We start from the raw sequence: 72,089 nt of genomic DNA, 5'->3' as shown, positions 1-72,089 counted from the left end.
GTTTATTTTTGTTTTCTAAAATCTGTTGTATATCTGTAACTATATTTAATTATCAAATGGTAATACAAAATACTCTTATTTTATCTTAACATAGCTTTCAGTTCACATTTACTTTATTTGAATACATTTATTATTTGTGTTTTTCCACACCACTGATTAAATTAAACCAAGGAAAATATCATAAAACTAAAACTAAGCAGTACACAGTGTTCTTTTATTTATAAAAATCAATGAAATATCTATTACTATGTTTTCTTAAAGGTAAGTGTGAACATGCAAAGGCAATGGACGATGGAACTAATTAAAAGAACTGGTTTGTATATTGAGTTGTTTGTTGATATTTTTGTATAGTAGAATCAGAGATGCAATGAAACATATACTGTATTTGCTATTTCATTTTTTAGTCCTTGATGATTTGATAATCATATTAGTTTTGCCTGCTGTCTTTAATGCTAAATTATTTATTTGACATTTTTTATAGTACCTATAGATATAGTTTCTTTAATATTTCAAAAGACTGTATTGATAAGGCACAGCAATATTTCTAAAGTTTATAACAGCTGACTTAGTTTTGCTAATGATTTATTGTGTGTGAAAAAACTGAAAGGATTTGTAATTTAATATAAAGAAGAGTTTAATATAAATATAAAGATATCTATTTAAATTTAATAATTAGTATTTTTGCAACTTCAAAATGTCAATAATAAATTAAAAGATGTGTAATTAAGGGAGATGAATGTAAATCTGGTAAATCATGTATGTTTTACTCGAAGATTTGGTCAGTTTTTCTCATATCAACCTACACAAGATTTAAAATTAATCAAAACCAAAATGGTGGTATCCACTACTTACCAGATTTAAAAGTCATAACTTACTATTAAGGCCATAAAAGTTGAATTTTGTTTCTAAAAGCGTTGGCGGATACAACTGTAACTATTATATGCAAGAGATAAAAATTGAAATGTTTCTATTTTGTGTCCTCTTCCCGTTGCAAAGCACGGGTACAACAGCTAGTCCTTGATAATTACCCACCCTCAATGAATAAACGTACATCGTAATTTCCCATATTAGTTAATTTAAACTACAATATATTCATAGTTGAAATAAAAGTGATATTTTCATGTTTGGGGGCGCTGATATAGGCACCCCCAAACGAAACGTAACCACAACTGAACACGATTTCATAAAAGGATGGTTTGTCTAATTGCAGTATCCTAGGTCAATGTTGACGTTGTGTTCAATCTGTCATCCATCTGTTTATCTTTGTATAAAAACCGGCCGAGGTTGTGGTGGTAATTTAAAATCGCGATTCCTGATTATTCTTGATCTTCTTTTTATGACATAAATATTTCCGGGCCTAATCCAAACAAAGTTAAAGCAGACAAACACAAACATTAATTGTAAACATAAAGCTACCATTAAGAATTAATACATGTAAACACTTGTTATTTTTTTTAATCTTTCCTTGAAAAGTGGAGCAGTAAAATAATTTGCATTTATCCTTTTTTATTAAGGCTCGTGTACAGAGCCTCGATTTGTACTTTGGGTTTAATTAATTTTGGTTAAAAACTGTGGTTTAAACTGTAGTCTAATTATCTCTACTAATCTTACTTATTTCCTATAATCAATGACAAAATAAAAGTAAATAAAATAACCTCATAGTTCCATAGTTTATATTTAACCAGCTGTTAGTTTAAAACAAATTATATTGCTCTAAAACAAATCGAAGATTACAATGATTGCTTTAAAAAATAATTTGAACATCCTAGTATTTTACTATGTATATTTAATTATATTGTAATCCTCTACCGAAGAATTGAACGTATCAATGATTAGCATTACATATAGTATAAATAAGTCAACCCTAAGTATGTCTTTACATTTTTATCCCAAATGCTGAATTTGTGACACAAAAGCTGAATGTTTACAGCTGTTATGTTAAGCAAATTATTTTATGCCAAAAGCTAGTTTAGAATCTTAGCGTCGGCTGCTAGACTTTTTAAAAATTAAAATTTAATTTCTAAAAAACTGGGGACTCTAAACTAAAATTATGGCTTCGACATTCCCTAGTTCTCAAAATTATCTTTCTTTCAACACAAAAATCATGAAAATCCGTCGAGTGGTTGATTCAGAATCGTGAAATAAAAAAACACTGTTTCGTTTTAATATTATAGATTAGTAGTTAATTGTTTTCTATTCTATTGAACATAATTTGCGAAATCTTACAGTTAAGAAATCTGCCACTAAATATGTAGAACTATGTATTTATAATGAAACATAGTAATACATGTGTAACTAGTACTTCTCAGATACTACACGGACTCGATGGATTGCGATAAAAATAGCCACATAAACTCCCCACTGATAGATATGTACTTACTAGTATTTTGAGACATTTGCCCACAAGTGCCCACACGTCTCTGCCCACAAGTGATCATATCATCACTACGTTATCCCTACCCAAAAGCTGATGGTAATTACTTTTTGTCAAATATTTATGTTTATATTGATGATTTGATCTCCCTTATTTAAAACCCAAAATGACAAAAAATACACAAGCAAAATACATGGACTGTTAGAATAGGATTCTGTATGTTGTAAAAAATAATTAACCTAGCTGAAAAGCAAAGCCATTTTCAACACAAAGTGAATCCAATTGGGTCTGTGGAAGTTGTTGACTTCGTAAGTTATGTAACATTCATGCTCTCAGGAACCTTGGTTAAAGATACCCACTTTAATTACCTGCAGGATAATTACCTACATATTTTGCACATACTGTATTTGTTGCTATTAAAACAGGTTTTCCAACGAAATTTACTTTAATATCTAAAAGTTTGACCACGAATGGATATGATAAACAATATACCAAGTATAAGCAGTAGACTAACCCTGAGGAACACCCAGACTGTGTTCTATATCCTGGAATAAGGCAGTCCGCTGACTACCATGCTGAGGCAGATCTGCAGAGTTACCAGCAGTTCGTCAGCAAGGAGAGGACCACTGGGAGGCAGACCTTGCAGTAAGTTGTAGCGGAGCTGATCACCAAACCTGACGAAGGCGATAAGACAAGTCACCAGAACAGCGTGCCAGTGACTGTAACATGCAAACAAATCATCAGCAAGTAGAGGACCACTGGGAGGCAGACATTGCAGTAGGTTGTAGCGGAGCTGATCTCCAAACCTGACGAAGGCGATCAGACAAGTCACCAGGAACAGCGTGCCAGTGACTGTAACATGCAAACAAATCATCAGCAAGGAGAGGACCACTGGGAGGCAGACCTTTGCAGTAGGTTGTAGCGGAGCTGATCACCAAACCTGATGAAGGCGATAAGACAAGTCACCAGGAACAGCGTGCCAGTGACTGTAACATGCAAACAAGGCTTGCAGTGTGTGAGGATCATTGTAGGATGTCGATTATAACAACATTTGAAAGAAGTATTACTGTTTGTGAAACAAAGGGTTAAACAATGACCACCAGAACGTGAAACAAGACTTGGCGACTTGTGAGGAAAGTGTCGCATGTTGATCAGAATGTATAAACATTTCAACACTTCACTGTGTTGCCTTATTCCATGGTCTTATGGACAGGGAAAGAAGGCAACACAGCGAAGATAGTATGAGGAAGAACATAGGATGATAACCATTAAAACGTGATATTAATGTCTGAGAAAACCCATAGGATGTCGTTCATTAGAACATGAAAGGTGGGAAATGTTTGAGGAAGTCCAGGCCAACGTTACCTAGAAATGGAATGTAAAAACACAGTTACAGTAACTGTAAAGCTTACTAGTTAAACTTATGTTTAATGAAGATTTCCTATACTCACAATAAGTGCCAATTTGCATAATATCAAATTTATTATGCAGTGCAGTATCTATTATTGATAAAAGCTTTTGCAATATTTAAAGGTGTAGAACACAGTTCTGTCAATTGAAGCTCAAGCTCACCTGAAAAAGCTCCAAGGATTGCATGTCCAAGTTTCCTCTTGTCAGCCATGTCTACTTGTACTGTCAAGATAACAGGGTGGATGTCGAACTTAAACAGACCGAAGCACAACATTTCAAACAAATCAATTTCCTTAACAGGATTAAATGAGACACAAATTGCAAACGTTATAAACCATTACTGTCAATAAATCATCAATCTCGACCTAAGGTTGAAAGGAACCTCATCATGTTGAACTTTTCCCATCCAAGCTAAATAATTACCCGGATAAGAGTATAAATGACCATGTTGGTAGAGAAACTCCCTGTTTGACCAGTGTATTGGGGCGGGGTCACCTTTGACCTTTGTGACCTTAGCAGCTTCGTGCCGTTACCGTTGTATCAAAACTGTAATTTGGATCCGTATAACTATGGGAATATAATCTGGAATAATAACGTTTACTTTGATACTTTAAGAGGTTTTGCAGTTTTATGATTTCTTCGAGATAATTAACAGGTTATAGTCTACAGTTTAGGTTTTCCTTGCGAGGTATTGGGTCCTTATACTGTATATAGTTTAATAAGATTGTGGAATTAAGTGTATAAAAAGGTGCATTTAGTAGATCTAATTAGGTGGAATTTTCGGTACTGCCAATTACGAAGGGGGAATTAACGGATAGATCTTTAAATGAAAACAATCATACCTATGGTATGTTTACATTCTCTGAAAAGTTCTTTGATCAGCAGTATTCTTATTTTTCCTCAAATATAGAGCATGTTCCGAAGTTACTACTAAGTCAGCTCATGTTTACAGCCGACTATATATTTTGAAAAGAGAATCCATCAATATCTTATGATGGCTGTGATATCCCCAACTTCTAACGCAATAATGGTGACGTGCTAACAGCTGTTTTGCAACCTTCCAGTTCGTCTACCCAGAATAAACAGTTTATTCAATTTAACCAAACATTGTTATATTATCATTTTTGTATGTCTCACATCTTAACTATGAGTTTCATTACCTGGAACGCCAGTATCCCATAGGCCAGGAACACACCCTCCCAGGACGGCCTAGGCACCACGGCAGGTGAGGCTGGCTCAGCAGTCAGTAGACATGTCCATGTCAGCACTGATACACTCAGCACCGTACCTACACTGGTACCAGCAACCCATCTGTGCAAAGCTCACAATACATTAGATCATACTGACTGCATTCCATTTCGTACTATTGAAATGTTTACCCAAAGCCGCCGTTTAACACATTCACTATGTTTCAGTAGACTACACATACAGAGGAGTGGCTGTTAGTTAAATATCAAATATGGAACAAGAACAACTGTAATTCGTTTGAATATTAAATTATCAAGGGCAGCAAGGCCAAGTTTCGAACCATCACAATCTAATGACTTTTCTAGGACAAAAAGTCTAAGGCAAAAAATGTTGCACTATCAATTATTTTTATCAATTATTATTTGATATGGGAACGCCACTGTAAAACTCAACTACCCACCGTCCTATATTTCCTACCACCATCTCTATTGGTTTGGCACCCCCTCAAGTTGACTTAAGTAACAAGTGGGCCCCGTGAGCCAAAAGAAACTTAGAACATCGTGTAGGTAAATTAGGGTATTTGCTATTTTACCGATAATATTTTTTTAGGCACTATAATCATGACTGGTAGTCTTACTTCATGTCCTTGGGACTACCCAGCCACATGACAGGACACAGTGCCAGCCCCAACAGCAACATCCAATAGCAGAAGGAGAAGTCGAAGTTCCAATTAGACGCCTTTAGGCCCAGCATCTGTAGGTTCTGGGAGGCTGAAAGAGAATTTAAAGCGATATAGGAATACAATAATATATTATTGGGTTTGAGGGGGTTGAACGGTTTACTATTCTTTTTTAAGGTTTTAGTAAACGTAAAGCGGGCATAGAAAATAACTTATCTATCATTATGTATTGTAAACAAACAGAATTCGGCCAACGCATAGGCCAATGACACACATAAGCACATTCATGACCTGATTACTGTATAACTGAATCAAAACAAAGATAATTTTACACAACTAAGCTGTGCAATTGGGCTTGTTTATTTTATTTTTTATTTATTTTTTTTATCAGAGGTGTGTTGTTCGTAAGGCTTTTCCTACAGTAAATATGAAGAACCGTAGTCTGAATAATTGTTCTGTTCTGTGTCCTTGTCCCATTGTGAAGCAAAGGTCAAGCAATTTGATTGTAAAACTTCTACAAAATATATATGCATTGAACTCACCGACCAACAGATTGGGAATTCCTCCACCAAACACTGCAAGATCTAACAGAAAAGTCACCATTCTACTGACACCTTCGCCGAACGTCATCTCTGCAATGGCTGCGTATGGATATCTGAAACACCATAGATATTGTGTAGCTTTATTATATATTTTCTTATTCTTCTAGGTGAAATGCATTGGTGATTGGCGGGGTTTAAACTCAGGTCTCGCTCTGTACCAGTAGAATGCACTAGACTAGCTCACTCCCTGGGTACTGAGTAGTTTATAAATATAACGTTTATAACGAGTAGTTCCAATTTCCAATGATGCTTTCAAAGTAAGATGGACTTTTCTAATGTGTTATGCAGAAACCTCTCAAATTCTAGCACCAGGTACATTACTTCATCTTGTTGACGTTCTTGGCAATAATATTGCAAGGCTTGTCAAACTCTATGCTTGAGAACCTCTTACATAGTTTCACTGTCTAACTTCTTTACTATAACACAATTCTCATTATGATAATAAAGACAAAGAGATAAAACGTTGGAGACTAACCTACTTTTGTGAGCAATTTCCGGGTTTATTTGTTCTGCCATCAGCCAACACCGACCCAGCAGCATCGCTGTGTATACTTGCACACCGAAGATACACAGGGCCAAGGGTATACCCAGCCATCCTATAACGTACATGGTGTTACAATTATATACTGCGGACAGCTATGAATAAATTATTTGAAGATTCATACTATTAACATTAAAAACAGTGTTTTTGACAAATTACAGTTTAGACAGGTTTTCGAAACTATTTTGGCAGGAATTGGAATAATTATGCTTTAAAGTATTTAACAATGTATGGTTGTGTCAACCAATAAGTAACCACACTAAATGTCACCATTACTGTTTTAATATACTAATAAAATGACAAAACACACAACAATTTGGTCTTTTGTGGTGTTGTGAGCTCCAACATACAAAAGTAAAAAGTTTGGATTACCTTTTGCAATAAAAAAATGTATTCTCTGACCAGAGGTTCATATGAAATATTGGGGGTCGCCATGGACAAGTGAAACAACTTTAGAACGAAAGTAGTAAAGCAGTACATCCTAGTTTTCAAGTATATTTTTTTACGTTTTAAATAAAGACTGCACATTAGTTTACGTCCTACAATCATACGAATGAATATTTCGATCGATATTTGTTTATTTCATTCTATTCAAGTTTGATTAGTTAGGTTCAATAATCTAATATATAAAATTCTCGTGTCACAGTGTTTGTCTGCAAACTCCTCCGGAACGACTTCACCGATCGTTATGAAATTTGGTGTGTAAATTCTGTAGGTATGCGAATCGGACGTAAACTATTTCCCGTTTCGAAATTCTTAAAAGGGCTCCGCCCCAGTGGCTCTGGAGTTTCCCATGTTAACCTTATGAGAAATGGAATTAATGAATCTTAACAGCTGTTTCAATTAAACAAGTTGGTTCTGTTCTATAATGTTCAATAGCATTAAAGTTACAAGGATTACCAACAGGGTGCAGCACTATTATTTATTTTACATTTATGACAACAGCTAATTTGCAACCAAAAGGTGAGTGAGCGTAGCGAACGAACTTCAACCTGGAGGCGAGTGAGCGTAGCGAACGAGCTAACCTGAAGGCAAGTGAGCGCAGCGAACGAGCTCCAACCTAAAGGTGAGTGAGCGTAGCGAACGAGCTCCAACCCAAAGGTGAGTGAGCGTAGCGAACGAACTTCAACAAGGACGTGATTGAGCGATGCGAACGAGATCTTGAAAATTAAACGTAACGGTACTTTCTTTCCATCGGTCTGTCTTAGGGGAAACCTATAACTTAGGCGATACGAAGTTCGCCGGGTCAGCTAGTTGATATATAAAATAACTAGCAGAGTACCCGTCCTTCGTACGGGGTTGGAATATAAGTATTAAATGCTTATTGCAGTTATACTCAAGCTTTGCGTTTGCAATAAGGGAGGACACAGTTTGATAAAATTTGCTTTTTTAAATTTACAGTATTCTATAGTATTACACATCTACCATAGCCATAATGTTCTACCACTTCACCTAAACAATAGAGAAAAATAAATTATTAACAATTCGCAAAATATCACAAATTATTCATGAAATGAAAAACATAAACATAACTGTAAACAATCCTACTTTGACAGTTCTCATTGCGAATCACAGTTTTTTGTTGCTGCTTAGTTCAAATTAGCTGTTTTCATAAATGCAAAAAAAATATAGTGCTGCACCCTGTTGGTAAATCTTATAACTTTTTAATGCTTTTCCATATCATAGAACCAACTTTTTTAGTTGAAACAGCTGACTAAATTCTTTAATTCCCTTTAAATATGAATACTCATAAGGTTAACATGGGGAATTACATAGCCACTGGGGCGGAGCCCGAAAGGATTTTTGAGATAATAATATGCCTATATGTTAATCGGGAATGTAAGCTATCATCATGCCAAATTTCAGCCCAATCCGTCCAGTGGTTTATGCGTGATTGAACTTCAAACAAACAAGCAAACAAACAAACACACAAACTTTCACATTTATAATATTAGTAAGATTTATACATCGATATTTTTCATTCGAACGAGTGTAGGATGCAAACTAAAGTGCAGCCTAAATCAAACATGTTAGTGTACCATGAAAGACTATAATCATACGATTCATAAACTTCGAGTAAATTGTCACTTTTATCCACTTACGTCATGACAACTGTCAGTTCAATTTCAAAGTGTGTATTACCAAAGACACATAGGATTAAATAAAGACCGACAGCAATGCTGCGGTTTCTGTCGTCCACCACTTGGAGTGCCGTGTAGTTAAGTAGTGAGTGCGCCGTAACCAAACGGCACTCATCGCGGTGGACGCCAGAACTTATGGTAACCGCAGAACTGGTCCATATTTAATTCTATTTGTCTATGGTATTACTTTCAGGAGGAAATGACAATAAATAACGATACAAACATTTACTATCTTTACAATTCAACACTAACCACATCCTATGATAGCTCTAGGCAGAGCCACCACTGGGAAGACGCCGAAGAGATCGATGATGCAGAGAGTAGAGAAGAGTACAGACAGGCCTGTAGAGCCCGCGGGGCTCACCAGGGGGTTGGACGCTACCATGGTCAGTGATCAGTGGGAGGTCATCTCTAGAAGCTGGGGGTCAGGAGTTGAGAGGGGCCTAGGCATGACTCAACCTAGAAGGTGACATCAGATTTGGTCATGTAAGAAATAATGCGAAATTATGAGTGACTAAATTTCCTAACCCTATTCTACTGTTAGAGGGGTGTACGTAATTGTAAGGTAATAAATTATGTAAATAATTATATAGGTAATTTGTTATGGATATGGGAATGAGATAAGTTAACGTTCTACTTTTTTCGCCACACTACACTGTTTTAATAGACTTTAAACGTATGAAGATAGTCCGGAAAACAGCTGTTTGACGCCTGCTCAATCAAATGGGGTTTCATTACGTGCTACTGTTTAATGAGTTTTTACCGGACACCTACCAGCTGATTTTATTTGGCAATGAGTGGTTATAAGCAAAAATATATTATGAGTAGTGATTGTTAGTCATAAAGATTTTTTTTTTTTGCTGGTAAGTTAGCTTAGAGTATGGCTTAAAATATTGTACGTCACTCGTCCAAAATGTGTTTACCAGACTCGTATCGTAATCCCGCACTCGACTTCGTCTCGAACGGAAACGACCACACTCGTCCGATAAACACATATTTTCGGGACTAGTAACGTAATATACTATTACCGGACACCAGCTCATTAAAATTGGCAACAAATCAACCAATCAAAAAACGAAAACATAACCACACTTAGTAGTTCCGAGTAGTGAGTGATTGTTAAATCCTTTAGTCGATAAGATTACCCAACGGATTTGTAGTTTTTTTCCTATTAGGTTAGTTTAGAGTGGTATGGCGAAAAATATCGTACGTCACTCCATGTTTTTACCGCACTCGTATGGTAAACACCTATTTTCCGGACTAGTATCCTTTTTAAGTTGAACCTGGTGATTTACAGTGTGAGTTGTCCAAAATATTTAAAGATTGCAAAGCATTCATGTTTAAAGCCAAATAATATTCAAACAGTGACAAGAATCAATGTAATTCTATTGACACGCAATTAATTGTTCTGCCAGTTAGAAGCAGGCGTGTCCTTTGCCTCCTCCTGTTACTTCTCCGTGATAATTCCGAGACATGGTCGTCTGAGCTTACTTTAGCTTGTATTTCCACTATTATTTATATTAAACAAGGAGAGCTAACTCTGGATTTTTAACTACAATTATTTAGCTTCATAACATTAGTATTCTGCCTGATTCCGTTAATTAAATTTACTTATCTTTTATAATCAGTGATGGATACAACGATTACAAACTATTACAACCGTTGTATTTGTAAAGAGAAAACATAAAGTACAGTACGTAGCTAAGACAAGACTATATTTTTCAAAGTGTTGTGATGAAGCTATAAGAAGCCGTCGAAGTATTTGACCGACCTCTCACACACAAACAGGATTACATATTCACTGTCAACACCTTAGCTAAGATCCTACATGTTGGGTAATAAACAAACAAACTATAAACTATTATGGGGATTACATGATGTAATGCCCAGCCAGTAGTAGTTAAGAAACATAATTGCAACGAAAAAATATAATTGTTATGTCCATTTAAGTTTCGTTAAAGTAAGTGCATACCTACCGTGCGAGTTCTGAAAGGATGTTCAAAATTTAGTTGAGTATATACAAGTTATATTTAAGATTATTTGTAGGATGAAAATTGGGTATTTATTTGATTGTACACTACGTTCATTGAGACTTTACACCAAAATTTATATTCATCAATATTAAATCGCATATGCCATCCAAATATATTACCGTACCAAAGACCAAAGTACTCCCAATGTAATTTACTTTTTCATCATAAGTTTCGTCAGAACTTGAGCTCGGGTGGAAAAGAGTCACTTAACACACTAGTGATGAAATACACTAGTACAGTAATTATTTTTTTAGAGAAAGGCACAAAGGTTTGAAACGGCAAAGTACAGTTATGTTTCAACAACAAACTCAACTATAAAAGGTATAAAATTACCTGAGTACTGCCAGAATGATCCTGTTGGTCCTTATGGATTACGTGTTTCGAGGAGCTTAAGTCCTCATCATCAGATCTTGTACAAGAAACACATCTATCACTTCGAAAAGGTCGTCAAAAGTTTAAATATACAACACGGACACATAATAAATAAACACATTTTACAATTACGGGTAGGCCTACCGAGGTCGGACATTGCAATTTTTTGTCGGTAGGCCTACCCGTAATTGTAAAATGTGTTTATTTATTATGTGTCCGTGTTGTATATTTAAACTTTTGACGACCTTTTCGAAGTGATAGATGTGTTTCTTGTACAAGATCTGATGATGAGGACTTAAGCTCCTCGAAACGCGTTATCCGTAAGGACCAACAGGATCATTCTGGCAGTACTCAGGTAATTTTATACCTTTTATAGTTTGTTCTGTGATCCAGAGACAAAAACAACTCAAAATATGAACAAATTCAATGTTAACAATGCGAGAATGTGTTAAGAATACACACCGTACCTTGTCAAGATACCAACCGCAGTACTTCAATGCATTGCAAGGCAAAGTTGAAAACGCAGGCATTCTACTGTTTGTTGTTTTAATTTTTACGCTATTTAAAAACGACAATAAAACATTTGCTAGTTAAGTAAACTATTAAATAAATCTGTTAATTAAATACTCAACACTATATAAAATTATCATGCTGACAATATTGTTGTAAAGTTGTGGTTCAGCTTAGGATTTTTTTCGTCTAATGAAAAGTTCTTGTAAACTGATTGTATCAGTAATTTACACTGGATAATACAGGATTGACAGTCGAAAGATACAAAGCAAAACGATTCAACAAAACAAGGTTTGCAAGGCGTGGCAATAAAAATTATGAGTGATATCATATATTTGATAATATATGCTATTACACATATTACTGTATATTAGTCAAGTATAATTTTACGTTTCATAATTATAAAAATACTAAGTTTATAACGTTTTATATTATAAGTTGGATAACCTTTTTTCATTCAATTTCTTTATATTTACAATTTTTAGTTCAGAGAGGGGGTTTCATAATTGTATCGTTGTATACAAATAACGCATAATAATATTGTAAAATGGTGTTTACCGTAAATAAATAAATAAATGCTAGTCCACCGTCACTAAAATCACACCAGAGTGCTATCTGTATCTGTCTTAGATAAATTTCGTTGCATATACTGCATAACTCAAATTCCTTCTAAGACTTGTTTACTATTGAAAGGTATCTACTTTATACTATTTTCGTATAATAATTTATGATGCATGTTATGATAAGACTACTTGGCCATTGACTTAGAACATATTTTATTTTAAAGTAGCTCATAAGCAAAGAATTTGTTAGATTATTTATCTCCGTAGTCTTGTTAAGGTCCGACACCTAATTGAAGATCTAAATCAATGGTTGATAGACCACTATAATCCCAAGTATTCAAGTTTCAATCAGTAGTAAATATCTAGATTGAGTCATTTGTTATAAAACTATAAGTTATAAAACTATTTTAATTTAAAGTATAAAATAAGGTTATCTTATGTATCAATTTTTCTTAAATATTCCTGGCCTCATGCAGTTAATGCACGAGCCCTCTAAATATACACAAATAATTCAAAAGGAAATGAAAACTATCAAAAAACGTAGCTAAACGTGAATCTAAAAACTTAAGTATTGTCCTTTCTCTCCAGTAATTTACACCATTATTAAAATAATTTAATTTTGTCGTTTTTTAACTAGGGACACAAAATAAAAACCCAATTACGAGAGGGTAGCTCAACCGTTATTGACGAATATAGTGAAATTATGTACTGTATTTCACTCTGCAAATAAAACTAACCGTAAAACATCAAAATTAAATATACCTCTTATTTAATAACCAAATCAGAATACAATGTCGTTACTCACCTATCTTTTAGTGTCCAGAGCCCTGTAAAGTCCAAATGAAACTGAGCCTTGTGGTTGCATAAGTTGTCACTCAATACGTAGAAGCCCCGAGGTATGGTCTCTCATGGTGGCCAGACATGGGTATTGTACAGGAGAATAGCACTGTTGCGGTTCGGTTTGAAAAAAAATCGATGTGTTCCTAGGATAGTTGTTACTCTCTCGGATATTGGTGGTGACGTGGGTTCAATCCTCGACATATAACTTTAAGGGGTGTGTATCGTTTTTGCTTAAAGCGCTCTCAACTACGATGCCACTTGCTTTAAAAACCAACAAAATAAATGTTATTAGCAAGTTGACACATAATGTCTCCCATTAGCTTGTCAACAACCCTTATGTTAAGTGGTTAAAGTAAATATATATTTAATGGGGAAAATCAAAAAAGCTTTAAATAACTTTTGAACCGTAATCTTTGCTGCAATGTGGGTTGAACTAATTTGTTTGAGATCAAAAGAACCACAATGTACTAAATCGTAATCAAAATTGTTCTGTTAGTTTTTGTAAAAATCTGATTTTTTCCTTATTTTACGGGTTTTTATGAGAAAATCACCATTAAACATATAAATTTAAAATCACCTGGTGACACTACAGAGTAGTAGCTACATAGAAAATGTTGTTAAAATTGGACTAAAGGTGTGAAAACCATTATGAAAACAATACTTTCTATACATTATAATATTTGCATATGTAGAGAAAGTAAAAAGAAACTACTGTAATGGGGACTATCGCCGATTAAAGGCAAGTTATTTGAGTACTGTGTAGAGAATAAATTGTATGCAGAAATTTCTGCGAAAAAAATTGTCCGCTACTCAATGGTAACAGCCAATTCCTTGAAGGGAAATTATGTACACTTATATATGCAACTAGCTGGCCCGACAGACGTCGTCCTGTCCTAATGTGGTTTTATGTCAAATGCTCGTTCATTTTCAAGATTGGCTCGTTCGCATGGCTCAATCACGTCCTGGTTGAAGTTCGTTTGCTACGCTCACTCACCTTTAGGTTGGAGCTCGTTCGCTGCGTTCACTTGCATTTAGGTTTAGCTCGTTCGCTACGCTAACTCGCCTCGAGGTTGAAGTTCGTTCGCTACTCTCACTCACCTTATGGTTGCAAGTTAGATGTTGTCATAAATTTAAAAAAATAATTGTGCTACACCCTGTTGGTAAACCTATTAACTTTTTAACGCTATTGAACATCACAGAATCAAATTGTTTAGTTGAACCAGCTGTTAAGATTCTTTAATTCCATTTAAATACAAGTACTCATAAGGTTAACATGGGAAACTCCAGAACCACTGGGGCGGAGCCCTTATGACGGATCTGCACCAAACTTCACAAAAACCATCCCTGAATAATGCTTAATAATGCCTGAAAGTTTCATTACAATCTGTCGAGCGGTTTCGGAGTCCATAACGTTCAAATATATATACATACAAACTTCCTCTTTTATAAATATAGATTAAGCTAAATTAGTCACATTAAATGTGACATTAGTATTTCTTAAATGAACACACTAATATAGTCCCTGCCGTTTTATTAACTCTATTGATTAAAATAGTATAGGTCACGCAAAATTATAGGGCCCAAGATTAGCGAACGTCATTGTTACCGTACCCATAATCACTGTCATCTTAAACCAAAAAAGATTATCGTCTCATCTCAGGAATAAATGGTAACCAATGAATAACTTAATAATATCATAGACAAAAAAAAATTAAATATAGACTGTCAGCCGTGCTACGGTTACCATAGGTTCTGGCGCACACCGCTTGGAGCGCCGTGTTGTTACGTAGCTAACTACACGGCGCTCCAAGCGATGTGCGTAACCGGAGCACAGCTGACGGTCTATATTTAATTCTTTTTGTCTATGATAATATTATGCACGTTTTTTTTATTGTTAGGGTTGATAAGTAACTACAACGATGGAATATGTTTTAACAGCTGATTTTCCTTCTGGCTTAGCCCATAATTTTTCACCGTAGTTGGAATTTAAAACATCTTGTACCAATAACAAAAAAAATAATAAGAGATTCGTTTGTTGTTTATAAAGCTACGTATCTTATCAATTAAAGCAAATGAATGTCTAGTTGAATTGCTGTTAAACAATTTGCAAGAGAAATTATCATCAAATGAATCTGTTTGGATTGCATTCATTACTTTAGTTATCTGAGTAAACATTATTTTTTACTGCTTGTTTTAAGATAATTTTACGTTTCATCATATTTGTAACATCAAGCCAGATTTAGTTAGAGGAGCGTTGAGTACAGATAGTTGATCATAAGCGGAAAACATGGATACACATATTGTAAGATAATTTTCATTTTTATTTTTATTTCCATTGAATATGATAAATTTTTCGAAATGAATCTAAACTTTGTCAAAGTATTTAAATACATTTTGTTTAAATAGGTTACCGTTACTCATTTAACTAGGCTTATTATAGTACACTGTTTTGAGGTATTCAACGATTTTTGAAGATTGTGTTATCATCATAGTATCATAATTATAGGCTATGAGCGACAATTTTAATGATTGTTTCAGTTTTTGTTTAGAAAACTTAAAGATCTTAAGTTTTAACTAATCTGTTAACGTAGAGTATCCACAGTTGGTCCTAAACTAAATATAATGTCCTTAATATTTATTTAGAGTAGTGTCAAAAGTTGTGGTATTTGTAGTAGCTGAGTGCTTATAGTGCTCACCTTTGCCAATCAAGGTTGCTGGTTAGATCCTGTCAGTAGCTTTTTTATTGTTCAAAACCGGGCCCATCTGACCCTGATCATTAGGCAAATGATCCTGACTAATGGAACAGCTGATCTGTTTCAGTAAAAGAACTACACAGATCATATCACTTCATTCTATACTCAACCTTCTCTCATATTTGGGTTAAAATACACACCTAGGTGGCGTCTCCAACTCAATCACTACACAGATCATATTACTTCATTCTACTCTCAACCTTCTCTCATATTTGGGTTAAAATACACACCTAGGTGGCGTCTCCAACTCAATCACTACACAGATCATATTACTTCATTCTACTCTCAACCTTCTCTCATATTTGGGTTAAAATACACACCTAGGTGGCGTCTCCAGTCTCCAACTCAATTGATGACTCTACGGTGTGGCGGTTATAAGGGTGAAAAGATCGACTAGGGGTGCAGGATGAGTAAAACTTGTTTGGGGGATAACATGAAACTGTTATAGCCTAACCTAACCGAAACTGTGTAAAACTTGAATGAAAGTTTACTAATCACATCAATATTTTCAATCTATATTAGGGTTGCCCTATTAAGAAACTGTACCCGGTTTCCGTTACATCCTGCCCACGACACCCCCTTCCACTATTACCTCTCCCCTGAATCGCTTTTACGCTCTGGGGAGTCAACTGACACGGGCCAACCTGGGTTTTGACAGTCTATGAACCCCACAGCAAAAAAATAGGATAGCACTCGCTCCGCTTCCTCTCCTGCTCTAAAATAAATATTCAATATAATAGTAAGTGATAGAAGACAACTGTGTGCACTTGAATGAAAACTTCCTCTTCTGTCATTTGGGTCAGTAAATATTTCTGGAGTTTGTTATGTGTTGAATATGTGATAGCAAAACTAAAAAATATCATTGGTGTCAGTTTTCTAAAACCTAATAACTTTTTTCTTGGTTAAACCCATGTAAATGTGTTGTAGTTACTTTATGAGAAACTCTACAATTCCGATATATCCCCCATTAGGTTCAATTTAGATTAAATTCCCACACTGTCACATCATGGTCCACATTCTATGGCAAGGATGAATTTTGAATGGATGAGATATTAGAACTTTGTAACTGAGAAAAATCAGCTCTTTTTTGTCAGGACTTTTTTAAACAGAACTATACATTCTACATTCTATCCCCATGTTTAAGGTGTCTGAAAGTCTTGAATCAAAATGGACTAGGTTGAATTGAACTACCAACAGAATGCACTAATCTACATTGCTCATTTCTTCAAACAAGCCAACCTTTTAACCAAAGACCAACTGATTGGACGACTAATAGCATATTTTCTATAGCAAAGCTTTATAGTCTGTCTATAGCAACTTTTCTGTCATATCAACTATCTTTGTAACAAAAACTAATATATAGAAAAATGTAATTTTTGGTTGTAAGCCCATCTTTGGATGCCTCACTCCATTAAGTTCTTTTTTAATAAAGTTTCTTTTTAAATAAAGAAATAGTGACAGCTGGTCCATAAAGGTGGGATCAAGATTGTGAATGGTGTTTAGAAGGTTAGCCAGTCAATGGTACAGTACAGGCAAAATTTAGTTATGACGTCACTGCTTACCCATTGGCGACAGCCGCTTTTCCTCATAAGACATGTAAACAGGGGATTCTTTGTTTTTTATTTCTTGTATAAAATCTGCAGTTATTTTTCTTTCAAAGCATGTCAGGGCAATCGCCATTACCATTTTTACAGGGATATCATCTCTACGCCCACTTTTTATGCTCCATACATATTGAGATAGAGTTTCTTTTTAGTATCCAAAGTAAATGGTGAGTTAACTTATTAGATTAGAGCTTTGTTACTGGTAAAGATCGGCTGATTCTTTTGTCAGATTAATGTTAATTGCAGGTTAATTGTTTCTGGGACCCAAGTCTCCGAAAGAGATGCGTACTGTGAGACGAGATGGAGACCTCATCACAGAGGACCACGAGCTGCTCAACCCTGATGGAACTGTCACAACAACTGATCACAAGACATTATCACATGTTAATTGTTTCTGGGAGCCAAGTCTCCAAAAGAGATGCGTACTGTGAGACGAGATGGAGACCTCATCACAGAGGACCACGAGCTGCTCAACCCTGATGGAACTGTCACAACAACTGATCACAAGACATTATCACATGTTGATGTTTCAGGGAGCCAAGTCTCCAAAAGAGATGCGTACTGTGAGACGAGACGGAGACCTCATCACAGAGGACCACGAGCTGCTCAACCCTGCTGGAACTGTCACAACAACTGATCACAAGACATTATCACATGTTGATGTTTCAGGGAGCCAAGTCTCCAAAAGAGATGCGTACTGTGAGACGAGATGGAGACCTCATCACAGAGGACCACGAGCTGCTCAACCCTGATGGAACTGTCACAACAACTGATCACAAGACATTATCACATGTTGATGTTTCAGGGAGCCAAGTCTCCAAAAGAGATGCGTACTGTGAGACGAGATGGAGACCTCATCACAGAGGACCACAAGCTGCTCTACCCTGCTGGAACTGTCACAACAACTGATCACAAGACATTATCACATGTTGATGTTTCAGGGAGCCAAGTCTCCAAAAGAGATGCGTACTGTGAGACGAGATGGAGACCTCATCACAGAGGACCACGAGCTGCTCAACCCTGATGGAACTGTCACAACAACTGATCACAAGACATTATCACATGTTGATGTTTCAGGGAGCCAAGTCTCCAAAAGAGATGCGTACTGTGAGACGAGATGGAGACCTCATCACAGAGGACCACGAGCTGCTCAACCCTGATGGAACTGTCACCAAGACCGTCACAACAACCGATCACAAGACTGGACAGCGCCAAGTCTCCGTATACAGGATGGACAAGTAACAAGTCTTATACTTCTTGGTTTTGGTTTTAAAGAAATATTGTTATCCAAATTATTATTCTTTTCCATGTAATTGCAAATTGCCTTGGATCTGAAGAGAATGTTAAATTTAACTTATATGTAGTTTAATTTTTCAAGAAGGTTAGCTTCCATAGGAATTGGTATTCTTTACCAATGAACTCAAGATAAATTATACTTTTCTGAATATAATTTAGAATATTAATAATTGATATTGTGGAAATGTTTTATAATGTTAACTTTATTAATTAATATAATTGTAAGCAAATTCTTTGGCTTCAATTGTATTATATTTAGTTATATTATTATTTTTACTAAATTATATAATAATATGATTTAGGTCGGGGATTGTGCGGAAGCTAGATGAGAGTGACCTCAAGCTGTGGGCTGAAAGTGCGAAAAAGGAAAAGATGATGCAACAACTGAGAGATCAAGTCACTGAGACCCAAGCGAAAATAGATGCAATAAAAGAACATCATGATAGAGAAGGCTCCAAGTCTGTGGCCTACGAGACTAAAGATGGGCAATATCTGAAGAGAGTGGAAGAAGATGCAGAGCCTGACAAGTTGGATTTGGCTTACAGTATTCGTAATATAAACAAACCCATTGAACTGACTGCAAAACAACGAGCTATGGTTGAAGAACACAAACAAAATATATTAAACTACGGAACTCAAAAACTGATCAAACAACTTAACAAGAAACTGCATGACGATAAGTTCAATGAAATGTACTCCCTTACTGATAATCAAAAAGAAAAAGTAATAGAATATGGCATCAGAAAACTACATAGACTGTTGGAAAAGAATTTAGACGATGAAAGATTGGTATATGATGTCATGTCATTCAATCCTGACTTTGGGAAAGTAGATCTGAGTGGAAGAGGAGAAAGACACCTCCCAGGAAGTCAATCAATTTCCTTCGCTCTCAACCCATACAAGGAAATGTCTCCGGAAGAGTATGCAAAGCCTATATCATTTAACATGAGGCCTGAGAGCAAACCTTTAACAGAGACTGAGAATCAGGACGGTAAAAGGGTAGTTAACAATGCATATAAAGCTATCTGGAACAAGCTGATGAACCATGGGTCAAACCAAGAACAAGGAGGAGAGCTGAAAAATAACAATAATTACTCCAAGGACAATACATATGATAGTGATTCTGGGAAAACTTACCCGGGTAGGCAGTCAGTTACAGCGCAAGGGCGAAATGATCAGAAGGATATCAAAGAGATCAATAACTCAGTGAAAGAACTAATAAAAAATGATGACTTCTACAAAAAGTCACCGTTATCACCAGCCGAGAAAGATGATATAATTAACTACGCACTAAATCAAGTAAGATCTGTATTTAAAGATTCCGTAGATGAAGAAGGTAAGGACATCACGAAACGCAAAAAGAAAATTGATTTATCACATTACTTTGATGAGGATGAAATTTATGAGTATGGCAAAAAAGCTTTGAAAAAGCTTGTGAGGAGGAGTTTGAAAGCTTTTGATCTGGATCAAGACATGGTTGACAAAGATCTTGACAACCCTGATCAGTCTGCTAGGCGGGATGCGTTCTTCCAATATTTGGGTGACATTGTGGAGGGTAGAGTTAAAGAATCAGATCCTATACCGTTACCAAGTCCAGTGAAGAAACAGACAAAGAAGGAAGAACAGGACGAGGAAAATAAATGGGACTACCAGTCTTTTCTATCAAGTGTCTTTGGTAAGAATGAAAATGAAAAGATCCAAAACCAACAAGAAAAACCAAAAGAGCAACCAGAGAAGAAAACAGATTTCGATTCCCTATTTTCTTGGCTTAAGGATCTGAAAGAAGACAAAACCGACTCCAACAAAGGAACATCCCAGCCAAATGAAAATGTGTTAAAGGTTAAACCACACTTTTACCAGTTAGACCCCAAAACTGATTCTAAAAATGAGCAACATGATACTCAAAGTGAAACAAACAATTTTGATCTTAAATCTCTTCTGAAGAAAATCCAAGAAGCAGCAGTGAAAAAGTTTTCTAATACCTCTGAAACATCCATTAACAATGAGCTACCATCAGGAAATGTTAACAAAAATGATTCTCATGAAAGGCAGCTGAAACAATCCGATGTGGATCTAGCCATGTCACGAATCAGGCAGAATAACAATGAACCCTTGAAAAAGCCTACTACAAAACCGTCTTACTTCAAAGAAAGAATTGCTGGGCTGGACTCTATTCCTCGACCTACAATAACAACGGTATCACCACCTGGACGCAGCTCTGACTTAAGTGACCAAATTTCATTCAAGTTAAGACCTCATAGCTATGAAAATACCAACAAACTAGAGGATAAGTCCAGGCCAGAAAATCAAAAGAATGATGCTTCAAAATCTAGTTCTCATGAGCAAGACTTTCAGCCTTGGTGGTTTGAGTCTCCGGACAGTTTTATAAAGAAAGCATTTGAAAAGCCATTGAAGGAGCCTTTTATTGAGACTCCGATGATAGATGGTTCTTTTTCTAAAGCTAGAAAGGGATTCTCAGCAGGTGAAGCTTTGAAAAGCATTCTCAATTAGATTGGTTTACAAATAATGACTTTTTAAATGGGTCTCTAACAAAATACAAATAATATATTAATTAAAAAAATTAAAATTCACATTTAGCAAGAATTATTAGAGAATGATAGACTGTACAAGAAATTTGGAATACTTGATTTGAATGGAAAGAGGGTAGTATACAACACATAGCTGTAAATAAAAATACCAAGAGGAAACCATTTACGTACGGTACTACAAAAATAAACTGTATTGTCTGACTAAAATGTATTGACTTATCCTTGTATAATGGGAGGTATTTAACTCAGAAACAATTACCTAAATGTAAAATTTGTGACTACTACTTTAATTTTACTAACATAATATAGTCTTTAGACAACTTGGTCAGTTTGTATTGGGTTATTATGCATTATTACTGTTCGAATAAAGTTTTTAAGAACATACAAAGTACATGTACAAAGACTTTTTTCCAAAAGGACTTTTATTTACTATGTTCATTTGCTGTAGCTTGGTGCTTTACAGTTCTAATCAATCCGTATTGAAAGTAAGAAGGGACAAAAAACTTCTTCAGCACACTTTAGAGACAAACAAAAAACTAAAAAAAGTTCATCACTTTTTAACCATTTATTCTCACCATCCGATTTTGGCATTCTTATTAATTCCCTGTCATCATTACTGGCTACAACCAGGTTATTGAGCATTGCATAGGGTGGGTACCAATTATTAGCACAAGTATTTGATTTGAACCATCTTAGAGCTCAGTCTATAGCAGCAAGAGCTCCTTAATTTACAAACAACACTTGTTTTTTCATTTTGGTGATATGTTGTATTGATATAAAAATATCTTTGATAGTAAGAAAATATTTATATTCTTACCATTGGTTTTTATGCAATAGTAGGTCAGTCCAAAGGGATGCACACCATAACGATGTTTCATCAAAATATTTCATAAGAAAAGTTTTATACTGACGATAATTTTTTTTTACTTATAATATCTAAGTTGGAAGTGATGAAATTAAAAGAAAAACACATTTCTTTATACATTTATATTTCAACACAAAACAACTGGCCGAAATAGTATTATGTACAAAAGCTGTTAATGTATGAAATGGCTACACAAACAATCTTATTAAAAATACATCGTTAACACAATTTTTGGTAAAAATAATACATTAAAATAGACTAGAAGAAGAGTATTTCCCCATATAGATTCATAAGTTTTTACAAATGGGTATATTTGAAAATGATTTGATTCATTAATCAATTAAAACCGAATAATAATTATTCTCACCTTTTTATTGTGTAAGGTTATATTGTCATATTTTGTAAAATATCTTAAAAATAAAAATGAACTTTGATTTGTATTTCTTACCAGAATAGTAGTATTTTGTACATACTTAATAACATCAAAAGTGAAAAAGAATAAATATAAAACTATATTTACCACTAATAAACTAACAGTGATTAAAATTAAGATGGCTTTCATTATATACATATTTTTACAAGTTTGAATGAGTATATAAACTAATTTAAATAATAATAATACTGTACATAACACAAAACTGTCCATTATCTGTTTGGCTAAAATTGTAATAATGAATCGATTATTCGGATGCATTTAGTGTAAACGGTTACAATCAAGTTTTCTGAACATAGACTTTCACATTGATCATAAATTATTATGGCAATTTTCAAATATAAAGAATACTTGTAAATTTTTTAAAGGTGTAAAATCTTGTTTCAGTGTTAAAACTGAGTCTGTAATATTTTTAAAAAGAAAGGTTTTTCATAGGACATACCGGTATTGATGATTTTACGATGGCAATTTTACATATTTTAAACGTACACAGAATTGAACAAGAAAAGGTTTAAACTCAAACAGAATACAACTTCCAGTACAAAAAGATAATGAACAGTGTTGTTTAATTAGAAGTTTCCATCTGAAAATGATTATTAACATTGATTCCTGTACTTTTTTTTAACATTTTCAATTAAGGATTGTATGAAAGTGATTAAATCCATTGTTTGTTGTACCTACTATTTTAAAACTACATTATTTTACAGATTTTGTAGCTTTTATGTGTGTTCATTCATCGGTGTCATTGTTTTTGGAAAACTTACCGAATAGATTGTATTAATATTTTTAAATAATATGAATGAAATAGGATGAATTTCATTGAACAAATTCTAATCACAAAGTCTAGTGGAACTAAAAGTGGAAAATAATTATTATTATTTAATTTCTATAATGTTTTAGAGTAATTTAAGCTTATTTGCTAATTAGTGATCGGTTTTAAAAGTAAAAGCTGGGCATCCCATTTTTATACAGCACACGTTTCCCAGAAACAATTTTTTTAATAAACATTTTTTTGTTCCTGTAAATAATTAGACTACACTCAACAATAACTCATAAACCATCAGATGGAAACAACTTAAAGAGTTAGCTTAGTTTTCAGTGGTGCCTATGAAGCGTATCTCGCCTCATCTCATCAGCAAAACTGTCCAAGTCAACAAAGCTCCCGTGAAGCTCAGGATCACTGAGAAGAGCTCCAAGCTCGACTTTGAGCTCAGCAAAAGTTGGCCTCTTGGATGGCTCAGAATGCCAGCACCTGTGATTAACACATTGTTTTCATGAAAACATTGAAACAAATTTGTTACCATAATAAAACACTTTTTTGCCATTGTTCCCATAAGCATTTCTAGAAATCTGTAAAAGACACTTATTTGGAAAAAGGTATAACAGGTGAATTACTGAATTATCTACGCATTTTGAAGAAACATTGTAAATTAAGGAATGCATAATACTTATTTGGAGCAATTCACAAATAAATCACCCATCCTCTAAACTTCTACCCCAGCCGTCCAATGTTTATTTTCGATGGGCCTCTAGCATAGACAAAACTTCTAATGATTGCACACCAGACATATAGACTAAGACAGTATAGGAATCCTCAACCTTGTACCTATCTCTTGGAAGAAGAGAGAGAGTTAATTATTACCTTTACATCACATGAACATTATTTAACCTAATGGTCACACTAAAGCTTGAAGCACACCTTGGTAACTCTCGCAGAAGTGTGGTGTGATTGGTTCCATGTAGATGTTATGTCTACTAATGGTGTTACTGACCTTGATATAACCCTGAACAGCTCAGGTCTGCAGTGTGATGGTCTGTCTAGTCTGTAGCCATCCCTCACTCTCCTCATCACCTCCCTGGCCCCCATAGTGGCATACGGAGTTGAACCTGTTGACAATGAAAAGATGAATCTATATCGTTAATACAATAAGGGATGCTCTGTAACATCCTTTTTTTTAGCCGACATACTTAATTGATGTTTACAATTGAAGTGTAAAGCTTATGATCTAGCGGAGTGACAAATGATAACTGAAAAGGTTATTTCTTTTGGAGCATAGCCTCTCATTTGTTTGGTTGATTTATTGACTTCACTTTTAAAGATCCAGTGATGCTTACCAACTTTATGATGGTTTTAAATGTAAATTTTAATTTAACATTGTGTAACCACAGTTAGATTGTAAGCAATAGAAAAAACAGTTTATGAAAATTAATTTTAAGTTATTATTAATAACTAGCTGTGTGCCCGTTCTACGTACGGGGATCTTATGGTAGTCAGTTGAATGTGACAAAAATCACACAATTTTGGGTTTTTGGACATTTGTAATTTTATTTCTTAAGTAGGTAAGCCATGTATTCTATGGAAAAGTACTGGTATCAAGGATCGTCATCAAAAATAGGTTGTTAGATAAATAAATGGGTAGGCGTACGTACCCAAGAGATAGGCTATGGGCCTATTTGCTGTATGGTCCAGCGATTGCATTACACAGTGAGTAGAAACAGAAAGTGACACATTGGAAAAGCGACTTTAGCATCATCCGTAAACCTCTTTTACAATACTGCAGTTGTGATTTTTTTACTTTACACACTTTACACAATCGCCATTGAAGCGCCGTCAATGAGTGGAAACCTTGTTTGTAAGCTATTGGCGACGATCATTAAGTGTCCCAGCCCCAACAACACTGATTCAAGGTCTTTTTTCTGGTTATCAAAACTCAAGAACAATTTTATACACAAATAATTTCTGGTTCCTGATCCGGATGATGCCTAGTTATTTAATTTCATATACGGTTACACTATTACACTATATTATTGCACTTGCGATTAATTAAATCCGTTATGTAAGAAAACGTTTTTAATCTCACTTGGTTGGGATTTGCTTTCAAAACGTGATCGGAAATGGTTGCGGTGTTTGTAAACAACATTTGTAAACATATCAGTGACAGCTAGAAAAAATAATCTTGATCCGAACAGCTGTTCGTTATTTCATGGACGATTATGTGAGAAAAATTGAACGAAAATTTGACAAAAATTGTACAAAACTGCATTTTTGAACGTCCGTAATTTTATTTACAAAGTAGTGAGGCTATATTTTAATCACTAAAGACACTCTCGCTAATCCAGTGAATACATTAAAATGACTTGGATCTTGATAGGTACTCTGGTTTTCACGGAGAAGATTGCGTAAAATGCCATCTTGAGTGTTACAGACAAAGGGAAAGACAGACAAACAGAAAGACAGAAATAGAGATAAGACTCGTTTCTGCTTCTTTAATGTATAAAACGTAAAAATAACCTAAAAATATATAATTCTGAGCAATGTACAGACAAAACTCTAATTTTATTTATATAGATAATAATAATAATTATAATTATAATTAGTTTATAAGTACTTTATGATTGCAACCTGAATGAGTTAGGTAATCACTCATAAGGAGTGAAGTAGGAAAATCATTCCTTATGTTCTAGATCTACAATCAAAAAACTGAATCTATTGTAAATTAGTGGTTCTATTAACCTAGTTCTTATATGAACATGATCCTTGAAAGGTCAAACCCAGTTTGAACTCTATTTAATAAACCATTTGAGCATGGGTCCCCTAGTTTTCAAATTAAAAATGTCTCGATGATGTTTAGAACACTGTTAATGGATAATTGGGGAGCAGTTGTTCAATGTTCAGTCCTCTTTTTCTAGTGAGGCAAAATGTGCCTTGATGACCTTTAACTTCTATAAGTCCTGTGATGTCTTAGGACACAAGAAACACAGTCTAGTCTAGGCATGGAGACATCTTATTATACATACAGCCTGATTTCCCATGGCCTTCAATTGGGATTTTAGTTGGTGTGAGTCTTAGACTGTTCCCATCTGGGTCTGTGCATTATGGTTTTTCCAGCATAAACTATGCTAATGGATATTATAAGCTAGATGTGAAATAAACTAATACTATAACTTCTTTGCAACATAAATATCATGGAAAATAAAACATAATTCTTGTTTGAGAACTATCTCAACATCTTGTCCACAGATTTCCACTTTTACGAGTACAATGATTTTTACCGTGAAAACTACAACAAATTGTGTTTACTGTAATCAGCTGACTACTTGATAATGATATTTAAATAAAAATAAAATACTTATTCTTGCCTTGCAAAATTTGCCACCCTGAGATATTTTGTTCTGCTACCCCCTTAATTTTCCCACCATTTGTAGCTGTACATCATATCCAGCTCCCACCATTGTCGTGGAAAAATACTGGTTGCTTTCGCTTACCAAATACGAGTTGTGGATATTTATAGACATGAACTGTGGATGCGTTACTCCCTGGTGTGGATTAACGTCCGCACTAGAGAGTACTACGACGATCCGCAGTACTGTCCTAATAATTTGACCAATTTGTTAGTTACAAGGCAAAAATGTGGTTCGGATTCCACTATAAACTGTAGGTCCCTTAGTCACCATTGGCTGTATGGGCTATTAATTAACAGCTGTGTCTAAGGTACTGGAACATGTCGGCCTTAGTCACTAACATGACTACAAGATCGCGCCACTCATCCTACACTCATCATTCAAACTTGGCTTAAAATACCTACATTTGTACGGTCATTTCAAAGTATATTGAAAAAGTAAAGTAAAATATAGGTTCTTTGGAAAAACCTGAGTCGGAACGCCATTCCTACATGTGCCTTACTACTTCCTCCACTGACTGTTTGACAGTCATAAAAAATATGTTATTTTGCAATGTCATTATTTGATGTTTTTTACCAGCAAAGTATTCACTGTAAAATTTACCTTAAAAATAGAGAGAAATATTACGTTAGCATCACCACACCCAAGTGTTTCCCAGCGTGAAGTAAACATCAAAACCAGATTCGGATTTTTTCCCATGGATGAGAAGTCTATCTGTAGTCAGTACACTTACCTAGAGTGACTATTTCCCACATGAGGATGCCGAAGCTCCAAACATCTGTCTTGTGAGTAAACAGACTGAAGTGGAGTGACTCTGGGGCCATCCACCGGATAGGAAGGGCTCCCTAAAACAACACAACACTCTCAGATGGGAAGTAGAGGTAACATAGTATCATTGAGTATACACATACTAGAGTATGCACCTAATGGGGGCTACCGTTACCTGAACAGTGTTGTTGCAAAGTAGCAACAACGGCCCGAACTACGCCATCTCAGGCATGTCGGTAAGTCAGTTTAGTTTTTTTTTTTAAGTAAAGCATAGAAATTAGAATTAGAGGTAGATAGTAGGTAAAAGGTTGTGATCACAGAGCATAGAATAAATATAGAGTCGCCACTCCTATACCTACAGCTATACAAGTAGTGAATCCAATTTCCGCCATCGTGGTAAGAGAGCCGGGCTCGGAACTTTGAAAACGCGGCGTCATTACCACTGTGTTATTCTATGCTACTTTATGAATTAAATGAAGCCTCCACTCTGAGGATACATATAGAACTATCCCCTCTTCGATATTGTTCTAGGATTCTGCCCCGCGGGCTTTCAAAGTTCTGAGGTGAGAGTTTTAAAAGTAAATATTGATTGGTGGTTTTCATGGTAACAAAATATAATGGTTTAAATGTAAATGCGGACCGGGCCGGCCGCCATCTTGATACGAGAAGCCTGCTTCACTCCAGACGGCAAGTGCCGCCTCTATATTTATTCTATGCTCTGTGGTTGTGATAATTTACTAGTAGAAAAGTGGTGATTCACTAGAATCTATATTTTGACAATCCTGAAATGGTTATTTTTATTATTGCAGGGTGCCCAGCTTTGACTTGAGAATATTGGATGGGTTATCTAAAATTATATTTCGTAAGTACAAAATGCTTCATAATATTCTGCGGTCCTTCGCTGATGTAGTGATTTATAGTATCTTTCAACGCTCAGCTTGAACATTTAAGCTTTAAAGAAGTATCGCAGAATACAAACAACACATCTAGACGACTATTATTCCCTATACTGTTGCTTATATTCCCATGTCAAATCAAGTGAAAACTCAAGCACGTCATGTTCTGGTGCTCTCACCATATATTGACAACTACTTAATACTGTAAAAATGTTTACTATGCATACTCTTCCCTATATATCTTAAATTTGGGTTTACTAATAAAAAATATCAAAGACTGCACTATAACTTATGCTATTATGGTTTTACCTTGCTTTGTCTTTGTTCATATATTTGGCCGGTGTCTCTCACATTCCGAGACATTCCAAAGTCTGCAATCTTACACAGCTTGTTGTGGTCCACAAGAACATTACGAGCTGCCATATCTCTGTGGATGATCTGAAACATTGACACAAAAATTACTTTCATCTTAAATCATCTCCAAGGTCCAGTAGTACTTCAACAGAAACACTGTGTAGGCAATAGGTGTGTCAAAGGTTCATTAAGATGACGCTTCAGAGAATTCCTAGAAAAGTTTAGTTTCTTTATATTGATGGAAAGAAAAAGACCAAAAAGAAGACCAAGAAGGTGGTTGTCATGAGGTGAAGAGGGGTGTGGAGAAGAGATGAGAGAGCATAAAGAAAGAGGAACTGTGGAAATGGAGAAGACAGGAAAATGGAGAAGACTGATCAGACCTCTGGAAATAGCCGGAACAGAAGACGATATATTGTTCATGTATGTAGTGTCTATGAACTACAATGGTGTCCTATAACCTTTGCTCATGAATGGTTTTTAACTTTGTAGGATATTTTGTAAAATAAATATGACAAGTAAGTACTGTAGTACAGTACCATCAATGTCAAGATTTATGGCTCAAGTTATTTGGGGAGTGCTAACTATTGTTCATGAAAGAGAAAAAAATCTTTCACTAGTGCTAATTACACTTTAGTATGTAAATACTTTTGTAAAAGAGTAAAAGCTATACAGGGTGGCTGAAAAGTAACTTGAGCCCGCCCTAAACCTTTTAACCATTTAAGATATTTGAAATCGGTTTGCAGCAACCTTCTTATATATGAGGGGCTACAGGAATAATGAGTAATTTTGAAAATGTTGCCCTTCAAAGAGGTGGGGTAGGGGGTTGCTCAACATTTTAAATTAAGAAGTATAGTCAACTTTGGTATAATTTCACAGGAATTAATGAAACTAAACAATTTACATTCAAAGAAAATATAAATCGGACCATTAATAACAACATGGCAGCTAAAAATGTTTAAGACGTTTGTTATTAAAAGTAATTTTTAGCTGTGTTATAAGTGGTCTGGTTTCTTTTTTCTTTAGCTTATGTGAATTGTTTAGTTTTGTCAAGACCTGTAAAATGATATGAAAGTCAACTATCCTTCCCATTTGAAGATTTTGAGCCAGGCTCATTCTCAGCTAAAGCACTATAGATGCCTCTTCAATAAAATAGCAAAATGTCTGATAGCAATTTCAAACTGACGGTCGGTGCCAAACATGACTATGTAATAACACTAACCACAAAATCCTACAAACAAAGATATAAGTTTTTATCTAAGTTCACTCACGCTCTTGTTAGATAGATAGTCCATGCCTCGGGCCACACAGTACCCGAACACAGTAAGGTCTCGTGAAGTGAGTGCATCAGTGGCGTCTGAGAAGTTGTAATAGTGAGCTCTGGTCCGGTGATCTCTCAGGAAGGACAACAGCTTTCCGTACATCACATACTCCATCACTAGGTATATGGGCTCTGGAAACATACAGTGGGATGTGTTAGGGTAAATAAATGTTTTCTTTGTACAGTTGCGGACCAAACCTTAGCGCGTTATTATCAACAAAGAAGTAGGATACTACTAGACTGGGACGGTGGCATCGTCCTGTAATCCAGTTGCTAAGAGGTCACAAATTGTGGATATTTATAGGCATGCACGGTGTCGATACTCCCTGGACTGGATTAACGTCCACACTAGTGAGTACTATGACTATCCGCAGTACTATCCTGATAATTAGACCAATTCTTTTATACCAAGGCAAAAATATGGATCGGATTCCACTATAAACTAAACGTGTCCCTTAGTTGCCATTAGCTGTAAGGGCTATTAATTAACAGCTCTGTCTAAGGAAAATATGTCGGCCTTAGACACTAACAAGACTACAAGATCGTGCCACTTATCCTATAAACACTCATCTCCATTCATACTTGGCTTAAAATACCTACTTTGTATGGTCGCCATTTCAATAAAAAGTATTAAAGAATTAAAGTATTATCGAGCACTATGCAGAAATTTCTATCGCACGGGGCACAGGGTCTTCCTACAACGTGAGCGTTGTAGTACATGAGGGTGAGGAAGGCGGTGTTGGACTTTGCCCTAAATAACTTATTGATCAGCACTTAACACCACTAATACTAAACCCCTTTCTTTGCCCTAAACACCAGCGACTAGTGCTAGACACCACTTAAGGAAACCATTGAAGCCCTAATGGTAGAACACCATTTAATGTTTCCTCTGTACCTTAATTCTCTGTGTACCTACTACACTATCTTACATCAACATTGGTCGTATGGCATATTTTTTGTATATCCCAATGACAGATCTGGGCCCAGAATGAATCTCATTCAAGATTAATCTGCAACCTTTAAATTTAAGGGCTGGTTCGACATCCACATGCAGGTCTGCGGTTTGCATGTGACGTGCTATGGATATGCCTGGAAATGCTAAAAAAGATATTTGTGTCCCCTCCTTCTTCACCACTTCCTTGCTGGGGAATTTTTCTCCTCCTTATGCCCCCAACAAACCTAAAACCTCTTGCACCTCACTGATAAAAACATATTGTAATAGTAGTACCCAAAGAAGTTTGTAGGCTTAATTGAATTTATTTAAAAAAAAAATGCTTTTTACCTTTCTCTGTACAGCAGCCCAGCAGTGTGACCACGTTAGGGTGTGATCCTAACTCTTGCATGATACCCAACTCTCTCAGTAAATCCTCTCTCTCCCTCACATTGGCTGACTCCTTCACGGTCTTCACAGCTACCAGACGAGTCAGTCCCTCGTGGCCAGATATGTCGTCAGCTTCTGCCTTCCATACCTACAAGACGGATAGCGCAATGTTAGAAAGAAGTTTAACACCTTGATTTGGGCTAGAGGGTAAAAAAGCTGATGCCTAGCATTTCAATCTGAATGTTGGTTTTGATTAGCATTATCACTCTGGGCCTATAATTACGGCTGAATTTTGAAAAGCTAAATTCATATTTTTAACTGCCACAAAAAAAATGAATGTCTCCCATTTAAATTTTTCTTTAATTCTCACCGTTTCCCATCCCAATGGTGGCCTCCTTGAGTTGATCACCCAGTATAGCATCCTGTTCACATTACGATTACAGTAAAAAAAAAATGATTAAGGGTGAAAATAGAATTTTAGACTCAATTGCAATCTGTGAAAAAATACTACAACTTGTTCTAATCAACTCATGTTAGTGTGATCAGATATTCCGTTTCCCACCTAGATAAGTCACATAACAATAGGTTGGAGTTTTACCTGTCCGAAGTTTCCTTGACCAAGGAGTGTCTGGAGTCGCAGCTTCTCCCTGGGGAACTCCCATCGGGATGCTGGAGTCGGTGGGGAAGTTGCTGGAAGAGGAGTCTTCTCTGGCTCTCGCTCAGACCAGCTCTGCAGAAAAGGTTGAGGTTAAAGTCAAGACTCAAGCGAGGAAACTTGTGGAGGTTACTGTGGATTAATTTCAATATCAATGTAGAACCATCTATATCCATCTCTAAGTCCTTATAGAACCTTTAGCACTATTTCGTTGTCAACGGTCCCTGACGCCCTATCTCCTAATCAGCTCTAGTGACAGGAACCTAGCCTCGCCCGGTCTTTCTTGCATGTTAAGCGCACAAAGGCGTTTGGGTTGACACGATAATTGCACAGTTAACATCAACCCAAGGTCGACAGTCGTCCCCATTGTCCTGCTTGCGTCAACATCCTCACTGAGTGGAACCGGAAAAAGAAACGTTGACGTTGACAAGAGAGGCTTATGTAACATTTTCAAAGACAATTTTGGCTAAGATGAATTGATGGAACTGAACAGTGGCTCCAACTAAATTGCTTGTCAGTCTAAATTCTTTGTAATTAAATTTTTTAACAATGGATTGTGGAAACCCATTTAAATTGGCATCTTTAAGGACGATCTCATACAGTACCTCGGCCACATGGGCCTTTTGCACTCGTAGAAAATGTAAACATGTACATTAAAACATTGAACAGACCCTATTACTCGATTTAGCATTCACATAGAATACATTTCCTAATAACAACAGGTTTTTATGTTGAAACGTCCAAAGTTGAGAGTTATTTAAAGTCTGGACTCACAGTGTTTTAGACATGATTCACTAACGTGCATTGACTGCAAAAAAGAGCGTAGGTATCAAAAATTTCCTAACAATTACATTTTAAGGGAACTTAATAAACATGTTACATATTTTATTATGTTTATGTCAAAACTTTTAATGAGCTAACCACAATTACATCAGTATTCTGTGGAAATTAATCCAGAATTCTCAATGCAACATAGAAGCAACTCGTCAGAAATTCCAGATTTGCTAGTTTCCCCACGCAAGTCAGGCTAAATTGTAGCAGTAGCAAAATAGCAATGTGAAGTGCGGATTCGTTCTAATTGTGAAACATGTGGTTAGAAACTAGGCTTATCCACGGAGTGGATAATTTGTGACTGGACTGGACTAGACTGAGGTCAGTTGTGACTACTAGAGTGGACTGGACTGACTAGACGAGCTGAGGCAGAACAAATGGTAGCGAGTCGTGGATTACCATAGCCTCCTCTAATACAAGGCCGTGATGTCGGTGTGGCAACGTCGCACCGGCCGGTCTATTGCCATGCGCAGAAGCTTCATTACCAAGGTAGTGCATCATCTGTTTCTGTTTGGACCAATGATATAAACAACTCGACGGGGCTGCGGCGTTGCCACTTTGTTCTCGCTGCGGCCTTCTTGTACAGAGGAGGCCGTTATTATACCGAACGAGGAAGGACACAACATAGGTTATACGATTTGTGATAGGTCACGTGGGATGTTGGGACATATAACTTCACATCGTAAGAGATTCACAGAATCATGTGGTTGAGTTTTTGGAATTTTGAAAAGACTAAGTCCGATTGGTACTAATGATGTATCAACTAGCAATCACTAGCAACTAGTGGCTGTTTGATTAATAGTAGTATCATACAGTGAGTTCTTCACTGCGAATTTCGTTTCAGTAAAACCTCCCCAATATAACACCCACACACCCTGATATTTAACAAGTCTTATTTTTTTTATCGTGAAAGACTTCTAATCGTCTATCAAGGTTTTACTTTTGGGCTCTTTGATACACAAATACCGTATTCCAAGAAACAATTACTTAGGATTTAAAAGTTAAAATTTTACATTGTTTTGTATTACCATTGACTATAAGACGGATGGTATTAGTGACTACTAAGAATTACGAAATCAATTCGTACTATTTTGCTTCAGTTATGAAACGTCCTTAATATCTAATCGAGGTTATGATTTAATTGAGAAGGAAGTACATCTTGACTGAAACTAATCAGGTCTTGATCTGTTATCTATGAATGATCGCACTATCGCAGTGACCTTCTTGAGGGCTCCGTTTCTCCATTGTTTTGTTGTAACGGGAAGGGCGCTCTATAAGTGTATGACGATTTATCATTTTAATTGCTGAAATTGATTACTCCTTAGTTTACCACCGAGGCATGTAATTAGTAACAATCTCTAAGTCCATACCCACAAAGTTTAAAATATCTCATAATAAAAAAATAATTATTCTAGTTCTTGCCACTCGGAAATACAATACATCAAATAATCTTTATAGGTGAGGTGAGGTTATTATGTGTCCCAACCTATCCTCGTAAAAATCAAATGCATCACCAAACTGACACATACCCCACCCCTACTACACATACTTCAAGCAGCTTGTCTAAAGAAATTATATTTTATAGTTAAATCCCCAAAAAATACAATAGCTTTTTAACCGTACTTAACAGCATTGGAAGATGTACAATTTTATATTTTGTTTAGAGTTGAAAGGACCGTAAAATAGTGCATGTGGATCAATAACGATCGAACCGTTTAGTGAAAATCTGATTTATACAGGGCCGGATTTAGCATTTTTGCGCCCCTAGGCCCAAAACAATTTTCCGCCCCCTAGTCTGGTCACAGTTACTTTCCTTCAAACCTTTATTAAAAACTATATCACGACCATCCACTCTTCGTCGGAATCGTTGCATTGCAAGTTTTTTTAAGAATTGACTTGTTTATCATTAACAAAATGCCGTCTTAAACACTTTTAGCAAATTTATGCCTTTACTACATGCTCACGTTTGTGGCCGTGGCCGCCGTTTGGGACTGAAACAAAACAACTCAACTCACCGAGCATTCATGAAAAAAAAAAAAAAAAACATGGCCATTGATTCTAATTCAGGGTCAAAACCATGAACTCTATACAGTACGTGATACCATAGATTAAGCATACTCCTTTAGTAGATTTGTCATTGGTTTGGATTAGCCTAGCTGAAAACAATTATTTTTTAAGGAGTATGTTTTATCTATGTTTAAACCTAGTTTATCCAAAATAAAACAATCTAATCATTATAAATAGGTCGTCTCCTGTTTATATTACAAGAAATTAAATCCACATCATAGAACTAACCCTAAAATAATAGAAACAAAATTACGTGATAACTAGCGTCAAGTGTCACCAACATAAACTAGACATTGACAAATTTTGAATTAACAATGTCATAAGAAGTCGACTTGAGTGAGTTATATTTAATCTATGGTTGTACTGCATCTAGGCTTTGACTATTCAATGATCTAGGTTATATTTACAAAGCAAAACAGAGCAATATTCCGGCCAACTATACCGATCCTTAGGTCTGAGGAGAAAATTACAGCATTAATGGTGCTTTGGAGGTTGATTTTTTCTAAAATCTAATACAAACTGAAATTAATATTTTTTTCGTAAATTTTAAAGGTAAATTCGTCGTTGTTTTGATATTCAACACAACGAATTATATATTTTTATTAGTTAATAACTATTGTTTTGTGAAGTGAGGGTGGTAACAATGTCTACCACGCATGCGCCCCTAATCACTCTGATCCTGCTCTGATCAGATAGTACCGAGCCCGAGCCAGCATAGTGGCATGGCACTGGCAGTGCAGTGGCAATACGATGCGTACCGCTAGGGCGCTTGTCAACGTCAACATCCCTACAGCCTACTCCCGTATAACCGGTGTTCGCTACGGTACCAATTTTGTAACGAAATTGATGCTTAGTTCTGAAAAATAGTTTAAGTTTCCTAACAATTATTTCTTCTTGTGAACCTCAGAATCACAACGCTTAAACAGGCAGTTTTTTTTTATCAACTAAGACTATTTATTTTCATTTTTAGATATAAAAAAAAATCCTCTCGGTCGTGCGCCCTCTGGGACCTTGCGCCCATAGGCTCGGGCCTACCGGGCCTATTGGGAAATCCGGCCCTGGATTTATACGGTATGGGATAATCGCTATAAAAATGCATGAAGATACAATAGGTTATTAACCACATACCAAATGTAATTACATTCGTACCATTGTGTAGTCTGTTAAGTCTGCTCACATCGCCAAACACATACAGATATCACTTCGAAAACCAATAATCTAGTATTATTTTGGAGACAGAGGAACCCATAATAATTACCTCACAAAACTCAAACCCGAAAATTTTTACGACAGAAAACTTTCTCCATATATATACTATCATAGATTAAACATACTCCCTTAGGGAGTGTGTTTAATATATGATACTATGTATAGGGAGAGAAAAACCCAATAATAATATAGAACCACAGTAAACACATTTCAAGAAACTTACTACATGTGTGGGTATCCTAGGTAGTTTGGTAGGAAGAGGCGAGGAGGTGCTGCCACTCAACGGACTTCTGTTGTACTCCGACGAATATTCCGATTCATCCAGTACCTGCACAGTACGTTGTCTCTCAGTATAGCGTATTGTTTTGACTGTCCAGTGACAATACACTTAAATGACAATGTTAAAGCTAAAACATTATACCAACGAATAAACCATAAACCTTTCCAATAGTCAATGATTAAACATACTCCCAGTATAATTTGTCATCCTTATGGATCAAAATAAGACAATTGTTTTGTTAGTTCAGCCGGTACCGCCCGGTGCCCCCAGGATCATGCAATTTGTTTCATGTTACTGAGTTTTAACTCGTCCCATAGCTATATAACCAAACAGTAACGCACAAAAAATCATGAGATTAACCCTAAATAATAGTAAAACAAAATTTCGTTGACACTAGCACCCATTGTCACCAAAATGAACCAGACACAATAAACGAGCTCAAATTTTACAACGATGTGTAAATTAGTCAACGATGTGTCAAATTTTACAACGAAGAACGAGGGATGTGTTAATTAGTCAATGAGTATACTTAAAATAATCGAAAGATTTACAGTTTAAACTGAGAAATGAATTTTGTGCATCCATGACACAAATGTGCTAGCGAAAATGTACCAAAATATTTAAGATAAAGAATGATTTTTTTCAGATCACTATACGAGTATAAACTTTACATAATTTTAATTGTGAAGTGTGGGACACATTCAGACAGCACAGAATAGAAATTTTATATTCTGTGCTCTCTGGACACATTGCCGGGAAGGTGGCTGTTATCGAGAGCCAGTGACAGGTTATTTCTCGCAGTCGTGTCTCGGAATGTCCGTGAACTTTACTGTCACTCGCCCTGAGGTAGTCATAGATCGGATTCCTACGTGCGGTAGTCGAGAGCTCAAGAGAAGGTAAGCTCAAGTATAGTTTAGTAGTTGAAAAATTGCACGTGATCTTATGGTGTATTTCATCACAAGCCGTAGATGAAGACGAGATTGGAAGCGGGCAAAGATTTAAAAGACTTTTTAGATCCACGTTACGTACTCCGTTTTTCGTTTTAGCGAATTTCCCATATAGGGAATAAGCTATTACTGTAGTACTCATGGTAAGACCTGGACTCGGGACCGATTTATTTTTTCGTTTTGAGGTCCCTAGAGGCCAAAAACACCATCCGTTCAAATTCATATATATATATATATATATACAGGGTATTTTTAAAAAACTTGCATCTTTATTTATGTAAAAAACGCAATAGATAGAAATATGCAGTTTGCGGGAATCATCTATTGACGTAGGGGGACCAATTGTTTTGAATTCAACGTTACATTCACATTCCCCCCCTTTCCCCCCCTGCCACCAACTTATTTTTTTTAAATAGCAAGGTACCCCTTGTGACATATCAAATAAAAGAGCATAAAAATACCCCCGCCGCAGCAAACCTGCAGACTAAGCGAATTTCCATTAACCTGATTAGATTTACACTAAAATGCCTTCATAAAAATAGCACATTTCTTTCCTATTTAAATAGAATTAGTTTAACGAGTACTTAGGTTTGCTGCAACAGGGAGGGTAAAAAAGATTTTTTTTATAAATAGTTTAGTAAGAAATAAAAGTATTTTCCAAAATCAATCAAAATATGTTCATAAACAAGCAAACTACAACAGCTGACTTATTCTCCAAAAGAATAACATGGGAATTTTAAAATTAAAATTTTTTTGAATTTTCTCCGTAACAATTAGGCGCATAATAACGCTTCAATATACTAAATTATTTGTTTTTTTAAGCTCTACAAAATGGTTTGAAAATAAATTGTGAAATTTTGTGTTTTTAGGGCCAAAAATGGGAAAAACCTATTTTTACCCCATAAAACCCCCCATAAACCCCCGTTCCCATAGTCCGATCATGCTGGTTTGCGAACTCGTTCAAGTTTATCCTGCCTTACACCTTCAAACCAAATTTTATCAAAATCGGACAAAAATTACTCAAGTTATCGTGCGGATGGACACATATATATATATATATATATATATATATATATATATATATAGATATATAAAAATTTGAACGAATGGTGTTTTTGGCCTCTGGGGACATCAAAATGAAAAAGTAAATCGGTCCCGGGCTTAGGTCTTACCATGAGACCTACGGTAATAGCTACTTCCCTATAGGGAAATTCGCTAAAAGAAAATGTTTGATGAAAAAAATTGAAAATCGGTTCATAAATTTGTGAGATATTCCCCCCTCACCCCCCCGGAACTTATTTTTTTTTTCATGCTCTTATGTGGTTATCGTGCTAACGGACACATATGTGTCCGTTAGCACGATAACTCGAGCAAAAAGCATCCGATTTTGATGAAATTTGGTACAAACGTGTAAACCTACATTTATTCGAACGAGTTCGCGAACCAGCATGATCGGACTATGGGAACGGGGGTTTATGGGGGGTTTTGTGGGGTAAAAATAGGTTTTTTCCATTTTTGACCCTATAAACACAAAATTTTACAATTTCTTTTCACACCATTTTGTAGAGCATAATAAAACAAATAATTTAATATATTGAAGCGTTATTGTGCGCCTAATGGTTACGGAGAAAATTCCAAAAAACTGTAAATTTAAAATCCCCATGTTATTCTTATGGAGAAAAAGTCAACTGTTGTAGTTTGCTTGTTTATGAACATATTTTGATCGAATTTGGAAAATACATTAATTTCTTACAAACCTATTAACATAAAAAACCACCTTTTTACCCTCCCTGTTGCAGCAAACCTAAGTACTCGTTTAACTAATTCTATTTAAATAGGGAATAAAATATGATATTTTTAAGGAGGCATTTTAGTGTAAATCCTATCAGGCTAATGGAAATTCGCTTAGTTTGAAGGTTTGCTGCGGCGGGGGTATTTTATTCATTGTGCTAACTGATTTTAGAACAAAACTTTTACAGTATTGTTTTTACTTTTATAAGGTTGCTCTCAAAATTTCCAATTTAAGTTTTCTGTTGAATGAACAGCTAAGGTTCAAAGATGTTGTGTTTGGCCGTCATGAAGAAAGTTAGATGCAATAGGTTATACTCCACCATTACAACATACTATTCAAAACACTGAAGTATGTTTGATTTAAATTAGTTTAAATATTGATAAATCTTTAATTATTGCAGTTTCGGGTGAAAATAAAAAATTAATAGTTTTAATCGGAACTATTTTTCAAACCAGTAAATAAATTCACATAAAAATATACAGAAAATTATTTTTGCTCTAAACTACTTTAGCCTACTACTACTACTATATATATTTGACTAACTACTAACGCATATATTTGAGACGAAGTAAGACTTAAGTTTTCATAACTGGTATATTTAAAAATATTATAATACATTTTATAGGCTTATTTACCTTTTTCCTATTGTGAGCCAGTATGAATCTTGCCCCAATCAGAGCTCCCAGGATGACAGGAAGAACTCCCAGAGCTGCGAGAAGGTATGTTCCTAGACCCATGGAGTCTGGGTACACCACCTCCACCTCCTTGTTTACCTCTCCAGTCTTCACCCAGTGGGTTACCTCCGGAGGTCGAGAGGTCGAAGAGTTCTTCTGTTCCTCCACGACCGCGTACTCCGACTCAGGCCTAGTGTCCACCACAGGAGGTGGGGTCGTGAACAATATTGGGAACTGGTCTTCACCATCTTCTGCAGGGTAGACGACATCGTAGCTTTCAGTTTCTGCGGGAGCCTCACTAGAAGACGCAGGCTCGGGGTTTACTGGAAAAGCGTCTTGACTTTTGTCGGACTTAACTTCGTCGAGATCACTTTCAGGTGGAGAATGTTCAGTGACCTTTCTGTCTTTGGTAGGATCTGCGTTTGGTCTCACATCTTCTTTGGAGGTTTCCGTTGTTACAGCGATCGAAATAGGCTTAAAGTTAGGGGGTTTCGTACTATTTTGAGAGGGTTCGAGTTTTAATGTTGGCTGAGAACTAATTAAAGTAGGTGACAATTTGGGAGGCTCTGTACTAAGGCTTTCGTTTGATAGAAAACTTTGTTCATTTGTTGTTGAAGATATTGTTGATGGAGTTGTCAGCACTTCTGTTTGTATAGTTTCATTTCTTCCATCAGGTATTGGACTGCCATTGCTATTGTTTTTTGTTGGCATAATTGCTAAGTCTGAAATAGTCTGGTTTGATATTAAGGTTTTGTTCTGAGTTGAGTTGACGCGAGCAAGTTGACGAGGTAAGTGAATGAGAATTCGAGAAGGGCTGCGCTGTTTATATATGTCTCTGGATATTACTGGTACTGTAGTATTTTTCTGAGATAGTACCTTTGGATCTGGGGTATTCACTGGAACATTTGATGAGTTCTTAGTCGATATGTAGCTTCGCATTTCTGTGTCTTTTATTGTAGGAGGATTGTTGTCAATTGGTAATTCAGAGACTATACGGTCATCTTTAGTACCATTTAAAGAACTAGAACTTGGTAGTTCAGTGGTATTTTCATGTTTTAGATCTGTTAAAGGCTCCTGAACTGACACAGAAGTGACTACAGCGGTAGATAAAATCTTTGGATTCACACTTTCTTGCATGTTGCTATTTCTTGATGTTTTTGTTGTTGGACTGTTTGTTATGCTAGATATTTCCATTTTTGTAGTAGATGAGGGATTTTGATTCCGAGTATTATTAGGGGCGTTTAATCTTGAAACATTTGGCACGGAAGTTGTAACGTTTTCAGACGCTTCTGACTCACCACTTACTTCTTCAGGTACCTCCTTTATGACCGTTTTTACAAGAGATGATTCTGCTGTCAAAGGCGATGTGTGAGTTTCTTGTTTTAAAGCTGAAGATCGCTGAATCGGTCTTGAACTTAGGTGTTTTCTTTTCTCCACAAATACTTCTACGTCCTTAGGTGTACCTACTATTTCTAAATCAGCTGCCTGCTTGAGAGGAAACTTATCTTCACTTCTGGTCCCTTCTGTGTTGTGAACATGGTGACGATGGCCTTTTTTCAACACTCCTACACTTTTCCCTCCAGACACACTTGATGCTGTGGAAGAGTCAGATGTACTTATGAGATTTTCCGTTGTCCGTAGTTGAGTCGGCACCCTTTTCCTATAAAAATCTGAAATACCTGACGTCTGCACCCGAAGTTTCCCTCTGGGGACAGAGTTTCTCTCTATTGCCTTTTTTACCACAGTAAGATCCATGTCTTCTTGCAGAACCTCTTCGTCAGAAGAATTGCTTTCTTTTTCATCAATATGTTCCCTCGGCCTCAACTTTGTCACAATGGTTTTACTCTCAATAGAATTCGCTCCACTCGGTGTCGGGATGACCGGAGACAGTTTTCTACCGAAGTCTAGAAACGGAATGATATCGTCCTGAGGAACGTCCTGTTCTAAAGGTCTGAAATACTGATATAGAGAGTCCGACATCGTCTGAGGAGCAAGAGTGGTCGTTGTTGAAGTGGAAGACGGTCTTCTCCTCTTCTTTGGGTTGATTGTGGTGATGTTAGGTGACTCTGACGTCATTTCCGGAGGGTGACTAGTTGTGGATCTCCTTCTCAGAGTTCTCTGCGCAGGCTGACCCTCCTCCTGGACATTGCCCCTATCATCCTCGTGCTCGCTCTCTACAGCTGAGGACGTCTCCGATGTTATCTGGTCATGCGCCGTCGCACTCGTCCTCCACTGTTTTCTCTTGTGATTCTTCGCCTTGGCCTCCTCCCCCTCCACCTCTACCCTCGCTGCAGGCTCTGTCTCGTAGCTGGAGACGATCTTCTGATAAGGGCTGTTGCGGGAGGTCGTCCATCGTCTTCCGAAGGGTCGCTCTTCGGTGTCATTGCGTCGAGATCTTACATCTTTGCTTGTGTGATTATCTGAAAAAGAAAAACACAGTTAGAAAACAATTCAATTCATACATATATTCAGACCTTAGTGCGTTTTTAAGCTGAGTATAAATCAAGAGTGAATGTGGAATGGTGTTGGATTATTCCCTAAACCTAATTCCCTTTTCTCAGGAGCGAACCGGTTTATCACAGAAACTATTACAATTAAATAAATTTTACTCGGAAAATTGCAAAAATGAGTCATATGGACTAATGTTATAGACTTTTGAGTCCATCAAAAATTTATTCAACCGTCAGAATAATTTTCTTCATACTAAGTAAAATCGTACTAATGGATTTCTTGAGATAATAACTGCGTTCTAAAGTAGTCCTTGAGTGCAACCGAGCACGTAAGATCCCCATAATCAGATTGTTGGTTAGAAAACCAAGTCATTCTGTTATGCAGTCCATGCAATCGGTGGAATCGAGTCATACCCCTATCTTCTATGATTATTGCCGTTAGCCGTTTCAGTTATATCCCGTAACGGATCATTAGGTTTAACTGTACAACCGGATAAAATGTTGGTTTATGTAAGAGGTTACAGGGAATATAAACATTATAGTAGTACTGCATAGAAGATAATCTGTAGATTCTTTCACAGTGGTTGTGCGGTGTTTTAGTAGGGTAATTACTAATTATTAATTTATTAATTAGTTGGGGAATTACTATAGTTTTAGTTTAGTTGCGGTTATACTGTAGTTTTATTCCAACCTGTTTGAATTTTTATGTTTCATAATAGGGACGGATATAAGATCCAAACCTTTGAGCTATCTTTCAAAGTAGTCTTTGGATACGTTTTATCCATATATCTTTGAATTTATACATTTTAGTGAGACATAATAAAATTTGGTCCGAAACGCAATACTGCAATTTGTATTGTAAACAAAATAAATAAGAAGTTCCTAAAATATTATTTATATACAAGTAACCAGATAACTGGGCATGCATTCATTTTTAAGTTTTTATTCAGTGCAATTATATTTTTATCAGACCATATCTAAGCAATTTTTAGTTACAGTGTAGGAAATAAATGATTGCGATGTGATTCTTTGATGTTTTAGAGAATAACAAAAAAATTAGATTCCATATCTATTGCATTGCGCTTTATACGTATATGAATGAAAATATTCTTGATATACTTTTAAGACTACAAAATTAAGTGTAATCATGTCCCAAACCCTCTTCTTGCAGTCTAAACCAACAGAAAATTGAACACTGGCTTTGTCAACAAACCCAAACATTTCTGTAGTCAACAACGTTGTAAAAATGCAGTAAAAGAAGGTAAAACAAATTCCAGGTGTATAGTACTGTTTACGAAACATTTTCCAGGAATTCTCTCAACCTACTTCCCGACACCTAGAACTACTATAATTACAAGCCACTCATAGCGCCTAGAGCCCTCTAATAACTCCAGCAAGAGAGATGAGCCTAGAAATCTTACGAAACGTTCTCCCCGAAGCTCCATACTTGGACCGGTCCAACTAATAATTAAACTTTATTTAACGCCCTCTAAAATGTAAGTGAATGTGGTGTTTAGGCTGGAACCTGTCATTAACTTGGACCTCCGGCCTATTGTAGTTTCACGTGGATTCCAATAGGATTGGTTGTATTGTATAGTTTAGATTTGTGTCTTTTTTACAGATTGCCTATGACCAAATGTATTTTTGGACTTGAGCCATCCCGTAAATATTAATGTTTGTGGCACAGCTATTGGAAACACTGTAAACAAGTGTATGCAAGAGTAATGCTTATACTTCACCCTCTGATATTACTTCAATTATTGTTGAAATAGTAAAGACAAGTACTGAGGAAAACCGTTATTAACATTTCAAAAAAAATGTGAACATATTATATTCTTTGTGCACTTACACTTTCTTTGTACTTTATATTCTTCCACACAACTTAACAAGTAACTACTGTAATTAAAGTAAATAAAGCTTATTCTTTTGTAATTTATTTATGTCAGTTTATAAAAAAAAATTAAAATAAGTTAACTAGTATTTTTTTCCTTTATTTTGTGATTTTTAGCGAATTTCCCTATAGGGAAGTAGCTATTACCGTAGGTGGCACGGTAAGACCTAGACCCGTGACCGATTTACTTTTTCATTTTGATGTCCCCAGAGGCCAAAAACACCATTCGTTCAAATTTTTATATATGTATATATATATATAGACTTATATATATATATAATTATATATATATATATATATATATATATATATATACGTCCGTGAACGCGATAACTTGAGTAATCTTTGTCCGATTTTGATGAAATTTGGTTTAAGGGTGTAAAGCGGGATAAACTTGAATGAGTTCGCGAACCAGCATGATCGGACCATGGGAACGGGGCTTTACGGGGGGTTTTATGGGGTAAAAATCAGTTTTTTTCACTTTTGACCCTCAAAACACAAAATTTCCCAATTTCTCTTTAGACCTTTTTAAAGAGCTTAAAAAAACAATTAATTTAGTATATAAAAGTATTTTTGTTCGGTTAATAGTAACAGAGAAAATTTAAAAAATTGTAAATTTAAAATTCCCATGTTATTCTTATGGAGAATATTGTCAAATGTTGTAGTTTGCTTGCTTATGGATATATTTTGTATATTGATCAAATTTATTTATTTTGTACTAAGCTATCAATATTTTACAAAAAAAAAAAAACTTTATTAGTTTCCTTGTAGCAGCAAACCTAGGTACTCGTTAAACCTAATGTTATTAAAATATATTTAATTGAAATCAATTAAGACAAATGGAAATTCGCTTAGTCGGCAGGTTTGCTGCGGCGGGGGTATTTTATTTTGCTTCATGCTTATCATAAATCCTATCAATTTGGTTGGTAATCCTGTTATTATGACGATTGCGTATTTAAAACCCCATTTATTTGTTTAACTACGGTATACTAATTTATTCAAAAGGGACACGTTTTAACATACATAATTAGAATTAACAAGTGAGACGAGGGCACAACTAGGGTATTTTGATATTTAACCCAAAATATAGGATGGAGTGAGTAGCATTGTGAACCTTTGTTACCGAACAAGCTTCTTAAGCCAGGGTCATTTTATTAAAACTCAATGCACACCCTGGGTAAAAAGCTACTGACATTTCTCAGGATCGAACCGGTGACCTTCTGAATACAAACGATTATATTTTACAAACAAAGGTTTGCAGATATAGCAGTGACATTGCAAACATTTTAATTAACATCAGAACTACATAGTTTCGCTAAAACTACTATTGCCATTTAAAATATTTACAATAACTTATTTCAATCATATATAGTGTTGCCATCATGGTACTCTAAGGACCTCCTTGAAATTAGATGTCAAAATCTTAAAGAGTTTTTCCTATTGAATCTACACATCTACAGCGAAACTCAAACACCACACCCGTGTGAACATTTTTACTAGTGGTGTCACTATCATTCTACAAATTCCCAGACCTATTGTAATACATTTTTTTAATTCCACAACTACGGCGGCCATGTTGTAACGGGACTGTTTGTACGTCGTCTGCCCGGTCAGGTGATATGGATATTTAATACTCTTATCTCATTCGCCGTTGCGGGTATTCCAGTACATTCATGATTCGCCGATTCCATGGTTCCACCCATTCCTTCATTCACTCAGTGTCGGCCGGCTTTTCGTGTGGTGAGACCACTTTAAAACTCTCTTGAAACCAACAGCTTTAACTTAGTTTTAATTTGTGTAGTAACTCATGGACTTTAACATGTTCTGGGCCCCAAACTACTATTACGGCGATTTATCAGCATTTTATGAGGTCAGTTTTCTTGAATGTTTTGTGTGACTTGCATTTATCTAGGGTTAAATGTATAACGGTGATCTAACTTTTGAAAGTGCATTTAACCATGTCAACTAAATCCTTATGAATTGTCGACGAAAAGTATGTAACGCAGCTATGCAATTGGAGATATTGATAAAAAATATCATGTATAAATGAATACACTTCAACCTGTGTAACCATAATACAACCCTTATATTAAGGTATTATTTAACATGTACACGTCGTTTAAAACATTGCAATATTAGCACGTAATACATACGATTTGTTGGATCGTATATAGACATTGCTAGACTACTTAACTTGACAATCTGAAGTCGGAATAGCTTTAGGTACTTTTGAGGTTATGTGATGAGGATTTCTTGGTTATATTGCGAATAAGGGTACAACACCAATAGCCAAGACATTCTATTGTACCTATTGATTGCATTATTGCTTCCAATATATTGTGTATATTCCTATATTGTGTAAATACCCTAAACGAAGTTCATTGTTGGTGGTAAATGTTGTTCAAAGGTTTTTTTGACTACTACCCTCGGTAGTGTATTCCGACTTAGGTTGGGCGTTTGTGTATTGTTAGTTGTAATGTGTTAGTTAAGTTTTTTCACCTGAAGACGGGATCAGATTCCAGATCCCGAAACGTTGTGTATTGTTTTTTTACTTTCGTGATGGAAAATGTCCGCAATAAACCTTTGAACAACAAACCCTAAACGAGTTTGCTAATGAGAATACACAAGGCCACACTATTTTAGTTTTAGTACCATGGAATACAGTCTTAACATGTTTATCAATAAAACTGTAATCAGGTACAGGTAACTTTGTTTTACTGATGATAGTTAATGAAAGTATTCCTAATTGAACAAACAAACAAGATAAGGTAATCAGCCAAAGTTAGTTACGGCATAAAACGTCTACGACGATTACCGGTATCTTTACACACAGGTTTCATGCCTTCGACAATTTCCAATATCGTCAGAATATAGTACTGCAAATACTCGTTGTTATAGAAACTAGAGGTGTGGATATGTATCAACTTAAAGTGTAAACTCGTTAACAGTTAACTCGATTAACAATGGTTTATTAACTTTATTATCGGTTGGGCCGACACTTCTAGGTGTAAAAAAAAGTAACCAAACCAAGATTATGACTTAACAAATGGTTTTCTATCAAGATTTTTGGTCAACTAAATATATAAATATATGAATATTTATTTTACATCGAATCAAAATATTTAAATTTGAGTCGAATGTAAAACCTCTCCAATAGTCCATCTTCAATAGTATAATTTTAACACAAAATCCTCCCAAGGGTGATTGTGTACATTTAAAATACCTGTACAAAATACCTGTTTGTTTGGGCGTTAGCTGATAAAACGGTTAAATGTTTTTATAGTTACACTAGCTGTAACCCGCGGGCTTTGCCCCGTTTAACTTCTTAATTTTCAAGATTATCTCGTTCGCATGGCTCAATCACGTCCTGGTTGAAGTTTGTTCGCTACGCTCACTCACCTTTGGGTTGGAGCTCGTTCGCTACGCTCACTCACCGTTAGGTTGGAGCTCGTTCGCTGCGCTCACTTGCCTTCAGGTTAGCTCGTTCGCTACGCTAACTCGCCTCCAGGTTGAAGTTCGTTCGCTACGCTCACTCACCTTTTGGTTGCAAATTAGCTGTTGTCATAAATGTAAAAGAAATAATAGTGCTGCACCCTGTTGGTAATCCTTGTAACTTTAATGCTATTGAACATCACAGAACAGAACCAACTTGTTTAATTGAAACAGCTGTTAAGATTCAATAATTCCATTTCTCATAAGGTTAACATGGGAAACTCCAGAGCCACTGGGGCGGAGCCCGAAAGGATTTTTGAAATAAGAATATGCCTATATGTTAATCGGGAATGTGAGCTATCATCATGCCAAATTTCAGTCCAATCCGACCAGTATTTTTCGCGTTCACTTGTCACAAACATACATCCATACATCCATACATCCATACATCTAAACTTTCTCATTTATAATATTAGTAGGATAATATACAGTGTGGTAGACAAGTCCCGGAACGGTTAAATATTTTAAAAAATAATGCAGATAGAGCTAAAATACTTGGTACAAAGTTACAGGGCATAAAACTCTATTTTAACACATATTCAGTGATCCAATAATTCTTCAGGGGGACGGCCCACAAGGAGTAGGAAGAAAATCTTAAATTGAAGCATAGGTCAATATGCACATCAAATTAAAGGTATTTTTTAGTAGAATGCAATGCCGCAAACCGCACTTCAAAAGTTTGATCCTGCGCAAAATTACAGTTGTTCAAAGATTTAAAATGGCGGATTCAAGAAATCTTTGAACATCTGCCATTTTGCGCAGGATCTACCTTTTGAAGTGTGGTTTGCGGCATTGTATTCTACTAAAAAAAGACCTTTAATTTGATGTGCATATTGACCTATGCTTCCATTTAAGATTTTCTTCCAACTCCTTGTGGGCCGTCCCCCTGAAGAATTATTGGATCACTGAATATGTGTTAAAATAGAGTTTTATGTCCTGTAACTTTGTACCAAGTATTTTAGCTCTATCTGCATTATTTTTTAAAATAGTTAACCGTTCCGGAACTTTTCTACCACACTGTATCCTTTTTACAGTAAAAGGTAAAACTAGCTTTACACCTACGCGCAGTGATCAAGTAGCCAGCTGCATCTTAAATTAATCAACAAAGATCATGGTAGTAGTTTGTGCGTAGGGGTTATCACTGGTATACATTATTAACCTGTTGAAGAAAAAACACAGTATCAAACACATATTCAACCAGCAAAAATGCAAATTCAGACAATTTTATTGCTAACAAACTAGGCCTAACTCTCAACAAATGTCACGTGACTAACTATTTGCCATTCGATTATATATTTTAAATCCAACGATTTTTTTAACAATAAAACAGCAACTTTGTCAAATCTGTAGAGAAAGCCTTGAAGTGAAAATGAGTCTGCTGTAATTAATTTCTAAACAGTTAAAAGTAGCTACATGCCAACCAACGATCACAGGATGCCAACTTCTATAGAGTACCAGTGGTTGCATTACTGTACATGCAGGGTGATTGATATAAGTGTGCCAGCTGTTTTATTCGAAAGTTGTAAGAGTTATAAAAAAATGTTAAGCTTTAACTGCCTCGGATTTTTTTTTAATTTTTTGTCAAACTGAAAAAATAATTTTACCCACCATTTTTCCAATATGGCCGCCAACTTAGATTTTTCTTTCATTTTTCATTTTTGTTAAAGGGAATTCCATTAAAAATGTCTTATTCTGGCATTTTTCCTCTAAAGCTATCCATTTAGGAGTTACATAAAAAATACACACATAAAAACATAAAAAATATTGATAACATTATTTTTAAAATGGCCGCCATTTTCCCAAACAGCAGAAAATTTTAAAATAAGAAAACTATGTTTTTTATGGGGTTTTTAGAATGTAGATGCAATTTTCTCTCTAAACTTACTCATTTAGGAGCTACATGGCGCAGAATGTATACTGCAAGTAATTTTTTCTTAGTTTTAAAACGCTGCAACTCCTAAGTGAGTAGCTTTAGAGAAAAGAATACCAAGAATAAAAAATTCTTTAATGGAATTTACTTTATAAAACACGCATAAACTATTGTCTTCCATAATATAAATCAAAGTTGACGGCCATATTGAAAAAATAGTGGCTAAAATTATGTTTTCTACTTGACCAAAATTCTTTAAAAAAATCCAAGCAGTTACAATTTAACATTTCTTGATATTTCTTATAACATTCGAATAAAACAGCTGCCACACTTATATCAATCACCCTGTATACTCAATCGCATTATTATCCAACTCTATGGTATGCAGAAATACTTTAATACTTTCTTATTAAATGGCGACCATACAAAGTAGGTTTTTTAAGCCAAGTATGAATGTAGATGAGTTCAAGCCTAAATCAAAATGAACCATCAACACTATTACGTAAACTGTTTAGCGCTAGTTTTCTGAAAAAAATTGCCGTAAGTTTAAACTTATAACTACACCGATTAGGCCGGTATTTACGACAAAACGCTAACGTTTCGGATACATAATTCAAAATAACACATTTAATAAACAAAATCCTTAAGTTTAGAAAAAAAACAAATTTACGACAATCGTAAAAAGTGTGTAATACAATAAATTTATAATTTGTAAACAACTCCGTAAACATTTCCGTGATAGTTTGCAGATAGAATCTTTCTCTAAAAAATTATCATCAAAGTTTAAAAATGAAGGGAAAATGTAGACAGTGGTGCACTCTACGAGGATCTCAATCAAATTTGTACTTTTTATAATAAAACATAAAAAAACTGTTATGTAAACCAAATTATATTGTACTCAAATAACTATTAATTACAAGACGGTTAAATGGTTCTCAAACAATACTTTAATAGAGATCACTTGCCAATATTAACAGTTGAAATTAATTCCTTACCAAAATTAAAAGGGGTTTTCATCACACTGCAGTAAAAACAGCCGGTTTTAATGCATGCATTGCGGGTCTAAAGTAGCATTTTTACTGTCTAGGGAGTAAAAATCATTTTTAGCCTCTAGGGAGTAAAAATCATTTTTAGCCTTTAGGGAGTAAAAACCATTTTTAGTCTTTAGGGAGTAAAAACCATTTTTAGTCTTTAGGGAGTAAAAACCAGCTGTTGTAAACAGTTGTAAATTTCGATTGTGGCAATCGTATCGATCGAAATTATGTATCGATTGATTTATTATGTAATAATTTAGCCAATTATTGTTGTCGATTGCTCGACACATCGATGGTATAATGTACTTACACAATAGTAATAGACGAAATTATTGAATCACCTACTGCTGTTTATTTGCATCAGCAGAATTGAAAACAAGTTGGAAGTCGTTTTGAGAGGTTATCTTTACATACAAATTATTTCGTTTCCTAGCTTTGTTTGTAAATTAATGATGCAATATGACGATAAATATAGTTCACCACATGCGCAAAAAGTGACTTTAGGCCCTAGTGATGAAATATAATATTATATCGTATGCAAATATATTGATGCTAGTCTGGCCTAATGCTAACATTCCAAATACGACATTAACATTGAACTTGTTCTTAACGATGATTTATGTATAGTCCAAGTATTATAACGAACGCCATTCATAAAAGTTCAACTTCTTCACGTAGTAACAATACAGTAGTGGCATGGTGCAGTTACACTTCCGATCAAATGTTCAGATTTGCTAGACAGGTCACGTGATATTACGTCACTTCCGTTTATCACGTACGGAAGGAAGTCATCAGCTCGGGTGGCGGAACGTGGACACCCGTGGGTGATGCAACTTCACCCTGGCACCCATGGGTGTCCACCATACAGCTGATAACACATAACACACATGTTAACTTGCGTAAGGCACCTTAGGTCCCACGAAAAACCATCATCCTGCGCGCTGCAACATTAAAATAGACCCAAGTTACTTAATTGGTGTAAAAAATTATTAGTTCTATTCATTCGAGAAGAGTATAGATGTTGATTATAAAACCTATCCCGATTCAACGAATACTATTTTATTTTATACATAAAGTTAAACTAGGCCTACTATGTTTGAATATTGAACCGTTCAAATCACCAAGCAGTGGACAATAATTTAACTCAGATATTTTTTAAAGACAGTGATAATTCGTAGTAAGTTAAACAGACTTTTCTTCAGAATAGACAACGAAGCTTATAAACCCTAGATAGATTGTGCCTTCTATAATTGATTTATGATGCCAAAGTTGGGTGTTTTTCTTTTCTTTTTTATGAGAGGTTTGAGCAATTTTTTATTTTTTATTTGCCGCCTGGTCCTCAGGTCTGTGCATGGATCGGATCGTATTATGTAGAGCAAGGGGCGAGCCAATACGATACAAGGATGAACTGTACTAAAGCATGAGAATAATAAATACCACTATAGTCTGTATGGTGGAACCTATCCACTAACCCTCGCTGTCTACCTGGGGACTGACCAATGGTTCATGGCCTGGGTTAGTCCTTGGTAGACCCGGTCAGGAGACAGGGTCTATAACACAGACTATAATATTAGTGGCGGTTCCCAGACGCAAACTTACAACGTCGATGATAGTATGCGTTACCAACTGAGCAACCAAATCTTGCTGACTTTTAAAATCTATATATTAATTTGAAACTGTTTTTCTTTGTCATAGCTATTTTGAGAGAACGGCTGGGCGTAGAAACTCGGTAGGGGTGTCTAAAGAAAGGTCTTGGTCTGTAGATGAGCCATCAAAAGAGAAACGTGGTAAATTCCCTCGGGGCTCTGCCCCAGTGGCCTTTAAAGTCCCATCCCATGTTATTCTTATGGAGGAAAATGGGGTTTTTGTCACAGCTAATTTGAGAGAACGGCTGGGTGTAGAAACTTAATAGGGGTGTCTAAAGAAAGGTATTGGTCTGTAGGTGAGCTTTCAAAAGAGAAACGAAGTAAATTTCCTTGGGGCTCTGCCCCAGAGGCCTTTAAAGTTCACTCAGCAATTTTGTTTACATTATGACCATGGATAATTTTACACTACTTTTAATGAACCAACTGTTAATATTAAAATTGTATTCAAAGGAAACTGTCAAAATTAAATGTTTACAATTGATTCACCACTGCATGGCAAGTTTTTTTATAGTTTCAACAAAATGATGAATTTATAATACGTTTTAAATGTTTTGTTCAAAAATCTATGCTTTATTGCTCTTAGAAAATTTTAAATTATGAAATAAGTGTGACATATCATTTTCAAAGGAACATATAATTATTCCTTATCGGGTTAGCTACATATATTGTAAGGTTGGCACTTGCCTTTTTTCCCTACTTTCAATCACAATTTATTTTTGAAGTCAAGAAAGAACACCAGAAATTCATATGTTGGTATGAAAGTTTTCGATAATCGGGTTGAAAATTGTGTCATAGATGAGTAACTTACATTGAGGATGAGAGCTGTGTTCAAGTTTTGGAATAGACTAACTACGGAGTATTTTTCATCTATGGTTTTGGTGAAGTAGGTGAACTAATGTCAATTCAGGTATTAAAAAAAATGTGTAAGCCTACAGGGTTTTTATTTTGATGTACACATGTAGCTAGGTCGAACAACGCATCTAAACCTCACTACATACAAAACATTGGGAAACACAACAGTGTCATCACATCTCATCGCATTTTCATAATTTGTTACCAAGGCTGGACTAGGTTATGGATTTGGTTCCGCAAATGTTCAAGATTTGTGATCAAATTTCCTACAATTATGGTTCATTCCATCCACGAAAAACATGCACAGCTTTATGTGGACGATATGGCCAGGCAAAACTACCCCATAAGTTAATGAATTATCAAGTAAGAATCCTGTTCTGATTAAATACATGGGTCGATGTGGCAAGAGAAGGAATTAAAATTGCTTAGATCGAAGTAAGAATGTTACTGCTATCTGGAGAATCAGATATTTTTATCAAATAAAAAAAAAACTTATTTAAATGCTGATAAAATTCTGTATTTTTATGACCAAAGATGAAGATTTACTTATAAATCTGGATACAATCTGAATGATTTTTCTAAAGCAGATGGAATTAGTTGTTATTAATAAATATTGACTCTTTCCGTAACATGAAAGACTAATTATATGAACTCATTCTCCCATATAGTGAAAGTGGCTTTGACATGATAGCGGTCATGATAAGTGGCTTATTATTATGCTTATCCTCCCTTCATTTAACTAAGATTTTAATGACTTCACTCTATCTATCGCAGTTAGCTGAATTTACATAAAACCTCAAGATTAACCGTCGATTTCGACGGGGTTCCACTAGTATATATAATTTGGTAAAAGCTCAATGTATTTCCCTCCACAATCCACATTAATTGACCTCCAATTACCGTGCAAAAGTAACAACACTTCTAACCTAAAACAAATCGCGATTAACCACTGCAACATAGAAATCACCGATGCTGGGAATTACCTTGGGAATTTTCACGGGTGTTTTCCGTTAGTTGGCACGACTGTTCCCATTGGTGAAGGATGCCCCGTGGTCGCTGGTCACGGATGGTCAGCGCGGCCTTCGCCCCAACTGTGACCACCGCGGAACTGTGCGATTTTTACAAAAAAATGTTTAAACACTAAGATGTTTAGATATCTTCTTTGTTTTAGTATCCGTGTATTTGTTTGACTTTGTGTTGACAATCTTGTGAACTTAGGCCTAAAGTCTGTATGATGGGGCATGTCTCCTATCCCTTCGTGGACTGCCTCAGGCCTTATGGTTTTACTTGTTCATTTTAATTTTCTTTTTACAGAAATGTATAAAATTGTGTCTAATTCATAAAATATTCCTAATAAATTGTTCGCCCATTTTATGTAGGCCTAGGTAAACCATTGACCAGTCCCCAGTTGGGCAGGTTACATCATACAGAGTATAAACGTATTCAAACACACTGTACATACAGTGCACCACACACATTTTCGTTATCTTTGCTATTGTTTATCTTTTTTGTCTAATAAGTCCTGTAACTCCCTGTAAACCTCAAAGAATATGTTTTTAGAAAAATCTTAGTACTAATTAGGCAATAATTAAGTAAACGTGTATTAACCATTTGACTATAGCTGTATGTTAGTAGTCAATGGTATGGACAATATACATCCATATGCTATTTTTCAAGTGCTTGATATCATGATTGAATTATCTCAGCATTGCGAGCAGAGATATCTCCAAACATAGACACTACTCATCTCCCGAGCCACAAGTCAAACTTGATTTCCTCTGGAGCCTACAATTTAAACGTTGACTCCGATCCACTCAGTCAAAAAAAAAAATATCTTCACAAAGTTATTTTTTTGATCGGCAGGATTCTAACCTGCGTCTGTACAGAGGTCCCGTGCAGTAGAGCTCCCGTGTAAACAAATTCCCACTGCATACAATCATAAGTGCAAGGTTGCGTCGTTCTAATGGGTGCAATTAATAGAAAGTATACGTAATGTGGTTTGCATTGACCCGCTAGTCTCGTGGGCGACCTGTTTAACACTACAACTGTGGACTGTAGAGCACGACAAAACGTGCACGAACTTTGCTACCCACGTATATCAAACTAGGAGCGGCATTAAAAACCGATTGCAATGCTCAATCTGTGATAATTAGCAAAACAATAGTAACACATAAGTTTACCTATTTTGTCGTTTTCCACAGTCTCATGTTTATATCATCGATCTCTATTATTACTACAGATCGATGGTTTATATAAATTGATGGTTGTCTACATAGTTGTCTACATAAAATTTACTAACTTTTTTGTCTCTGGCAACTTTTTTGTTAAGTTAACGGATTTCGTGAAATTTGGAATCAAGTTTTTTAAATGGCTGCCATTTTAAAACGGTAAATGATTTTTTAGTACAATTTTAAACAAAGATAGGTCTTGACAAAATAAACATTTATGCAAAATCTCAACACTGTATCTAAAACCGCTTAGGAGTTATTAATGTTTTTGTAAAAAATACATAAATACAGACAGACGGAAAACTAGGCACCACAGACCCATGTTCCTATGGTGAAATGTGTTTACCTAAGCAATAACGCTATGGTATTTCTTTTGTCTATGGCTATATGCACATGTCCAGAGAGTTGCGGGACACCCTGTATAATCATAGCTTGAACTTCTTTAACCGAGCCATTGTTATTGTTGTTGTTGTTGTTGATTGTTAATTGTTGAACAATCATCATCAGTGTTTTGCTCAAATCTTATCAAGTAACTTATGAACACTACGACATTTCAACTTTGTTAAAGCAAGTCCACAAAATTTCATTTCGCAAGTTTGTATGTCCACCGGATAAAGACAATCATCTGTATACTCACGTCCTGTAGAGTGTGTCGACAACACATGATTATACAGTAGAATGTCTGCTTGTTTACCTCTGACAGAAGTAGGTCTCCGATGCTTATCTAGATAGTAGAAGAAGTAGAAGTAAGTCAATGAAATCGTTATAGTTCCGTATATGCATGGGGTTATTAAGAGTCAAGCTAAATTGGTGGTTTCAGGTAGTTCAATTGCAATCGGACACGTATAGTACGATGATTATTGGAGCGAAAACACAGTATTATTTGCAGTATGTTCTGATACTATTAGGGGAAATCAAAAATAATCTATTTAATATTCTGTCAAGAAATCGACACATAATGAGTAAATGTGTTAAAATACTTAGAATATAATATGGACCAAGCTGCATGCAATTCAACTAATTAATAATCTAAATAAGTTCAATTGTTATAAATTAAGCCGATATTTTTGGTGTTCTGTATATAAATTACTTACCGTCTCTATTTGAGTTAATTTCTTTTTATCACAAATAATTTGCTCAATCAATTTTGTTTGTTTGTTTTATATTTAGAGGGTAGCGTTTTTACAAATGATTGTAAAAATCGGCGTATATAGTATTGTACTTAGAACTAATACAAGATCGAAGTTAGTAGTTACAAACAAGACCAGGGTTTGGACCGTTCCCTTTCAAAACGTAAAAATTGCCACTGGCGTAGAAAAACACACATTAAGTTCTAATCGTATGGTATCAGTTATCAGTAAATATGAAATCTAATAAATCTTTAGCCATGTTACAAATTTATCATCGATTATCTTTTCCATTGGACCTTTTACTTTGTCACCCACTTTCGGTAATCACAGCTAAAACCAATCACCACTAATTGACACAAAATTATAAAACTTAACAAGAAATATGGTTTGGTTTGTCCAATCCACCAGTCTTGATATGTTTTAAATTAAGGGGATATCTATAATCTATATATTACTATGGATTAAAGAGAATACGGATACTCTCTTTAATCTATGGTACTAATTCAGACTTAGTACTCAAACATGTCTCAACGTGCAAACATATTTCTTCATATTTGAAATCGAATGCATTTTATCTGTTACTTTCATGACACTAACAAACTCCTCAAACGTTTTCTAATAATTTCATAAAACAAAGAGCAGACAACCACTCTTTATTATATTAATATTCAAGTATGATACTTTATTTATCAACCGTGCTTGTTGACAAGTAACTGAGAGCTCACCCTGCAGCAGTGTAGTAAACTAAACGTGTTTCGCAAGGGCCAATCATTTGTAAGACGATATCACATAAAGTTGACCCGGCACGAACACTAGTTTAATTACCTCGTGACCTTTGCCCCGAGGTAACGGTGCTACAGGCGTGATGAGAGAACATGTGGATATGAGGTCACATTTAGGGCCAACCAATATTTAAGGCTAGAAAAGAAGTCGATAAGGTAAAGAGGGACAAGTCTTGGTACACTCCAGCTCTCCAAGACCTAAAAAATGTTGTAGTTCTCCTCTTTGACTACTACAAGGAGGCAGTTGATCCAGCTGTAAAGGAAAGATTTTACCGAGATTACCTTAGAGCTAAGAAGCTATATAGGTCTAGGATTAATGAAGCTAAGAAACTAAATAATGAAAATTTCATTAGGGGAGCACACAACCCATGTAAGGCTGCGTGGGAAATTATAAATAGCCATCGTAGAAATCCAAATAAAAACTTGATCAATGCTGCAAGCCCAGATGAATTCAACAGTTTCTTTATTAACTCGGTAGATGCTATCTTAGGCCAAATTCCCCAGGCTGTTGGCCGACCTGAGGATGCATTTTCCCTTCCCCCAGGTTTCAATGCAAAGTTAGCATCATGGAAAACTGTCAACCCTGATGATGTAAGGAATATTGTGAGGAAAGTAAAAAGGTCTACTAGCCAGGATTTTTATGGCATGTCCTCAGTGGTTTTGAAGGAAATTATCGATCTCATCGCTGGTCCCCTCACCCATGTTATTAATGGCTCCCTGGCAGCCGGTGTCTTCCCTGAATGCTTGAAGCTTAGTAGAGCAGTGCCTATTTTCAAAAAAGGCAACCCTGAGGAACTTAAAAATTATAGGCCTATATCCCTGGTTCCTGTGATAGGCAAGATAATCGAACACATTATCCAGAAGCAGCTGGCGGACTTTTTTGAGGATAATGGCCTAATGTTGAGTAGGCAGTTTGGTTTCAGGAGGGGCCGATCAACTTCAGATGCGGTTATGGTTCTAGCTGAGGAAATCAAAAACGCCTTTGAAGCAAGGGACAGTGTTTCAATCACGCTTTGCGACCTCAGCAAAGCGTTCGACTGCGTATCGCACAGCTTACTGCTGGAAAAACTGAGTCGCTATGGTGTTGAAGGAGTTGCACTAAAGACCATCAAATCTTATCTTGATAACAGATACCAGGTTGTCACAGTTGGTGGTGCCACATCTGGTCCACGCCAGGTTTGCCACGGAGTCCCTCAGGGCTCGGTCCTGGGCCCTCTTTTGTTTCTGATTGTTGTAAATGACCTCCATCTCCAGGGCAGAGCACTCCTGTATGCTGATGACACCTCAATAATAACTAGAGGGAAAGTTACAAACCAAGTTTTGATAGAGGCAGAAGCTGCACTGGATGCTGCTAAAATCTGGTTTGCCAGAAATCGGCTACAGTTGAATGGAGACAAGACCCAGAGGATGTTATGCACTTTAAGCAAAACAATGAATATTGATCAGCAAAGCAGCGTGAAATTGCTGGGTTTCAGCCTAGACCCTAAGTTTACCTGGGAACAACATATCAGTCATGTATGTGTTAAACTCTCCCGCGTGGTTTTTCTTCTGTGGAAACTTAGGGGGGTCATCACTGATAAATATTTGATAAATGTATACCATGCCCTATTTCAAAGCCATATCAGATATGGAATCCTGCTCTGGGGACATGCTCCTGGCTGTAAAAAAGTGCTTCGTCTGCAGAAGAAGGCAGTCAGAGTGCTGTCAGCCGCTGGTTATAGAGACCACTGTAAGCCCCTATTCGCCAACCTTAAGGTTATGACCATCTTCAGCCAATATGTTTATAACGGCTTGATTAATCTCAGGAATAACATAGGTGAATATCAACAGAGGGGTGATCTCCATAATCATGACACCAGGCATGCACAGAAACTTGACATTCCTCGATGCAGGTTATCAAGATCCTTGGCAGCCCATCCCATCCCAGCCATGCGATTCTACAACATGTTACCGCCTCGGGCCCACACTGAAGACATGAAAGCTTTCTCCATGCGGATTTTTAACAAACTCACAAATGAGCCGCTGTACTCTTTTGAGGAAGTGTCTGGCGAGTACTTCTCGAATATATAATATGCACCGCCATCACTAGTTTTTCTATTTGTAAATATTGGTTAAATAAGAATGTTATTTTTTTATTAGTTTTATTACTGTAATTTTATTTGACGCAGTCTATCCAACAAGTGTTGGGCAACGACATAGGAGTTGGTAATGGTAATGGTAATGGTTTACTGATGCGGCGATTGAAACATGTATAGTAAATCTTCTTGTCAATGGTTGAAGGAGAATTTCACTACTGAAAAAGAGCTTCTTCATGTGTCCTATTATAGATTAGGTGAAACTACGAACTCATATGGGGTTTGAACTATTGGGTCGTGAAAATACATGATAAAAACGTGTAACCCTCATGTGACTTTGCTGCAAGCTGTTTAAATAGGTATAACAAGCTTTGTTTTACTATATTAAATATTTGTTACATTATGTGCAACGTAACGTTAGCCTGTGTTTTGCAGCGAAGTGAGGACGCAAAAAAGAATAATATCGTCATTTAAATCAACGTTAAAACACAGTTGTACACTTATTCATTACAAACTCCCTACTATTAATTTTAGTAAAATTTTGTTTAGTGTTTGGTTTAATTCTATTAATTATACAGGCAAGGTAAAATTAGACGTTGTCGGGATGTAAAGCAATCATTGAACGAGTATTAATTAATGTAAACATGGATTTTTGCTACGGAAAAAATTAAATCTGAACTCAACAACTCCTCAACAACTTTGGATGTCCACAGCGTAGCCCAATGATTTTTTAACACCAATTGATATTAATTGGATAAGTCCTTATACATCTACAGACAAACTGGTGAAAACAATTGTAAACATTATACATTTTGTTAACTGTCAACTGCCACTCACTATATTCAAGTAATTTATATTTGAAAAAAAGCGTCATCACTGGGGCCATAGAGGCACACCTGAATATCTGGAGTCAATATTTACACACTATACCACCCCCTGGTTACAGTTCCTTTATCTTCTATCCATGCGGCAAGGCTAGGGGCAAGACAGCATCTCAAGGTGGTTAGTGGAGGTTGGCTCACAGCTAACGTATTGTCCAAGCTATTATCTGACTAATTATCAGAAGAATGAAACACATCAAAGCGCGTACAATACTGCATACAGCTGTTGTCTTCAGCCATATAAGCTTGTTATTGGTAGTTAATGATAGGCGATCACAGGCATAATACCTTTGTCTGACACTGAGGCAAGCGACATTGCAGCTTGTACTGATTAGGCTGCCTATTGGTCAATATCGGAGTTTTGTGTTGTGTGTAATTTGTAAGAGACTTTTTCAAAGATTGTGTACTCAAGTGTATATTCTAAATTGTTGAATTTTTTAGTCACTTCACGTAAGCTGTATTTGGATTCAAGTATCGCTGTTTGTTTGGTTACTTTACAAAAGGTCGGTGATCACGCGACATAGGCCGTGGAGTGGTGGAGTGTTCACCCATCGATGGTTCATCGTGGTATAAACCATCGATAGACTCGTGGTCAAGCGAAAGCGGACGGAAGGCGGATGAGGCGATGCAGGAGCGGTCTGTGATTGGTTGATGGGAATATCGTTCGGAATAGTATAACCACGCCCCACGCCATATGTGTTACCAACATGAAAAAATTGAATTGTTGGATCACAATCAGTTTATTTTAAATTTTGAATAAATAATAATACTCCTTATGTAACATCAATGTAACCTATCATAATAGACATATCGTGCTTACGAGTGTACGTACAACGTAAATTTAATGAGAGTTCTAAGATCATAATTAAAATGGCTTTCGAAACTAATTAAATATGATTTTGGAAATTAACTAGTGTCCATCATTCTTCATTATAATAGAAAAACTCAACTTTAACATAGTATCAAGAGTTACTGTTTTGGAAAGTAGTAACCTATTTGACAACCAAGCAAACAGTATAATTAATTAACCTAATATTGAAAACCTTAAAAATCACGGGGAATTCCTTAACAAAAAATATGACATTGGTATAAAAAATTAAGAAGTTTTAACACAAGTCAGTGACAATGTACACCCGTATCTCAAGGGATGATGCCAAGTAACTAGCAAGATAGCCACATAGTTTAGTCTCGGGCTGGCCAGGGCCAGAACAGCTTGTATGGAGCAGAGCTTAATTTCACGGACACCCTGTGAGTGTATTACAATCTGTGTTGAATGTAAATTACTTACTTTCTCTCCACTCTTTTGTATAATGCATGAAAGTGAAGAAGTGTGACAAAAGCATTAGTCGGAATTATTTTCACGGTCACCTTGGAAGTTTTCTTTCAAAACTTTACCATACATAAATGAATAAATGAATTTATTTCCAATGAGTACAAACTTGTTACATGCATTGACAGTATTTAGAAATTGACTGGCCGCGTTTCAAGTAGTGCGGTCAATTTGAACAAATAAATACAATAAATTATAACATATTTTGAGTCTAGCATAATGCACAAAAATACTCTCATGCCGCCATTTGGGTGTCTGTTAAATACATATACTAAAATATAAATAAATAACAATATAAGTGTTGCAAATTATACAAACACAATTAAATAACACTAATTGTAAATAATAAATAACAATAATTAAAAATAGTTGTTGAAACTCATCGTTTCGACTTGTATACATTTCAAGTTTTGGGTTATTTAGCCTAACAGAAAGTCGTCAACACCTTAAATACAAATTCTTTGCCATAAACGTGTACATTCAAACAAAAGTATGTTATGGTACCAAGACGTTTCTTTTAAATTCATCAATACTTTGGCAAAAATGTTGTAATGTATACTCTTATATTTTAAATGCGCACAAATACACATTAATGTACTACACTTAAAACCAATATATAGTACAGCAATTTGTATTTATCTTCGCTTTTAAAATCATAGGTTTCACTAAGCGACGGTTATTTTTCAATTATTTATTTTAGTAACATAAGGAGTTTTATTCAAAACTCTCTTGACACAATTTGTATAATTTGACCCTTAGGTTGAGACTATCACAAAACGCCATTTTAAAAGTCATGTAATACAATTAACAAACAGAAAGTTAGGATTTTAAAAATTTTAGTTACGTTATAAAAAAAATATAAAAAAAACACGCAGAACGCTCAGAAAGGTTGTTTTCAATTTGTAAGGCTATAATGTACGCTTTAAGATTTGATATCTCAGAAAACCGAAATCAAATTTTTTCAAAAATCTGTATTAATAAACCTATTGTAACATACTGTATTGCTGGTTAGACTTGCATTTACATTTCAACATACTCCACAACCATTCCACTCGCATTCACTCCAACCGACTCACTGTTTAACCCTCGACCCAGGTTATTTACCTCCACATGGACAACAGACGACACTATCACAACGTGATGATAACCACAATCAGATGTTGACATCAGCTGACGTGAGCCACATGTCAAACAGCTGATTTGGCAACAGCTGATTGTCATGACGAGTGAAACCACCTGCCACTTCTCACCTGGGCACGACTCTGGTCTTTGTTGATGAAGATGGCTCTTAATGTGCTGTTGTTAGGACTTTCAAAGGTCAAAGAAGAAAGGGATGTAAAAATGTGTGTAAGGTCAAACTAAAAAGCGTGATAAGTGATTGACATTGAAAGGTTTAAAGTTTCAACATCGTAGTGATTTTTAGTTGGGCAAGGTTTATTTTGGAGATTGTTGTATGCCAATACCTAATGTATATATAGCTATCACTATACATGATCATGTTGCTTATAAAATCATTTGTCTTGGATACTACAGTAATTGTTTTACTAATTTTTAAGTTAACATTTAATTCATTTTCGTGTTATGCCATAAAATAATGTTTCACATATACTTATGCGCACGGAAACAATCAATAATTAACTACAATTGTACTAACAAAACCTTGGGGTGTTCGACCAATTGACTTCTCTATGGTCTAACACCAACCCTTAGCCTTAGCAGTGTTACCTATTAATGGTGACAAAGTAATTTATTTGACTTATTAAAATGAAAAACAAATTATAAAGCTTGCAGGATGTTTTGTTTTTATGGTGGATAAAAACCCACTGGAAACAAAATTTTTTTAAATAAAACGTGTATTTTACACGTCGTAAAACAAACCAGAAATTGTGAAGAAGAAGAAAAGAAATTCAACACCCGCAAATCTTTCGACTGAGTTACATTCTGTACTTACAAATTCAGCACGAATACTATGAAACTATAAGTCTTTCCAGAGTCAGACCTAAATGTTTCTGTATCCGAAGTTTCTGCGTTCTCCACACAATAGTAATCCACCCCGTTTCCACATTCCACAACCTTGACAATACCATCAGCAAAGGACGAGATCAGTTCCACTTGTCTACACGAAGAGCGTGGAACATTCAGGATTCAATTCATCAGCACAATCGTCTATTTGCATGGGAGTCAGGGCCGGATCCCGGAGGTGGTCGTCTACAGTACAATATATTGTACGGTTATTGTACATGGCCGTGGCTGTATCGACACACCGTGATCGTGAGACTGTAGTGGTAGTGGTGTGGTGTGGGAACTGGCAGCGGTCCAGCGTGGTGATAAAACTGACGTCGACAACTTTCGACCTATAGTATTCTTATGGTGTTTTGGATTGATATTGAATTGTTGGTCATATCAGTTTAATATTATTGTAAACGTGTGTATTTATCTTGTCACAAAATGTGGTTACGATACATGTTGCCCCATTGAGTTTTAATAATTTTACACCCACCGATTTTCGTTAATGAAGTTTTCTTATGTTAATTTGTGTTCGGGTTAAGTGACATTTTTATAAAGAGCTCACAAACACTTAAAAAAGGAAAGTGGCTAAAACCTATTAAATCTTAATGCGTATGACGGGGATCGAACATCCGCCCCTCTTTCACCAAAGTCCAACCAGTACCCGAGGTTGTGTAGTGATCAAATGTATATTTTCTTTTACGAATATCGATGGATTTACGATTATAAATTGATCATGAGTATTTCATTATTCTGTATTCTGCTGTAGCTGGCAAATATGTTTAATTTTACATTTTAAATAATTCTTTTGAACATTATTTCGAATCATCATATTTTATTTGTAAAGAGGGAGATAGAACCCCTAGGGTAATTAATTGAATTAATTGTCAGTTAATTGTCTAGACTGTAATTGTAACTCTTAAAGTGAAGATTCGTAATTTCAGAAAACAAACCCAAAACCAACCAAGGGAACGCAACTAAGTAGGCCAACAAACACCCAAAATATTTCCAGATTACTCTTGAGCAATCCACACTATTTACATCTTCGAAAGCCGACATCCTCCGTTTCAAAACCGTTTCATAACCGGCACGTAACAATACCCATCTGGACGCATCGTCCAGAAAATCGACGTTGGCACATCACGTCAACGAGATCACCGGATTACTCGTTTCGCAAGGAGTCAGCAGTCAGAGGCCATTCTTCTGTTTCACCCGGGCATGCAGATTGCAGACGACGCGCGACGCAGGCTTTCCCTCATCGCTCATGAGGAGACAGACGCGGTCGTGGCGGGTGAATTACAAATTACAAGTGGCCGTTCCATTATGTCACAACTGGAGCCCCTCGCAGCTGATTTATATTCATTTCTCCCAGCGGGTGACCCGACTGTGACCGGCGGTGTTGCGATGGTTCTGTTTGTTGGGAGGATTGAGGTGGTGGTGATTGGTCATTGAAAGTGTTGAGTCATCAAACTTAGAATTGAGCCATTCAAAGTTAGAAACTGTGGTAGCGAATGAATTTGAAAATTGTAGAAGGAATTTCCCACTTGAGTACCTTTCAAACAATACACTGCCTAAGTAGAGGATTAAGAATAAGATCTTTAAACTACAACAAGCTCTTGTTACACAGCTGTTGAAATGGATTTTCCCTGAAGGCCAGGTTTGTGTTTTTTTTTTTCAAGATACTAAGCTCTACCAGGAACATTATTCACATGACTTCAAGCTAGATATCCAAGCGGCACTATCACATTGATAAAATCCATTGGTGATTTGAACCCACAACCGGGACCAAAGTCCCACGTTCTACTACTAGACCAGCTCGCTCCCCTAGTGCACTAATTTAAGACTCTGACGGATATGATTAGGCCTATGGCTTGACAGAAGCCGAGACCTGGGTTCAAAAAAAGGACTAGATAGAACTGTGACACAAATTTGGTATATACATCTATGTGTTAAACCCCATTGGCCTTTTGAATAAATCAAATGTAAATAATGTGGGTTTCTTTTGTCTCCAAGAAAACCAATCAATATTTTTTTTTTTTTTTTTTTTTTAAGAGGTTGGCGGCCTCTTTTAACCTTGCATTTGCCCGTCCACATAGACTAAGCGCCCGTGCGTGGATCGTTTACAGCAAAGCAAGGAGTGAGCCGGTACAGTACAAAGGTGAACTGTACTGATAAAATGTTATCGGCAGTGACCAGGATCCGAATCCACGACATCGCTGCCTTGGGCCCGAAGTCCGCGACGCTACCGACTGAGCCACCGACTCACTAAAAACACTTGCTCAGGGGGTGACTCATATTCACTTGCTCAGGGGCGTAAAACCTTTTCATGGGAACACAACGAAATAATACAATTTTACGACCACTCAACTATTACTTGTATCGGTTACTAAATGTAAACCAACACAGTTCTGTGTTGCACAACACGATCAAGTATTCATAATATTCCTCCTCACATAGTTTTAAAGCCCATTTGGACGGGTCACGTCACGAATGGTTGTGAAATGTCGAAACAGACAGACTGACGGACGAGCTGAGCTGGTTGAGCTTGTGTGGTTGTGGCTGTGTGTTGTCTGTCTGTAGTCTGTGTGTGAAAGCGAGCAGCGAGCACGACTGTACAGTGTACGTAACACGGTTGCTTCACAACAGCGCATCTGCCTGCATTCACTGTCTACGGTCTATACTGCTGTGTTGTATGGGATAATGGATGTAAATACTGCAGTAGTTTAGTTAAGATGGACCCCCCTCCTATTTTCGGTAGTAGTGAGATGAGATGAGAGAACAGCTAGTACGAATAATGTTTACGAGGACCTATAGGCAAATTGCGCGTTTTTAATCGTGGTCAAAACTTATTCCAATGGAATATAACAATGTAATACCGTTTAACTTTTCGAATATTTAGACCTACACCATAAAGTGGTTAACCAAGCTTAATCAGGTTGCAATTATTAAAAAGTAGCCTAATCAATGTATTTTCATAAATGGTTTCGTATCTTGTTTACAATCTAAATGTGGATGAGAAATTCGGTCAGCAACAGTGGATCTTTGAAAATGGACTCTAGAACAAATTGAAACTCGAGGGGGCTAAGCCCTTAAGGAAATTACTGCAGTTGCACTGGATCATTAGCATTAAAGTGACACATCGAACGTGAAAATCGGTTAAGTAGGAAACCTGAAAAATGGGTGTTACCATAGATAAAAGTGTGTCTCTATGGTGTTACGGAGAAAATCCTTAATGTATTGAGTACATAGATAGATTGATGCAACGATTATGGATTTTCGTAACTACATGTTCCTGACTAATGTTTTCAACCTTTTTTAGAACTTCAATATACCAACTTCAATAATTCAATATACCTATTAAACTGCCACAGAGAACAACGATATTGTCCATTCAGCTTAAGCTTAACGAAATGTGGTTAAATCCTTTAGTTCCTATTCCAAAACTTTATAAATCCAAATCCTTTAGCTGGCATAAATTTATTAAAATGCAAGTTGACTATGATAGGTTAAATTAAGTTTAGGATAATCATTGAGTTTTATCGTTGAAAAATATTATATTTCACGTTTTAAATACATATTTTAAATTGAATAATGCAGTTTGTAGGGTTACATTTTGTTATTTTGTTTTTTTATTAGATAACAATATTAATTCATTGATAGCCTGATACTATTTGAGTCCAGAATCAACATTCAGAACACAGAGATATCGTTCGTCTACCACTACGAAAATTGGTCATCATAACACGCTGCACTTTTAATGGAAATTTTCAACATTTAGAGTATTTGAAACATTTTTGATTACTTGCTGATGTACCCATTATTTTTAAAATTATTTGTATTGGGATATGAACGTAAAATGTCTTCACAGTTTCTGGACTCCACAATTTAGTCTAACAATGTTTGAGAAAATCTGTATATTCTCTTTACTAGCAATTCAGAAACTTTCTCTTCAGGTTTGTAGGACCAGTCTGGTCTAAATTTTTATGCCCCCAGTGCAAAGAGATATCTCAGATAAGAAGTTGTCTGCGATGTTTCGCGCAGTTCTGGTTTGTGCGCAAACCATTGCGGAATTTCTCTTTAGCTGTATCAGCACGCGAGTGTATTCTCGCAGCATAGAGGCAAAAACAGAAAATTCGTCCGTCTAGTGTTTACGTCAGCAGAATTTTGTATTTCAGTTACGCAAATGCTATGGGGAAACGGTCCAAACCATTGACACTTTTGTGGATAAGTTAGGGATCGAACCCATCAACCCATCCGACCCGTACCGAAGTCCGATTCGTTTACAACTAGGCTAGCAACGCACCCAAATTCTAGAATGGTGTGCTTGGGAGAAAACTCTAGGAGGAAAATAATTTGTTTTCCATATAATATTTCTGACGGAGGCGAGAAAGTTCTAAACGTGTAAAATCGCAAAAATATCGTCGGTTATTTGTCGTGTCAGGTTCTTTATATGTGGTTTGCCTGTTGTATAGAAAACCGCAAAATACACAATGGACAAATTGTGAACACAATAGGTAAACAGATCGGTGAGAAGAAATAGTGGCAAAACGTTTTTGTGGCTTGGGTTCCATCGAATTAGGTGCCATTACTAGGGAAAGCATTGCCTACACTAGGCTTCTTCTGCACTGAATTTTTCCCTCTGTAAATAAGGGATTTTTAATATAAAACTGATAATGGTGTCAATTTTACTATTTTCTATCGAAATAGCCATCAAAGAATATTTGTGGATATCCTAATATTGTCTATAATTTTTCAGATTGTGTGATGCTTAGTAATGATTTGTCTAGTATATTTAACTAATTTTACGAAAATTAGTTGACACATACTATTTAAAACATAATAGTGCGATTTCCTTGTAGGTCCAATACATCATGAGCAGGTACATACATTAACATTTATTATGGAACTACTCATCATAATTATTGATCCAACATTCTAATGTACATAGCCGGAAAAGCGAAGAAAACCATTACTTTTAAACAATGATGAAACCAACGCTTTAAATCTTCCAAATCATGCATTTAAATTGTACTCCACCGACTCATCCTTTGCCACAAATTGCACCGAATCGGTATAACGACATTGTTTACGCCACCTAACTTATAAGGAAACATAAATCTTGTGAACCTCAGTGGTAATTGAGTCGAATTACTCTCAAGGTCTTCTCACCTGGTACCAATTACAAGAACAAAACTCAATAATTACTTAAATTACTCTGTCTATTCCACGTCCGGCTTGGGTAGTTCATAAACACTGTAGTTTACTGGATATTTACAGGATAATCTGAGATATCCTGTGTTGACTCAGGTGCTACAGTATCCTGTATTGGATAGCTTTGTGTAATATTGTAATAATTACAAGGTAATGTATGCCAAGTAATGGAACCCCTACAATTCCTATCTACCCGCGTGGCGATCGAAAGCATTCATAGAGCCGATATGCTCAGGTCCACATGTATAAAATCTATAGTTTAGACTTAATATATAATTTCCATACAATACCATCGTGGGGACAGTCTGCTAGGCAGTTCATCCTTATATAAGGATCAAATATATTCTACAGTGACAAATGGACGTTTAGCTATGGGAGGTGCAGCCGGATATGCACTATACTTCAGTATTTTGAAACACTTTAGTAAAAAAGAAAACATAACGTTTTTGAAGCAACGAAGAAGGATTTTAGAGAATGTTGTCAAGGGAATGTTAGTTCAATGTTATAAAGATTACACACAGATCCGATGAGAATTGAGTAAAATTTTGTAGAATTGTTCCAGGTTTGTAGTTTTCATTGTGATGGACTGATAGGGAACATGTTAACTACAGTAATAACAGATTTGAGGTAAACTCAACTTTGTATGTAGAAGAACTTTTAGAAAAGAAACAAAGTAATGACACCTTAAATAAGGTTGGTTAAGTTTGTGATATGAAACCATATTTTTGCAACAGTTGTAGTATTGAAGATAAATGTGATTTAAAATATTATGAATTAACCTTTAAAAACTAAAGCAAGTCTTACCGTGTATTTAAAAAACTATAACCGATTATGTATGCGAACGGTTTCCAATCCAATCATTTGATTGTACGTTATAATTAGTTGTCAACATTGTTTTTATTTTTTAAATCAATAAAAAGCTACCAACTTTAAAGTCAAGCGACCTGACAAATTTACCTAACCAAACATTCCCTTGGACCAAGTGGTGTAATCCCATAAAGTACACATAGTTGGTTTAACCTATAGTTAATTTAATATTCTCTCCAGCCCGAGCCCTTGGCTATATTCGGCCTCCACCTCCTTGCGGTGTCGTCGACGTCCAATATGGCTGTCCCAGTAGACAATGTAGGACCTAGACCTCGCGACCTTCTGCTAATCACTACGTTTCCCTAGTTAACCGTCCTTGCAAACGCTGGCTGATAACACTGATAACAGTTACATAGAACGTATTGCAGCCATTCAATTACTGCATGCATCTTGGTGAAAGTTCCATCGGATTATGTTTTTTGTTATCACGACGTTGTTGAATTAGTGTAGGTTATCTGATGGTGTATTGAATGTCTGTGGATATTTCTGCATGAATAGTTGGGTGCAAAAAGCATGAGTGTAAGCATGGACAACACTGTTGGTTTTTAAGAAGTATGCAATTTAAACATTAACTTAAGTATGCGGCTGATTGTGGTTTTGAAGTATGAACAATATCATGAGGCATGAGCATTATATATGAGTATGAGCAAAATCAAACAACTGTGATCGTAACCATGTGGATATAAGCATGGTGCATGAGTAAAAATGTGAATATGACACTTATATTAGCAAAGTTTGGAGTGTGTGATGATGGTGGCACAACCTCTTGACCTTGGGGCATGAGGCATGAACACGACTATATCCATAGAGCATGAGACATAAAAAATCTGTGATCAAGAGCAGGCGTAAATCAAATCGCAAACAAACTGCAAATAAGGGTTACAGTAAGATAATATGCTTTGCTTAGGAAAAAATCGTGGTCTATCGTCGTACAATCGTCACTACTTCTCCTCGCCGCTTTAGGAAACAGGCCGCGGAGGAAGTCTTAGTAAGGAAACTTAATTACCATCAACTATACAGATAACTATCCTCTCTATGGCCACAGCGGATATAGGCTGTGTGTACTGGGATATAGAAGCCATATACAACAAGCCATATAAAACGTCGCCTCCTTCTTTGCGTAGGTTAAATTCCATTATCTTACATCGGGTAATGGTTAGCTGGTCCCGTAATCCGAGGGTCGAAAAAGGTTGGGGCAATAAAACGACTCCACTGGTCCCGAGAGGTCCAGGTAGTTTTGGGGCGGCTAATCCAGTGGGGCAATGAGGCATGAAGCGTGATGTAAACAAACAATAAATACTTGCAGTGTCCTCGGCAATGAATGGTGCGAATTTTGGAATTCCCTCGCCAGGTCATCATCCCATCGCAAAGCTCTAAACAATGCATCACTTCACTCTACTACACGTCAACAACAGCAAATACTTGCAGCGCTCTCGGTATCAAAGAATGTTGCGAATTTGGGGTTTTGTAGCACTCACCTACCATAAGGGGAAGTTGATAAATAGACCTTTAAACACTATGAGAGAAGTAAACAAAATTGAGTACAAGAGGTAGTACTGTAATAAGCAAAGTTAGTAGGGATATTTATGTTCAAAATCAAATTTTAAGGGGAGAGAAGGAACGTGGAGGAAAAAGAAGACTGTAGCAATGAAATACTTCATCGACAAAAAGCTAGAAACTCTTTCAACAGGGGAGATCAACCTGGTAACTTTTAGCGAATTTCCCCTAGAGGGAATAAGCTATTACCGTAGTGGTAGTACTCATGGTGAGACCTGGACCCGGGACCGATTTATTTTTTTTCGTTTTGAGGTCCCTAGAGGCAAAAAACACCATCCGTTCAAATTCATATATAACACCACACCGTCCGTTAGCGCGATAACTCGAGCAAAAATGTTCCGATTTTGATGAAATTTGGTACAAAATTGTAAACTTATGTGTATTCGAATGAGTTCGCGAACCAGCATGATCGGACTATGGGAACAGGGGTTTATGGGGGGTTTTATGGTGTTTTCCCATTTTTGACCCTAAAAACTTAAAATTTAGCAATTTCTTTTAAAACAATTTTGTAGAGCTTAAAAAACAAATTATTTAGTATATTAAAGCGTTATTATGCGCCTAATTGTTACGGAGAAAAATTCCAAAAATCTGTTATTTTAAAATTCCCATGTTATTCTTATGGAGAATAAGTCAACTGTTGTAGTTTGCTTGTTTATGAACATATTTTGATCAAATTTGGAAAATGCATTAATTTCATACTAAACTATTAACATAAAAAAACACATTGTTACCCTCCCTG

At 36.0% G+C, this 72,089-nt stretch overlaps 3 protein-coding genes across 3 annotated transcripts; 1 reads left to right on the top strand and 2 right to left on the bottom strand.

Annotated features, from left to right (window-relative positions):
* Positions 1-2,912: 2,912 nt before the first annotated feature.
* Positions 2,913-9,413, bottom strand: LOC128982510 (uncharacterized). Its single transcript, XM_054401471.1, has 7 exons — positions 9,188-9,413; positions 6,729-6,849; positions 6,194-6,306; positions 5,610-5,742; positions 4,945-5,095; positions 3,947-4,034; positions 2,913-3,226 (listed from the first exon to the last, which is right to left on the bottom strand). The coding sequence occupies exons 1-7, from the start codon at positions 9,318-9,320 to the stop codon at positions 2,913-2,915; spliced, it is 1,053 nt and encodes a 350-aa protein (XP_054257446.1). The 5' UTR covers positions 9,321-9,413.
* Positions 9,414-18,703: 9,290 nt separating this feature from the next.
* On the top strand, positions 18,704-21,843 carry LOC128982508 (putative autophagy-related protein 11). The gene is made up of 2 exons (XM_054401468.1): positions 18,704-18,848; positions 19,209-21,843. Exons 1-2 carry the CDS (start codon positions 18,709-18,711, stop codon positions 21,415-21,417), a joined length of 2,349 nt encoding a protein of 782 aa, XP_054257443.1. The 5' UTR covers positions 18,704-18,708; the 3' UTR covers positions 21,418-21,843.
* A 598-nt stretch (positions 21,844-22,441) lies between these two features.
* LOC128982509 (mucin-2-like) lies at positions 22,442-52,292 on the bottom strand. The gene is made up of 11 exons (XM_054401470.1): positions 52,282-52,292; positions 51,564-51,652; positions 40,009-42,467; positions 36,578-36,682; positions 32,191-32,322; positions 31,554-31,740; positions 30,222-30,403; positions 28,909-29,037; positions 27,669-27,780; positions 24,526-24,640; positions 22,442-24,005 (listed from the first exon to the last, which is right to left on the bottom strand). Exons 1-11 carry the CDS (start codon positions 52,290-52,292, stop codon positions 23,849-23,851), a joined length of 3,678 nt encoding a protein of 1,225 aa, XP_054257445.1. The 3' UTR covers positions 22,442-23,848.
* Between the last annotated feature and the right edge of the window lie 19,797 nt (positions 52,293-72,089).

Source organism: Macrosteles quadrilineatus, unplaced genomic scaffold (assembly GCF_028750875.1).
Source record: "Macrosteles quadrilineatus isolate MER2022 unplaced genomic scaffold, UCM_ALF_1.0 Scaffold_420__1_contigs__length_72598, whole genome shotgun sequence".
Taxonomy (NCBI): domain Eukaryota; kingdom Metazoa; phylum Arthropoda; class Insecta; order Hemiptera; family Cicadellidae; genus Macrosteles; species Macrosteles quadrilineatus.
This window is presented reverse-complemented; position numbering and strand designations above follow the sequence as displayed.

Excerpts from the sequence above, each read along its gene's own strand:
- LOC128982510 (XM_054401471.1), bottom strand. The coding sequence starts at position 9,320 with ATGGTAGCGTCCAACCCCCTGGTGAGCCCCGCGGGCTCTACAGGCCTG. Across the intron at positions 6,850-9,187 it reads TAGAGCTATCATAGGATGTG|GATGGCTGGGTATACCCTTG; the intron begins GTTAGTGTTGAA and ends TGTACGTTATAG. Across the intron at positions 4,035-4,944 it reads ATGGGATACTGGCGTTCCAG|TTCGACATCCACCCTGTTAT; the intron begins GTAATGAAACTC and ends GGTCTGTTTAAG.
- LOC128982508 (XM_054401468.1), top strand. The coding sequence starts at position 18,709 with ATGCGTACTGTGAGACGAGATGGAGACCTCATCACAGAGGACCACGAG. Across the intron at positions 18,849-19,208 it reads TCCGTATACAGGATGGACAA|GTCGGGGATTGTGCGGAAGC; the intron begins GTAACAAGTCTT and ends AATATGATTTAG.
- LOC128982509 (XM_054401470.1), bottom strand. Across the intron at positions 42,468-51,563 it reads CGAGCTGATGACTTCCTTCC|ATAATCACACAAGCAAAGAT; the intron begins GTACGTGATAAA and ends TTTCTTTTTCAG. Across the intron at positions 30,404-31,553 it reads GGGCTGCTGTACAGAGAAAG|AGCCCATATACCTAGTGATG; the intron begins GTAAAAAGCATT and ends GTATGTTTCCAG.